Source organism: Microtus oregoni, unplaced genomic scaffold (assembly GCF_018167655.1).
Source record: "Microtus oregoni isolate MIOR12 unplaced genomic scaffold, Mior012 000061F_ref0000440, whole genome shotgun sequence".
NCBI lineage: Eukaryota > Metazoa > Chordata > Mammalia > Rodentia > Cricetidae > Microtus > Microtus oregoni.
Window position 1 is genome coordinate 794,180 of NW_024543871.1, and position 72,089 is coordinate 866,268.

General features: G+C 43.3%; 2 protein-coding genes across 2 annotated transcripts; one reads left to right on the forward strand and one right to left on the reverse strand.

Moving 5' to 3' along the window:
* The first annotated feature begins 6,546 nt into the window (after nucleotides 1-6,546).
* LOC121439409 (aristaless-related homeobox protein-like) lies at nucleotides 6,547-16,395 on the forward strand. The gene is given in 3 exon segments (XM_041639912.1): nucleotides 6,547-6,962; nucleotides 7,588-7,633; nucleotides 16,300-16,395. Coding segments are annotated over 3 exon segments (558 nt in total).
* A 21,230-nt stretch (nucleotides 16,396-37,625) lies between these two features.
* Nucleotides 37,626-47,669, reverse strand: LOC121439410 (aristaless-related homeobox protein-like). The gene is given in 3 exon segments (XM_041639913.1): nucleotides 37,626-37,721; nucleotides 46,531-46,576; nucleotides 47,254-47,669. Coding segments are annotated over 3 exon segments (558 nt in total).
* Between the last annotated feature and the right edge of the window lie 24,420 nt (nucleotides 47,670-72,089).

Here is a 72,089-nt window from a genome sequence, read left to right on the forward strand (position 1 = left end):
ATCTAAACTTCTGTTTCTTTTCCACAGTCGGGGTCAGAGTCCTGGTCGCTCCGTGTTTAGGCCAAAGAGGACAATTCGCTACAAGCTGTGTTGACTTTGTCCCACCCTGAACCTGATCTCAGCTCCTTTTCCTATTTCTGCCTGGATGACCCTCCCCCCGCCCCGCCTGGGATAAGCCTCTCTTTCTACCGCTGGAGAATTCAGTCAATGTTTTCCTTTCATAGTTGTGATGTTGGAACTTCACCATCCCTGAGGTCCTAGGCCTCTCCTCTGGGACCCCAGGTACTCATACTTCCACGATGAGCCTTCACTCCTGACCTATATACTTGACATCGATCATGAATCATATTCCAGAAACCTTGCTTCAGGCAGCTTCTGTGAAGCTGGTCAGGGTGGACTTAACTCTGGAGTCTAAAGACAACTGGGAGGCTGGCTCTCCGTGGATGGGTTAGAATGCTAAGCTTCTTTTGATAGACTCCTCCTGGGCGCAAACTTTTTCCTCTTGTAGCTTTACCTTGTGTGGGCATCAGTCCCATGTTCCGTGTTCTTGGAAGCCTTTTCTGGTGAAAAATGGGAATTTTTGTTCTATGACATTGTAGGAGCGATCTCATCTAAATGGAACCCTATTCTTGAGCCCCTTCTGACACGGACATACTTTCTGGCAGGATTTGTTGAAGGCAATTTGAACATTCATTGCAGAAATTGAGATACAGAAGTTGCCACATTGGATATACCAGGTTCTGTTCTCTGTTTCTGTCCCCTTTCTCCCACTGGTCATCCTTAATCCATTTCTTTTCCATTGTTGAACCTGTCAATGCTCCTTGGAAAGCCTTCCCTTCTCCATCTGCCCTACCCTGCCATACTATTTCCTCCCCACATCAGATCCTGTGCTGTATACAGTCACTGGCTATGCAGGCCCTCTTTTTCTAAAGGGATTCATACTGTCTATAGCAAAAGCATAAACCTCTAATGGAAGAAATCCGACTGGTCAAATACAGAGTATTTCATGCCCTCAGATGGGCTTAGAAGACATTCAAATACAGCCTTGATCCCTCACCTAATATATAGTCTACAAATTACAGAAAATTCCCTATTATCATCCAAGGAAATCTGAATAGGTTTTTCCACACATATTCATTGTGTGTCTGTGTGAGTGTCTGTGTATAAAGAAGTGCTAGTGTACCATTGGCTTTTGTTTATGTATTTATGTATGGTTTAACACTTAGAAGGACAAGTTTACAATCTGTCTCTCCAGTTACATGTTTGTTTAGTAGCACATACATAATACATACTAGATAGTTTCTATATGTGTTATCAAGTATTTATTGAGAGCACCAACTCTCTTAAAGGGTTTCCACTTACATTGGCTTAGAAATAAATAAGTCCTTAAATAAATTAAATATTCACACACCTCACAGAAACAAGGAAAGCAAACTATATTTTTCTCAAGTACACATTTTTACTGTGTTTTGCTATGAGAACTTAAGGGTAGTTAACTAGGTGTGGATTAGAAAATATTTGAACTGGAGACTGTTGGCAGTACCCAGAAAACTAGTGGCTTCTTCTGAAACAACAATTGTACTTCTGGCTCCTAACTTGTTTGAATGTTCCATGAGCACAAATAGGCAGCATCAAATATGTATTTGATTAGGGACATGGAACTTTGAAGTGGACTGTGGTGTCGTAGGTGCCAGATGCACCCAAATTCCCTTAGATTAGCTTGAGGAAAACCAGGTACATACAACTCAGATGAAAGTCACCTTTGCTTAGAATAGTGGTTCTCAACAAGTTGGACTTGGGATTGCTTTTCAGATATCCTGCATGACAGATATTGAAACGATAATTCATAACAATAACAATTAAAGTCATAAAGTAGCAAGAAAAATTTTATGTTTGGAGGTCAACCACCACATGGGGAACTGTATAAATGGTTGAATCTTTAGGAAGGTTGAGAACCACTGCTTTAGAATCATATAGAAAGCTGTTCTCTCTGTGCCAGGTTAAATGGACTTAGTGGCATTGCAGTCAACGTCTACAACAATTCTGCCTGCAAAATCCTCAAATGAAATCCTAGGGAAATTCTGGATTATTGGCCAACATTGGCCTCTCCACATGTTTAGGTGGTCTGTGGCTTGGGATGGTTTTGTGAAATCAGGGAAGTGTATCCCTACCCCTGGGTCTTCTTCTGCACCCCAACTGTCTTGTTCTGTAAATATGACCTGATTAGTTGACCAGGAACAACAACAAACTATGTTATATCCAAAATGTGTAAGAAACATGTATGTTTAAAGAAGATGACAGGAGTTTCTTTGTGGCCTGCTCTGCTCTGTCCCCAGTTACATGAAAGCTATAAGGCCATATGGATTTCCAAGCATCATGTGACGTCACGGGGAGAGTGTCCTGAGGATCATGACAGGCTCAAGTGCACATTTCTGTCATTGTCTCTTGTTACTACAGTTCCTTAGCAGTGTCCTCTCTGCTTAAAGCATTCACTCCAGCAGAAAAGCTCTGTAAGAAGGAGTAACCCATTGTGAGTAACTTCAGGGAGAGCCCCAAACTGAATGAATCCAGTAGTCTCCGTACTCCCAAGAGTAGATAAATAGTAGAGACTGCAGGGAGTCAGTCTCAAACCAGCAGAGCAGTCTGGAAGGGACCAGCGGAACAGTTCAGCAGGAGCAGAGACTAGGTGAGATGCCTGAAAGAGGCTCAGAGGACTGCAACATGCTGTCCTGTCTGTGGACTGCACAGTGTGGCTCAGGTTTCCAGATTTGGTGAGCCATCAGTCCAACCGTGGTAGGCTTTGGTGACAAAGCTGACTTGGAGTCATTTCTCTCTTGTAAGCAATCCCTCACCCATATTCCTGTAAGGAAGTCTGGTAAATGGAATTTGTTCTCCAGGTGGACTCTGGTATTGTTGTTCCTCCTGTCTGGGGCAGGATTCCATTCTGCAGTAGTAAATGTGTGTTGTTTCCTTAGAAAAAGTGCGTTTCACAACAGCAGCTGAGAGAAAGATGTTGCCAGAGGCAAAAGGAGTAGGTGAAGCATCAAGACAGTAGGCCAGTGTAAGTGATAATCAGACAGTCGTCTAGGGTCCTAAGACACAAAGCTCAGGCTTTGGAGCTGGGCACCATGTGCCACCTCCCACTGTCAAGCATCTCCCTGCTTCACAGCAGCCTGCCCTTTCCACTCCTTTTATGCCCATTTTTCTGTGTTCCGCCCTCTCTTCCTTCTCAGAGGTTAGAATCCCGTTATTACCTAGCAGTGAATGAAAAGGGAAGGTGAGTGTGTCCTGTTCTGCTGATGCACACACGATGCACATATTAGGGGCTTTTCTATGTGAGGCATCACCCTTGAAGACCTCAGCTTCTGGCATTAGCAGGATGCAGGCTTAGAGGCTCTACCTTTTATTTTTATGGTTCAAATCTACAAAAGAACTCATCTTTATAAAAACACACAGTATATTAAAAAGGGTGTAATACAACTTCAGGAAGGATAGTATTTTCTTCAGAGTGGATATTCTACCCATTCTCTTGATAGGGTGTTTAGGAGGGATTTGATGGGAATTACTTAGGTCAAGAATTCTTGGGGGAAACTGTTAAGACTTATGAACCACTATAGTGTATGTAGGGCTCAATGTTCAGTAAGCTGAATATTCAACAGATTTTTTTTTGTTTTTCAAGACAGGGTTTCTATATAGTTTTTGGAGCTTGCTCTGGATCTTGCTCTTGCAGACTAGACTGGTCTTTAATTTAAAGATATTCAGAAGCCTCTATGCCCCAAGTACTGGTAAAAATGGTTTGTGCCACCTTATCTGGGTAAAAGTATTTTTAATGTTGTTTGAAGATTTTGATCAAGCATACTGTTATGGGATCATGACTGTACCTCACTCCTTATACATAAAAATGAAGCCATGGGAGTGGTTTTCTGCAATGATTCAGTGGTAAAGATGCTTGCTGGCAAGCCTGATTGTAGTAAGGGGGGGGAGATGCTTGTTCTTCTCGGCTGCCTAGCTAGATTAGCCCTGAAATAACCACACAGATAATGTATTAATTAAATCACTGATAGGCCCATTAGCTTAACTTCTAATTTCCTACCTTTCTTTTTTGATTTTTCAAGACATGTTTTCTCTGTAGCTTTCGATCCTGTCCTGGAACTAGATTTAGTAGACTAGGCTGGCCTTGAAATCACAGAGATCTGTCTGCCTCTGCCTCCCTTGTGCTGGGATTTAAGTTGTATGCCACCCCTGGCCAGAATTATTGGCTAAGTCTTATATTAATTTAATCCATTTCTATTAATCTGTGTATCACCATGAGGTATTGGCCTACCATCAAAGTTACAGCACATCTATTTTTGGTGGCAGTTCCATGGCATTTCTCTCACTCTGCTTTCTCCCTCCCAGCATTCAGTTTTGTCTTCCTTGCCTACTTAAGTACTGTCCTATCAAAATGCCAAGGGAGTTTCTTTATTCCTTTACATATGAAAAGAACACAAAAGCAGAAGGATCTCCTGCACCACCAGATGGCCTGATCTCTGGAAAGTGCATGATGGAAAGAGAGAACTGATTTTCCCAAGTTGTCTTCTGACATCCAAACATGTGCTGTGACATGCACAAAATGGTAAAGGTCCATACTCACATAACAAATAAATTCAACAATTAGAAGGAACCCTAATTTACTTAGCTACTAACTCTACGGGTATTTGTCAATGATTTTGTGTTTACAGATGTTGATTTTCACATTTATAAGTCAAAATATTTGTGCTACAACTCTTCAGGAATCTTGCTAGATGTCCTGATATCACAGCGCTCTAGGATTCTAAAATTAAAAGGAAGAAAGAAAAAGATTGCATTTGTGTGATTAGAGTGCACAGACGACTAAATGGCTAAGAGATTTTGTTGTTCTTTCAGAGGACCAGAGTACAGTTCTCAGGATCCACCTCGGTAACCATCTATCTCTAAGTAGAGCTTCAGGAGATCCAGTGCTCCCTGTAGGCATGCATAAGTACAAGCATACCAACTAATAATGACCTTCTATTTAAAAAAGATTTTAAAAAAATCTGAAAATCACAATTTGTGATTTCTTAACCTGTAACTTCAATAAATTTAATATTAATTTTTAGATTGGTTTATTTTTCATGTGTATAGAGTTCTACCAGCATGCATGCCTTCACGCCAGAAGAGGGCACCAGATCTCATGATAGGTGGTTGCGAGCCCGGATGTGGTTCATAGGAATTAAACTCAGGACATCTAGAAGAACAGGCAGTGCCCTTAACCTTTAAGCCATCCCCTTAATATTAATTTTTAAAAGCAATGTTAAACTCTAGTTTTCTTTTTATTAATTATTTTCCCAATCACATTTCCTCTCCCTTCTTTCTCTCTTCCCAGAACCTTCTACTAACCTGCCTCTTCCCCCCATCTACTTCTTCACTTTTCAGAAAAGGGCGGGTCTCCCATATATATCAGCCATCTGTGGCATATCAAATTGAAGTAAGACTAGGCATGTCATCTACTATTAAGGTTGAATAATACAATACAGTAGGAGGATAAGGTTCCCAAAGCAGATCACAGGGTCAGAGATATCCCCACTGTTAGGAGCCCTACCAGAAGACCAAGACCATAATTTACAAAACTGTAAAACATGGGAAGAGGGCCTAGGTCAGTGATTGTAGTTCTACATCTGTTTCCATCAAGTCTCTGGGTGAAGGATTACATTTTCTTAATGAGATCCTCTTGATATTTTCCAACATCTCAGCTCACTGAGGAAATTTCTTTGAGAATATTAATTGTTCGAATGGAAGCTAGCCAGAGGTTCTTTCACTTTTGTATACTTACTGTATATATGGTGCTTTCTCAGCTCAATACTGTTACAGAGCACTCTCAGCTTCAGGAGTTTGCTGGCACTGTGAAAAGGGCAGAGACCCACACAGTGTCAGCCTAGTCAGACATGAGAAGTACTGAGCAGGACATCGTACAGTGACTCTGATGGAGATTCCCAATAAACCATCTGGAGCATTTTCATTGTTTCAATGGTGACGTCAAATGTTTTGCAGTGACTTGTCCCCCCAAATGCTACATAAACTCCACTTCACAACCATGGCACTCCTTCAGGTAGAGGACAGTGTTGGTGTGTTTTCACTGTCCTCTCAAGGAAACTGGCACAAACACTAGCTGACATAACCATGTCCACTTAATTCCCAGATCTTGCAGTGTGCACCCAGTGAGATACAGAAGCTAGAGTTCTCCAGGGGTTCACCCAGAGGCCATGTGCTCGGTGTAAATGCATGTCCTCATCCCTACTTGTGCACCTGCAACAGCTTTCTTTCTCCTGCACTCCATTCCTCGAGGCTTTGGTGTACTTGGTTGGATCCATGTTAGATCCATTCTGCACATGCTCCCTAGAGCCACCTTCAGTGGGCACGTATCTCCTATAGGGGTTGTGTGATGGAAAGAGGACAGATGTGAAACTTGCTAAAAACCTACATGCTGCAAAGTCATTTCAATCCACAAACCATTTATGGAGATGACACTTCTCTCTTTTAGGTCTCATCATGGCTTTCCAATCCCAACATGTGGACCACAATTTCTAAAAACTGGGTGAAAATGAGATTGAGGGGAGCCTTGATTTTGAACATGAGGCCACTGCAGCAAGAGAAATTGTCATCTATGGTGAAGGTTCTCTAAAAGGTTCCGACAAACCAAAGAACCAGGGCATCTCACACCACGAGGATGATGTGACCCACGTTGTTAACTTCAACTACGTTTGTGATGACATCAGGCATGAGAGCCATGGGAGCCACCAAGTGTACAGAAACCCACAGTTGAAGGAGCAGAATACCATGGCTGCTGGCAGAATGTCACAAGTCAGGCGCACAAGGCCATGGATAAAGTTTGGTCTCACCCCCAGGCAGCTGAATGAGTTGGAAGATGTTTTTGAAAAAACTAAGTACCCCGATGAGATCATAAGGTATGTGACTTGTTTCAATAGCTGTTCCAACTCCCATCCATCAGCATCTCATTAGGAAGTGTGTTATTCACACTATGGGCCCTATCTGCTTTTAGCCCAAGCATGAGGTCTTTGTTTAGTTGCTGAGTATGGGAAAGATGTCTGGGAGGTCAAATATATGTATATATATACATATATTCACATATGCACATATACATATAAGTATACACACACACACACACACACATATATATATATATATATATATATATATATATATATATATATGCAGTGTGGATTCTAGAAACTGGTTGGTGCCTCTCAATTTGTTCTTTATGTTTTCATTTTGTTTTTTTTTCAACCTTCTTAATCTCTTCTTGATGACTCCGTTTTATAATGGGAATTGTATTCAAGACCTAGTGGTTTCTAAGCAATCCCTCTTCTAATATAGAATTTTCACCTTGTGTCAATTCATGTTTTTATTTTTCCAATAAAATGAAGATCAATGAAAAGCCACTTTCATACTTTTGAGCTCACCATCTCTACATAGTTTTGTGTTGGCCTGTGATGCATCTCCAGAAGTCATCTTGCCAAGCTGAAATGCTGTATTTCACTAACAGCTCCAATTTCCATCTTCTTCTCCCAGAAAGGACCTTGCAAAGCGCTTGTTCCTGAGAGAATCCAGAGTGCAGGTCAGTAAATCCGAAAAGACTTTGGGCAAGGCACTCTGCTTAAGGACATGGTCCGTGTTCTTGTACCCATTATGAAATGCATGCGTGGGTGAGAGGTGTCCTTGTCTGGGTTATAATAGTAACTGAGCACTGAGTCTTGAAGTTGTCCAGAAGTAAAAATGGAACGGGCACCCATTAAGTGTTCTTGCCCATTATTTGAAACAGCATAATCTCTTAACTGAAAAAAAATCTTAAAAAGCTCATTTCTAATTTTTATCATTTTTATCATATTTGATTTTCTTTATTGAGCTGTATATTTTTCTCTGCTCCCCCTTCCCTTTCCCTTCTTCCTGACTACGCTCTCCTGTAACCCCCACACTCCCACTTTACTCAGGAGATCTTGTCTTTTTCTAATTCCTATGTAGATCCATTTATGCCTCTCAGAGGGTCCTCTTTGTTTTCTCGGTTCCCTGGGATTGCTGGTTTTCTTTGCTTTATGACTAAAAACCACTTATGAGTGAATATATTATATTTGTGTTTGTGTGTCTGAGTTACATCACCCAATATGGTGTTTTCTAGATCGATCCATTTGCCTGCAAATTTCAAAATGTCCTTATTTATTTACTGCTGTGCAAATGTTCATTTTCTTTTTTTGTTATTTATTTTTTAAAGATTTCTGCCTCCTCCCCGCCACTGCCTTCTATTTCCCTCCCCCTCCCCCGATCAAGTCCCCATCCCTCGTCAGCCCAAAGAGCAATCAGGTTCCCTGACCTGTGTGAAGTCCAAGGAACCCCCACCTCCATCCAGGTCTAGTAAGGTGAGCATCCAAACTGCCTAGGCTCCCACAAAGCCAGTATGTGCAGTAGGATCAAAAACCCATTGCCATTGATTTTGAGTTCTCAGTAGTCCTCATTGTCCACTATGTTCAGCGAGTCCGGTTTTATCCCATGCTTTTTTAGACCCAAGGCATCTGAACTTGGCGAGTTCCCGATGGAACATCCCCATTGTCTCAGTGTGTGGGTGCACCCCTCGCGGTCCTGAGTTTCTTCCTCATGCTCTCTCTCCTTCTTCTCCTGATTTGGGCCTTGAGATTTCAGTCCAGTGCTCCAATGTGGATCTCTGTCTCCTTTCATTGCCTAATGAAGGTTAATATTCAGGAGGATGCCTATATGTTTTTCTTTGGGTTCACCTTCTTATTTAGCTTCTCTAGGATCACAAATTATAGACCCAATAACCCTTATTTATGGCTAGAAACCAAATATGAGTGAGTACATCCCATGTTCCTCTTTTTGGGTCTGGTTTACCTCACTCAGGATAGTGTTTTCTATTTCCATCCATTTGCATGCAAAATTCAAGAAGTCCTTGTTTTTTACCGCTGAGTAGTACTCTAATTTGTATATATTCCATTCTTTCTTCATCCATTCTTCCATTGAAGGGCATCTAGGTTGTTTCCAGGTTCTGGCTATTACAAACAATGCTGCTATGAACATAGGTGAGCATATACTTTTGTTGTATGATAGGGCATCTCTTGGGTATATTCCCAAGAGTGGTATTGCTGGGTCCAGGGGTAGGTTGATGCCAAATTTCTTGAGAAACCACCACACTGCTTTCCAAAGTGGTTGCACAAGTTTGCATTCCCACCAGCAATGGATGAGTGTATCCCTTTCTCCACAACCTCGCCAGCAAAGGCTATCATTGGTGTTTTTTATTTTAGCCATTCTGATAGGTGTAAGATGGTATCTTAAAGTTGGCTTGATTTGAATTTCCCTGATCGCTATGGAGGTTGAGCATGACCTTAAGTGTTTTTTGGCCATTTGAACTTCTTCTGTTGAGAGTTCTCTGTTCAGCTCAGTGCCCCATTTTATAATTGGGTTGATTAGCCCTTCATGGTCTGGTTTCTTGAGTTCTTTATATATTTTGGAGATCAAACCTTTGTCCGTTGTGGGGTTGGTGAAGATCTTCTCCCAGTCAGTGGAGACTTTTTGTCTTAGTGACAGTGTCCTTTGCTTTACAGAAGCTTCTCAGTCTCAGGAGGTCCGATTTATTCAATGATGCCCTTAATGTCTGTGCTGCTGGGGTTATACATAGGAAGCGGTCTCCTGTGCCCATGTGCTGTAGAGTACTTCCCACTTTCTCTTCTATCAGGTTCAGTGTGTTCGGACTGATATTGAGGTTTTTAAACCACTTGGACTTGAGTTTTGTGCATGGTGATAGATATGATATTTTCATTCTTCTACAGATTGACATCCAGTTTTTCCAGCACAATTTGTTGAAGATGCTCTCTTTTTTCCACTGTATATTTTTAGCTCCTTTATCGAAAATCAGGTGTTCATAGGTTTGTGGGTTAAAGTCCGGGTCTTCTACTCGATTCCATTGGTCAACTTCTCTGATTTTATGCCAATACCAAGCTGTTTTCAGTACTGTAGCTCTGTAATAGAGTTTGAAGTCAGGGATGGTACAAATGTCCATTTTCTTCATCCATTCTTGTCTGATGTCCATCTAGGTTGTTTCCATGTTCTGGCTCTTATGAATAATGCTGCTATGAACATATTTGAGCTGATGTTCTTTTGGCATGATTGAGTGTTTTGTGGTATATAACCAACAGTGCTATTGCTGGGTCAGGAGGTGGATTGTTTCCTAATTTTCTGTGAAATCGGCATGCTTATTTTCAAAGAAGCTGTTTCCACTCCCACCAGAAATGCAGTAGTGTTTCTGTTACCCCACATCCTCCCCAGCATAAATTGTCATCAGTGTTCTGATCATGGCCATTCTTACAGGTGTAAGATGGAATCTTAGAGTTGTTTTGGTTTGCATTTCTCTGATGACTAAGAATGTTGAACATTTCCTCAAGTGTCTTTCAGCCATTTGAGATTCACAGACTACTCATAATCAGTATGTGAACATCATATATATAGACAGCATTGTGTATTAAAAGGTCATTCATTTAGGAAAATGTTAATGTTTACTGGTATCTGTACAGAGATTAATACTGAAGTCTGGACACTCAGGTCATTTCAGGGTACTTATGTGTACTGTTGTAGTAGGACTCTAAGTGACCTTGGGGACATTCTCATCGATGTAGCAAGCAGTAGGGGAAAAACAGGGCTGTGTTTCAACAAATAAACACTTAGTTATAAGTGTGGATTAAGTGAGACCAGAGAGAAATTAGTGTTTCATAGCTAACCTGTGTTTAATTTATCCAAGAGACATGTGGAACAACACTCACAAGTGCACATGGTTGGCCCTCCACCTTTGTAAGTTTGTGGAAAGCCGATATAGACAGCAGCAAAGTTGAACCTTCATGTTCCCTCATGCTGTGTTTAGATTATCTAAAAACAATGCCAAAATAGTCATGTCAGTGTTATGAGATGTATGGGGCAGACAGCTTTAAAGGGTTAATTTTGTTACACTAAACAAAAAGAAATGGTAATGGGTTTTTTATCCTACTGCACTTACTGGCTTTGTGGGAGCCTAGGCAGTTTGGATGCTCACCATCCTAGACCTGGATGGAGGTGGGTGGTTTTTGGACTTCCCACAGGGCAGCGAATCCTGATTGCTCTTTGGGCTGCTGAGGGAGGGGGAATAATTGGAGGGGGGGAATGAGAGGTAGTGGCGGGGAGGAGGCAGACATCTTTAATGAATGAATAATTAATTAATTAATTAAAAGAATAACATTGAGCCCATTTAAGTTAATCGAGTAAAGAGAACGCGATCAGGGGATGTTATTGATAGTCAAAATGCAGGTAGGTACTGAGGAGAGGGCCCGAAGGATAAAGCTCTTGCCACATGAGTCTGAGGATCTGAGTTGGGACCCTCAGCATAAAGTTTAGCAGGTGTCAGCTCACCTGTAGTCAGAATCTCTTATTCAGGAGGCAGAGACTGTTGATCCTTAGGGAGACCTAGATTAGGTCCGTCGCTGAGCTGAGGTTCATGGACAACCCTGCCAGTGTAAATCATGTGGGGAGCAAGCTAGGAAGATGCTTGACTCTGACCTTGGTCCTCAGCATGCACGAGTGTGCATTTGCACATAGATACACATATATATCACACACCTTTGCCAGTTTTGATGTGTTTGCAAATACATAAAAAGCAAAGGTGCCAAGCCACGGTCAAGTGTGTCTTCTGTTGACTAACTTGAAAACTGAAAGTATTCTTTTCCTTTAAAGGAGACTATGTTAAACATGTGGGTTTTTTGGAATGTGGGAAAAGATAGAGCTCACTTTAAGGAAGAGCGGTAACTATATTATTTTCAAATAAATTTCTTTCCTCCAGACAGTAAAGACTAATGTTTAGATCATGGGATAAAAGCTGAGGCCATGAGTCCAGAGAAACTGACTGCTCCATAGCAAATGAGAAAGGGGAAATGCAGTGCAGAATACTATTCACGCTAACTTCCTTCAGCATGGATCAGGGAGTCTTGATGTAGGCAAACTCCCTACCTGCAGCAGTAGCTTGTGCGAAATAGCAGTCCTGCCTAGGAGCCCCTGATGGCTGACATCCTAACACCACTAGGTGTAAACTACAGTAGGACCAGGCTCAGGTTGGAGAAACTGGGAGAGAAGAGGGAGAATCCCCCAGGATGGAGAGGAAGAGAGATTGGAAAAGAAAAGCTGAAGGAGTGAGGCATTCTCCCCCTGTCGAGATGACAGGACCCTGTACTTCAGCTTCAGAGAGACAGAGGTGCTGCAGCCCCAGAGACTGATGTGAGGAAGCTCTGGAGACAGGGATGCACTGCAGCTTAGAGAAGCCAATGCACTACAGCTCTAGAGGATGATGCAATGCAGCTCTAGAGATGCTGATGAATCGCAGCTCCAATGAGACTGATGATGCACTGCATCTCTAGAGAGACTGATGGACTATCACTCAAGAGCCATTTGTACTGCAGCTCTAGAGAGACTGATGATGCACTGCAACTCCAGAGAGGCTGAAGGACTATCACTCCAGAGCCATTTGTACTGCAGCTCTAGAGAGACTGATGATGGACTGCATCTCCAGAGAGGATGATGCACTGGAGCTCCAGAGTGATGATAAACTGCACCTCTAGAGGCCTATGCACTTCAGCTCTAGAGTCTAATACTCTGCAGTTCCAGAGAAGTTGATGCACTGCAGCTTTAGAGAAGCTGATGCGTTGAAACTCTAGAGGCTGATGCACTGCAGCTCCAGAGAAGATGTTGCAGTGCAGCTCTAGAGGTGATAAATATCAGCTCTAGAGATACTGATGTACTTCAAATATAGAGGCTGATGCACTATCACTCTAGTGGCCTATACACTACAGCTCTAGATGCTGATGAACTGCAGCACCGGAGAAAGGCTAATGCATTGCAGCTCCAGATAGGCTGATTTACTAGAGCTCTAGGGGCTGATGCAGTGCAGCTTTAGAGGCTGATACACTGCAGAACTAGCTAGATTAGCTAGAGCTAATATGCCAACAGTGACTTAATTAATAAAGTTGCTTTGTGATTATTTCGGAGCTAAGCTAACTGGACAGCTGGGGCTTTGATTGAATTCATGGAGGCATCCTGTTGGTTTGTTTGAGTTCCCCTCATGGATTCTGGTCCTTTAGTTGGCCGTTTTTATACTAGACATCCACATAATAGAAGGAGCAGGGAGGGAGAGAAATGGCATGGACGCAAAGATGTGCAGTTTGAGGACTTCCCAATATAATGGACCCTTATTCCCTAGGAGCCTGAGAGGATGGTGACATCTAACAGGCAACTGTGACTGTATTTCCGTAGCTGGCTATGTATTAAGGAAGAGGCGGTTTTGTTAACTGCTCTCCACATTGTTACAGATCACATTGCTGTCTGGAGGTTCAGCCTAAAAACGTTGGATCTCCTGGTATAAGAACAGAGCCCAGGATGTTCTTCATGTTGGCAAGAAATAGGGCATCACTATCAAGCTTCAACTCTCATTGAGACCATAGCTTTTGTCTTGAGCCCAGAAAACATTAGAGGGCATGGCAGATGGCCAGGGAAAAAGTCCACAGGTGATAGTGACCTCACCCTATTACCTACATGATGGAAGCAGGGAGTCCCAAGATATCTGAATGAATTGTCTGAATTGGCTCATTTTCCTAATCCTATAGATGACAACAGTACATCTCTGTGCAGGCCTCCCTTGGAGTAGTGTTAGCTCTCCCAAGTCAATTTGGGAAGGATGTTTGTTTGTTTGTTTGTTTGTTTTGTTTGTTTGAGCTGGGGATAGGCTGTGACTTTGCACACTCTTTTGGCAAGTGTGATTCCTTGTAATCACCCCACCTGCTTAAGTGCTAGAGCAATAAGAAGCCATCCATCGATAAATGGTGAGCTGAAATCATGGGACTATAGTGGTTTAACACAGAGAAATTACATGTTTTGATAAAGAAATACATGCCAGAGTAGATTCAGAAACACTGGAACAGAAAGAGAAGATGCTGGAGGGAGAACAAGGAGAGGGGAATGAGAAGGAGGAGGAGGAGCAGGAGGAGGAGGAGGAGGAGGAGGAGGAGGAGGAGGAGGAGGAGGAGGAGGAGCCTGGGAAAGAAGGAGACTGTTTTCTGACAGTGAGGGGAAGTAGGAAGCAGGTATCCCAATATCCTAAGTGGTGAATCTCACAGCACCCCTTGTCCTTCCTGACATGGGTGCCTGGTGTGGAGCCCCACTGGGAGTTAGGATTGAGGTGTCTGTACAAGGCAGTACAATCAAGTGTATTGTTGAAGTGTGTTGTGTTGACTTCATTTTGGTTTTTGACCTTTTGTACAAAAAATAGATTTTTGTTCCTTTAGAGTTATCCAGCACCTTTGTATATTCCAGGTTTTCTGCTTGTTCTTCTGCTTTGATCCCTGAGCCTTGAAGGGAGGAAGTTATGAACACATTCCAATTAGGATGGAGCACTCCATAGTTGTGAGCAGAGATGGCCATTCACACGGTCTATAGCTAATAGAAAGTCTTTATTCCAGCTGACTAGGATGACACCCAGGTATCTGGGCACGTAGGCATGGCCACAGGTGTCCAGAACATGGTGGTTGTAAGGGCATCTTAAAACCTAGATGTCCTAGCATCTAGCTCAGCAGATGCAGATGCCTGTGCAGAAGTAATCAGTTTGAATCAAGCTGTTTACTGAAGCTAAGATAGCAGTTAGCTGGCGGAGGGGTTCATACAAACAGGAAGTTTAAGCACAGCTAAGTTTGCTAGAATATCCCTGATCTTTGGTCCCTAGAATAGACTTAATTTCCCGTGGGATTCTCCATGACAGAGTCAAAGTCTATTTCTACCTGAAATGGCCTCAACAAGAATAGAAGATGGAGGAACCTCTTCACTGGCTTAAACTGTCACATTTCCCACTAGATCACAGGGCATGAGTCCAATCATTGACTCGTCCTGATCTATGAGGTCATAGTTGTTTCTAGGGACCAGTAATTTTCTGTTTGAGACAGTTGGCCATGCAGGTGAAGATGCAGGGTTCCACCGTCTGTCTGAGGAGGACAAGAATCAATGGTCCAGTTAATGCTGACACTAAGCTATAGGGACCCAGTCACCAGAGATTGATAACAGTGTCCAGATCTATGCCTTCTTTCTTTCCTTCCTTTCTCTCCCTTCCTTTTCCTCTTCCCCTTCTCTTATCTTCTGCTTTCTTTCTTCTTTCTATCGACTAATCTTGTCCCCTCACTTACCCTTTCTACCTTCCTTTCCTCATCATCCCCCAGTCCTTTCTCCTCTACTTACTTAAAAAGCAGTTACTCATGTATGCATTCCAGGGCACTGGCAGCCCATTCCCAAAACCTCATCTTCACTCTCTTCTCCTCTCTTAGACCAATAGGCTGCTGAATTTTCAGGAAGCCTGATGAAAACCAGACTTTGCCCAGGCACTGGCCCATCACTTCGCAGCAGCTTCCTTTCCTGTGCATAGGAGATAAGAGGCCTCTATGGGAAGACACAGAAACCTCCACAGTCACCCAGCAAGGGCCCTGCATTTTTGTAAATCTTTCATGGATAAAACAGTACAGGGTCACAGTAAAAGAAATTAGTAATATATTCAACTTTCTGGCTCTTCAACTTAGATCAGAAATCTTGGGATCATCTCAAACAATCAAATTTGAATAATCTATGGCAGTTGTTTCAGCTGTTCCTGCATCTATTCAAAGGAAACCAGAATTGGGACCCATTAGGCCTTTGTTAACATAGATTCAAGGCAAAATATGAGCTCTCCCATCTTCTCTATTAAAGGCATATATCATGAGGATTACATAGACAAGAATTCATGCAGTGGGGTGTGAATTTCGAGAGAGTCAGGGGAGATATCATTATTCTAAGCATTAGTTCATGTAAGTCAGATAATTCAAGGGAATGATGAGGTACCATTTACTTGGCAGAGAGTGTGTAGATTGTAATACCTGAAGACCCTTTGATATCTGGTCTTCTCCATATCCTGATTTACTGATCCCCGTTCTCTTTCTTAGAGCCATATTTCCCTATTCCTTGAAAGAACATAAGACAGGAAAGGTACTAGCTAATGAATTTTCCATTTCCGGTTGTTCTGATTCTGACTTCCAGGGCTGGGGTTGCATAGGATTTTGTGTGTCCTTGGTTAGAAAAGTCTGGTCAATCTAAAGCCTCACTGGCATTTACTGTTACACAGAGTTGTGTTTTCCACTTGTGATATTGACTATTGAATACACTAAAGCCATCTCTTTCACCATGTTATTGCAGAGCTGGTTTAAGAAAAGAAGAGGCCAATACAGGAAACATCAGCAGTCTCAGATTCTCCAGTGTGCATCTGCTGATGGCCAGGACACCTTGCAGTAAAGCTTTTGTAGGAGTCCTGAAGCATCATCCTGTCCAGGCCTCAGATGAAGACAGGATCTTCAGGTTTCACTGACACCTTCTGATGGCTGTGACACCTTATCCCTTCAGCAATAAAGAGTTGTGTATTCAAAATATTTCATGTCCTTTTTGGGGGTCAGTAAGGTGTGTATGTCCATTATTGAGAAAATATTTAACAGAAGATAAAAGGAAGGGATCAAACCCTGAGTCATCTTTACTACTCCACAAGTCACAAAAGTCTCTCAAGCCCGACGGCAATCCTCGCTCAGACATCTATTCTTCTCTCTTATCACATTGTACCATCGTCATCTTAACTCGACCCTGTGGGAACAACACCTAAGAACAGGAACAGGACCATTCCCCAGTGAGAAGACTGTTCACGACAAAAACAGAGTTTCCCCCAAATCTACGAGTTCACTCTTGTACTGCAACAAATACAAAAAGACTACTTTCTGAGCATTCATCAGTGGGGAGTGTGACCAGTGACCTAGGCTACCCCCTGGTCTGTTCACTATCACTCCTTTCAATGGCACAGTCATGCTACTAGGAGTCTTCCTGACACAGGAAGACTTGTGTTTCAAAGGAAACACAAGAGGCCTTTTTACGCCCATTAGAAAGAGGCTTCCTCTTTGCTCCCACAAGAACCCGAGATGCACAAGAGGCATATTGATTGATCCTCCCAATTCAAGCAGGAGAGGAGAAGGATTCTCAGTAGATGCACCAGGCCAGGTTAGTGGAAGACATAGGATGCAGGCTTCAGAGCATGCAGGGAGCAATAGGCTGTGTTAGCCCAAGGGTGATTGGAGGAGAAGCAGTGTGGAGAGCCTACAGAGAGGGTTACACCTGAGTTCTGGCAGGGAAGACACATCAGGGTGGCATTAACATGGTGTTGTATGTCATGGGGTTAGAACACATGACCTGTGAGAAAGTGGCCAATGCATGATCTGGTTTTGATGCTGTAATTACTTGTGACATATGGCAGACTCTAGAAATGGGGGTGCAGCAGGATGTGTTAAATCCTATTTGTAAACTGAGTACAGGTAAAGTGGGAATCCGGACTTTGTAATAGAGAAGATGGGTAAATAGGGCTTTGTACTGAGGACACACATACAGAAGTCTGGTGTGACAGAGGAGGGGCAGATAGACTGGCTATTGTACAGCCTTGTATTAGTAAAGTTTGTGGATTATAGAAGCACTGTGGAGAGATGGAGGACGTGAATCCCCACAGCAAGAGTTTCAAGAGGACATATAAAGTGTGTACTGGGTGGTTTTGTGTGTGTCATGTTGACACAGGCTAGAGTCATCAGAGAGGAAGGAGCCCCAGTTGAGGAAAGGCCTTCATGAGGTCCAACTCTAAGTCACTTTCTTTATTATTGATCAACAGGCTAAGGTGCCATTCCTGGGCTTAGTCTAAGAAAGCAGGCTGAGTAAGCCATGGGAAGCAAGCCAGTAAGCAGCTCTCCTCCATACCCTCCTCATAATATCCTGCTTCTGTGAACCTTCCCTGTTTGTGTTCCTGTTCTGACTTCCTTGAGTGATGAACAGCAATGCTGAAGTGTACATAAAATAAACCCTTCTTCTCCAACTTCCATTTTTCATGGTGTTTTGTCAAAGTGACAGAAACCTTGAGACAACATCCTTCTACTCAAAGAGGAACTGGGAACTCTGGTGCTGGGATTATAAGCACCAAGGTGGATGCTGTATTAGGGACATATACAGGACTTAGATGGAAGGTAGATTCATTGGGGTGTGTGTGAGGTGGAGCTGGTGAGAAAGACTCCCTGGGGTACTACCACAGATTGCAGTCAGGCTCTTAGTATAGTTCTGAGAAACTGACAGGGCCTGGCTACACAAAGTAGGCCTGTGGATCAGAGCCCTACAAATGCAGAGGAAGATTCCTCTGTAGAGACCTAAGAACAGTGAGGGACGGGCCCATTGCTCCTAATTAGGTCCTGGTGTGGGGCCAGAGAGAACACCTGCAGATTCACATTCCAGGAGAGGAGGGCACATATGTATCTAATATACACATGAGGAGATGACCACATTGGGATCTGTGTTCTTATCCCATGACTGTCATTCCCACAACAAAACATTCCAAATGAACACACATCTCTTCGGGCGAAACAAATCCCAGAATAAGGGCATAGAAAGATGGCACAGCAAATATGTGACTATGTAGGATTCCCCTCTGTATGCTGTGAATATCATTGGTTAATAAAGAAACAGCTTTAGGCCTATAGTAACATATATGGAAACAGAGCTAGGTGGGGAAAACTAAACTGAATGCTGGGAGAAAGAAGAGCAAAACCAGAGAGAAGCTATGTAGCTCCTCCAGAGATTCATTCCAGAAATTTAGCTATTAATTCAAAGCCACGTGGCGATACACAGATTAATAGAGATGGGTTAGATAAGGATATGAGTTAGCCACAAATATGCTCTGGCTATTGGCCAAACGGCATTGCAAATAATATGGTTTCTGTGTGATTATTTCTGGGCTGAGCAGTCAGGAGACACACAAGTGGCCTTGCAACAGCTATAGACCAGTCATGATCTTTCATGGTACATTTTTCAGAACCTACGTTGTCTCGCATCTTCCTGTAACTCCAGCTCCAGGGAAGAGGACACCGTCCAATGGCCTATACAGGTCGCTGCATGCATACATGTACAGACTCATGCACATTATTAAAAATAACATAAGTTTTCAAAAAGAAGGTCCAGATTGACAGTTCTAGGCAACAGATTTTCATCCATGGGTCTTTGTGTACCAGGATCCCTCCAGCTCCTGCCACCATCAGCAGGTGCCCAATGCACCATGGTTTTGATGTATGTATCTGGACAGGGTCACGGCTGCTGTGGAAGTTCAGAAGGTAATTCAATTCTTTTGTATTATTTAAGCTCAAAATACCACATCATACACCATTCTAGCAAGGAAATTGGGGCAACAGGATTGTAAAATAGCTGGAAACATTACTTTCATATTCAGGTGTGGAGAGAGGGGAGTGCATTCGTGCTTACTACTTGGCTTTGCTGACGGAAATTTATTCAGTTGTATACAGTTCAATATGCCCTAGCTAGGGAATGGTGTCTCCAACGTGGGCCAGATCCTCCTATAACAACTAACTCAGACAATTTTCCTGAGATCATCCAGTGTAGATGATCTCTCATTGAGATTCCCTTCCCAGGTACTTTGTCTAAACATGACAATTAAAACAAACTATCCCAGAAGGTCAAGGTGCCTGTCACCAAGACAGCAGACCTTAAATTCATCCCCAGGATTTACACAGTGGAGGAAAATTCAGCCCATGAATACTGTCCTCTTCTCTCCACACTGGGAAGTGGGGTCCCAATAAATGAGCGACAATAATAAAATAGTAATGACTAATAATGCTACTCCACACTACAATTCATGTGCTGCATGACAGAGCTTGCCTCGTTTGCACCAGGTCCTGAGGTCTAGTCCCTCAAGAAAGTTGAAATATTGTCATTGGCAGGCACAGGTTTCAAACATTAAAGAAGGTGTCAAGGAAAAGTATCGATGTTTCTGATGTTCACAGGGGCTGTATCTGCCTCTAGCCCCAAGCTTTGTCAGGACCCACACAGCAGCAAAGCATAGGGCCTGCCTGGATTCTAGAGATTAGAATTCCTGCAGGTTACCTTCCTTCCAATTTGATCTAGGCCAGCTCAAATCCACTTCAGACAGTGCCTCACTATCCTTCTTTCCCTAGATGTTGGGCTCAGAGTTTGACTCTCACAGATTTACTGAGATGAAATCTTTCCTCTGTTCTCCCAGCTCGATGTGATCTCCTGAGCACTGAGCACTGCTAACACAGGGGTCCAAGACAGGAGACCGTCCAGTGAGAGTCACAGTGGTTTCAGGGCAATGCGGGCCTGAACCTTCTTTCTGGCCCAACCTAACCTAAATTTGCAGCAGTTACTCCTGAGACTGAAACAGTCCACCATACAGGTTTGGAAGCTCATTAAGCAGGGTGATAACTCAAAATAACTTCAAGAACTTCCCCAAACTGACCAGATTCACTAGCACCATCCCTTCTAGAGCAAATAATGAAAGCAGAAAACCCTCTCAGAGGAACAAAAGCCCAATTGCTAAGAAGACTCTCAGAGAGCATGGCACGATGGCACATGCCTTTCTTTTATTCCAGTACTCAGGAGGAAGAGGCAGGTGAATCTCTGTGAGTTCGAGACCAGCCTATTTCAAGAGCAAGCTCCAGGACTGGTTTCAAAGATACAGAGTAAACCTATCTTGTAAAACAACAACAACAAAAAACTCTCAGAGAACAAAAGGGACAAACAACACTAAGACCAGACCAAGTGTCTGGAAGAAGCAAAGGCCAGCCTAGCTAACTGGAAGGGGTTTAGACAAACTGATCAACTGAGCCACATGGAGAGGACAGGTCCAACCTGTTGAACTGCCCGTGGGCTGTGCAGATTGCTCCAGGTTTCCAGGATCCTGTGAGCTCTCTGTCACCTGTGCTGGTATGGGCTTTGGTGGTACACTTACTTTTGAGTCATTTCTGCTCCAGTAAGTAACCCCTCTCTCATATCCCTGTGCCCCAGTAAAACCCAATGGCCCACCAAGTTGGTCTTCAGTGGCATCTGTACTTTGTTCTATCATGGGCTCTCTATCTGGGATGAGGAGATAGTGTGTTTCACCACCCCAGGAAAAGACTTGTTACACAGCACATGCAGGTACCTTGAGGGCACCTCAAGAAAACATCTCCTCAGATAACTGACTGGATGATGTCAGGGCTGCCCAGAGGAAAGATGATTCCTGTGATTAAGTACTTGTTTGAGCAAATTCTGCACTCCCTCTTTGTTGTAAAGAAGAGCAGTGGGCTGCATACCAGGCACCAGGCCGCCAATATGGCTAGCTTTTGTCCCGAAATAATTACACGGAAACTGTATTCTTTTAAACAATGCCTGCCCCATTAGTTCCAGCCTCTTTTTGGCTAGGTCTTACATATTGGTCTAACCCATTTCTAATAATCTGTGTAGCCCATGAGGTGGCTTACCAGGGAAGATCGTAACCTGCATCTGTCTGGAGTGGGAGAATCATGGTGACTGCCTGACTCAGCTTCTTTCTCCCAGCATTCTGTTCTGTGTAATCTGCCTACCTAATTTTCTGGTCTATCAGGACAAGCAGTTTTCTTTATTAGTTAACCAATGAAAACAACAGATAGAAAGATGACCCTCCTCCATCACCTCTTGTATACCCATTTTTGGATTTTCTTCAGTTAAAATTCAACCTTGAGTTTCAATGACATGGGGCCTTTCTGTATGATTCTGTGCCCTCTCTGTATGCGTGTATTCCCCTTTACCTCCAGGCTGCAGAATTCACGAAGAAGATGGTGGTGGGAATGTATATGACTTCTTCCCTGCACATTTCTTCCCAGAATGATGGTGTTGCATTTGTTCTGTCTGCTTTTGATTTTAGTGAACACCTTTATTATTCTTAAACATTGACAGTTGTTACTTTGTGTGCCTACAACAGCAGAGAGATTGAGAAGAAACTAGTTGATAGAAATAATGCATTTTTCTGTTCCTGAAATGTTGAAGTGTGAAAAACAATAAGTCATTGCAAGGACATGCTAGATAGTGAGGCAAATTTTTGCTGCAAAAAGAAATTCTTTTAAATGTTGCTTTCATGTTTATTTTATTTTATGTGAATGAACGCCTTGCATGCGCACATGTATGTATGCCATCTGTGTGTGTAGTACCTATGAAAGTCAGAAGGGGTGGTGTGTCCCTCAGGAAGTGAAGTTACAGATTGATGATAGCCACCATGTGAGTGCTGACCCCAGCTCTTCTTGAAGAACTGCCAATACTCTTTTAAACTAAGTCACCATTCCATTCTCCTACATAATTCTTTTAGCATAAATATGTCTCCAATACTTTATGGAGAATACATATCAGACAGGAACTTGTGTCTACACTGGCAAGTGGCAGTGGCACCACATTGGAGAACCCGAGGCAGTTGGCCTAGATTACAAGGTCACCCTGGGCTAAATCCCAAGGCTCAGACTCAACACCATGCATTTCGTGTTTACCTCTACTTTACATATACCTTAATAGTTCTCTAGTGGAGCTACAATTGTAAAAATGATGTAATTATTTGATTTACAATGAGCTTAAACAATTGTCCCGCAGATCAGCTATCCTCCATTTCCTCTTCAGAGAAGAGCAGGCCTCTAAGAGGGAAGAGCCAGACAGAATAAAACAAGATATAATAAAACTAGGCAAAAGCCGTCATACAGATGATGGACAAGACAGCCCAACAAAAGGAAAACATTCACAAAAGCAGGTCAAACAGTTTTCCACTCATAAGTGCCCAATCAAGAACAACAAGCTAACAGTCACAATACTCACACAGAGGATCTATTACAGACCCTTGCAGGTCCTATGCTTGCTGTTTTGGTCTCCGTGAGCCCATGTGAGCTATGCTTAGTTGATTCAATGAGCCATGTTCTCCAGGTGTGGCCATCTTCTCTGAGAGTCCACATTCTTTTCACACAGGGTTTCTTGCAGGCCTCCTGCTGTGTTTCCTTCTCAGCTTGTTGTGTGATTTTGGAATCGTCACTTGACCTCTCTGTTTTATTCTCCCCATGCATAAGATGAGTGTATGAAGGCATCATTCTCATGCCTGGCTACATGATACTAGTCAGGGCTTCAGTCAGGCTTGCTGCTCCATCCCCTAATATGCCTTGGCACTCTGACAAGGCTGGCCTTTACCTGTTCACTGGATATACCCTTATAGCTCTCAAGCAGAGCTACATCTACAGACTAAAGCTAATTTTGAGCTTTCTATGTGTTTCACTTCTGGAAACACCTGATGCAGGTGCATTAAATAGGTCTACACACATCTGTCCACCGTAACCATGACCCTGCCTCTGTTGAAAACTCACCTGCCTTTGGTGATCAAGTGCTGTCTCTTGGCCCTTGTTACTCTAAAGTCCAAGTAGATTCATTTCCTTTGACTTATTCTCTTGAGACCCCGGACTTCTACTAGGAAGTGTGAAATGTGGACAAGAGCCACGTTGGTGCTCTTCAGTTATGGGGATTCACAAGTCTGCTTTCTGCAGTATTCCAGAAGAACAATCCTTTGGGTCATCCCTGCATGCAGACCTCTGTTATAGGACAGACTGATGCCAGCATTCCAATTTCTCTACGCCGTTGATTCCTTTTATCAACATGGAGTAAGCCATGCTCATTCACAGAGGCCATCTCCTTACACTTGTTTCTAAATCAATGAATAAACACCAGCAACTTCTTTTAAGGATTTGTTTCTTTTCCTGTGTCTGAGTGTTTTGTGTGTGTGTGTGTGTGTGTGTGTGTGTGTGTGTGTGTGGGTGCCATGTGTCTGCCTTGTGTCTGTGGAGATCAGAAGAGGGTGTCAAATCCCTTGGGACTGGAGCCTAACTGAAGCCAAAGATCACTGTAAGTAACCATGTGAGTGGTGGGAATGAGCCTGTGTCTACTGCAAGAGCAGACATTAACCACAGAGCCATCTCTCCAGTCCATCATATCATTTACAAAGATGTGTAAACTGCGACATGAAATCCAGGACAATTGTTCAAGGACCATTGATGATTCCTTGACTTTGGTGTAGTTTTCTGTTCCCATCCGAATTATTCCCCCTCCTCAAAGTCCATAGCCTATTATGAGGGCCTGTTCTCTGCTACTATGCATGAGGAAAATTCAGGATTTCTTTACAACTTCACCTGCCTATTATGGAACAATCATTTTCACTGTGGACATATGTCACTCTCACAGGTTTAATAAAAGTCTAATTGACCAATCACTGGGCAGGATTTTCAGGGTAGAGAGAATGCTAGAAGAACAAGGGCAGAGACATGCAAGTCACCAGTCAGATGCATAGGAGGCATCATGGGCACTACAATGCACAGGCAAGTGAGCCACATCAAAAAGGAAGATTAAAAGGAGTGGGTTAATTTAAGATGTAAGCACTAGTTAGAAACAAGCCTAAGCTATTGGCTGGGGTTTCATAATTAATAATAATTCTCAGGGTTGTGATTCAGGAGCTAGTAGCAGAGACAGAAAAATCTTCCTCCACCTAGCTGCCTTTTCTGTTTCTTCTCAGTACTGTCATACTGGACCAGAGCAGTGTGGATGAGGATGCTTATATTAGAGAGGCCTACAGCTACTGTTCTCAAACTGTGTGTTACGACTCCTTCGGGGACCAAAAGCCTTTTCAGAGGTTGACTGTGTAAGACCATTGAAAAATACAGATATTAGCATAACGATTTATAATTGTATAAAATGACAGTTATAAAGAAGAAATGGAGTAATTTTATGGTTGGGGGTCACAACATGAAGAACTATATTATAAAGGGTCACAGTCTTAGGAAGTTTGAGAAACCCTGGAAAAACACATATAAAGTCAATTCCTGTTTCTCAACTCCAGTTCCTTATTAGAACCGTACTTACTTTAACTATGTGTGTGAGCATGGCACACCTGAACATGTGGATGAAGGGGGAAATCTGGGAGTCTGTTCTCTCCTTCCCTCATGTGAGGACCAGGGTTTGGGATCTCATCTTCAGGAGTGCCATCAGGTCCTTCTTAGCACTAAGTGATCTCCCCAGGCTGCACTAGGGGTTCTTTTTCTTTTAACAATTAATTATTATTTTTTTCACAGCCTGACCACATTTTCCACTACTTTCCACTTCTCCTCCCAGTGCCTCCCTTCAACCCCCGCCCCTTCCCCTGTCCTTTCCCTTCAGGAAAGGGCAGGCCTCCCATGTATATCGCCAGCAATGGCATAACAACACAAGAGGGTCCTTAAAAACAACCTTTGATGTTTTCACAAGATGAGGTCACTTCTAAACGGTTCTCTCTGAAAAATTACAAAATTAGAATATGCTGGAAGATGGTCAGAATAACAATTAAAAATGAGAGAGATTATACTGTGTAGTTTCCTTACCTGCCTGCCCCACGGTGGTGGGCAAAGGTAGTAACTACCAACCAGCCCTTCCCTTCCTCCGAGTTTCTGGTTCCTTATTTTTCCTGGATACATCTGTTTTGTCAGGTATGTTAGCTCCTTAGGCACACACAGCTGCAGCTGCCAGTGCCTAGTACTCATGTCCATGGTCTCCTGATGCTGCTCACACCCCCTTCCCCCAAGACCCTCTCCACAGACACCATACCAGAATTGGTAGGCTAGTTGTCTTATCATACAAGTCTCAGGAGAGTTCTGTAGAGGCACCTCGGAGGGTGCAGCAGAACCTGAAGCTAGAGAAGTACTGCCCACGAATGCTGCTGATGCAGAGCCTTCCCTTGAAGTGGGAGTGTCATATATCAATCTGTTGATTTCATTGGTTAAGCAATAAAGAAACTGCTTGGCCCTGATGGGTTAAAACATAGGTGGGAGGAGTAAACAGAACAAAACGCTGCAAGGAAGAGGAAGTGATCTCAGAGGCCATGCTCCCCTCTCCCAGGCAGATGTAATGAAGCAAGCCGCCAGGTCAGACATGCTGAATTTTTTCTGGTAAGACTGATGCTACATAGATTATTAGACATGGGTTGATCGGGATATGAGAATTAGCCTGTAAGGGCTAGAGTTAATGGGCCAAGCAGTGTTTAAAAGAATACAGTTTGTTTGTTGTTATTTCGGGTAAAGCTAGCCTATGGCGGGAGCTGGGTGGCAGAATGCAACCCGCAGCTCCTACTACAGAATGGTGCCCAACGTGGGGATAACTGAATCCACAGAAAGCGTGAGAAAGCTTGGGAAAGAATGGAGTGAAGCATGTTTTCTTAGTAGCAGCAATATCTCGGGTCTGCTCTGCTTGCTAGAAGCAAGCAAGCGCTCTCATCTAAGGGAGGCTTCCTGACTCAACTTTAGCTGCAAAGCTTGCAGCTCTTTTAAGAGGTCCTGCCATGAAACACTTAAATGGTGTTGATAAAAGCCGACTGAATGCCTGTTTGTTTTCAGCAGTAGCAGGAAAAAACCTCTGTTGTTTTAAAATGCCAGCTTTCTGGGCTGTACTGCCAGGGCAAACTCTGACTGTTTGAGGCAGGAGGGCCGACTACAGAGAGAGGACTTGTGTGTTGTCTGTGGACATAATGCTGCAGCTTACTTACTGGCAGGGACCTTGAAACGCCATAGACTTGTGGCAATAAACGTGGCTACAGAGGTACCTCAGCCATGAGGCTGGAAAGCTACGGAATGGGCTGGATCTAATCGTCAAAGCCACAGCTTTTGTCCCACCAATACTGCTTGGTAAATTAATGACACGTGGTCAAAAAAGAGATGTATACAGTAAAAGAAAGATTCAAAGTCAAAGAAAATGTTTAAATGATTTACAGTGTGTTAAAAATATATGCAGGCTAAAAGTTAAAGTTCTTAAAGTTAAAAAACAAAAAAAAGGAAGAAAGAGAGTAGTTGGGTGTGGTAGTACACACCTTTAATCCCACCACTTGGGAGGCAAAGGGACATTGACCTCTGTGACTTCAAGGTGTGGTAGCACACGCCTTTAATCCCAGTGCCTAGAAGGCAGATACAAACAGATCTCTGTGAGTTCAAGGTGTAGTAGCATACAACTTTAATCCCAATGCCTTGGAGTCAGAGACAGGTGGATCTCTGTGAGTTCGAGGTCAGCCTGGTCTACAGAGTTATTCCAGGACAAAGATATGCAGAGAATATAAAATAAAAGTAAAAATAAATAAAATAGAGTTAAAATAAAGCCGTACTAAGATGGAAAATAAAGAGAATTTTGATACTCTATGCTATTAGGTTATCTTTGAATTGTTTGAATGCTGAGGAAGAAGCAATAGCTGCTTAAAGATATATGTTTATAAATGCTGCTGAACTAATCCAACATAGATATTTTGAAAATGACTTGACTTTGAAATTTGGATCTAAGGACATGATGCTTTGGAAAGGAGTTTCTTATTTTGTTTTCATAGAGGGTGAGAGTCTGAGGATTGCCTCTATCCCAATATAGTATGATGGACCATGCCCTCCTGAAGGGTTGCTGTGATCACCTTCAGAAAATTGATTCGCTCAACTGCCAACTGAGATGAAACTAGCACACAGGTTATACCATGAAAGACCTAATTTACGACGCCCCCATTCAGCAGGAAGCAGTTTGGAGAGAAAAAACTATACCCATGTCCCCAAATATGGTTTATAAACGTTCTTTTACATTTAAAGGGGGATATGATATAGATATGAATAATTTGCATTAGTATAGATTTTGCTTTATTGATAGAGATTTAAGGTCAATTTTGTTATATGTATATGTATTTCTGATCTTTATTAAGGTATTGTGATTGTGTAGTTCACTTAAAATGTAATGTTTATAGGTTGTTAATGGATAATCAATAATAGTCAAGCTTGTAGTCATGTTAGTTAAGATTTTCTAGATGTACATAGATATATTTTAGATAGGCATTCTTCATATTTTTCAAAGATTATAGAATATGGCATTTTAAATATTTTAATAACTTAGGGTATTTCATGACAATGAGACACTGTGCTCCTGGCAGCACCAATCTACTTCAAGAAGAAGATGGGCATCGAAGAGGCACCTTATGGAGTTTGATAGTCATTTGTGCAAGAAACTGCTCTTACCTGGACTGTTGCCTTGACTACTGAACTTGCCTAAAGGTGAGATGGTCTTTCAGGGTTCTGATTCATGAAGGAGTCTGCAAGACATTCTGCAGGACACAACAGATAGTGACTGAACTGACTTTGAATTTCTTGCTTCATGGAAATATCTGCTGGACACTATGGGCCTGTAGGCCGAAGATGGATGCCCCAACGGTACAGAGAAACTTTGGGTGACTGTCCAGGCAGCGAGATGTCTCTGTCATTTCTAGAGTTTGAAAGTTGCTTATTTCTTGTTTGCTTAGGTAATATTGTATCTTTCTGGAGTCTTTGATGGAGGTAAAAATAGTTATAGTTATAGTTTTCCTTAGTTATGGTAACGATAAAATAGATGGAAATATTGTAATTTTTACTTGATAACTGTTTTGTTATATGTAATTTTGCTATGTTAAAGTTAAAGCCTTCTTTTTTTGTTTAAACAGAAAAAGCAGAAATGATGTGGGAGTGTCATATATCAATCTGTTTATTTCATTGGTTAAGTAATGAAGAAACTGCTTGGCCCTGATAGGTTAAAACATAGGTGGGAGGAGTAAACAGAACAGAATGCTGGGAGGAAAAGGAAGTGAGCTCACAGGCCATGCTCTCCTCTCCCAGTAAGATGCAATGAAGCAAGCCACCAGGTAAGACATGCTGAATCTTTCCCAGTAAGACTGATGCTACACAGATTATTAGACATGGGTTGATCGGGAGATGAGAATTAGCCTGTAGGACTAGAGTTAATGGGTCAAGCAGTGTTTAAAAGAATACAGCTTGTGTGTTTTTATTTCGGGTAAAGCTATGTGTTCCAGTGACCACTGTGTGTTCCAGTGACCACTATGTGTTCCAGTGACCATTATGTGTTCCAGTGGCCACTATGTGTTCCAGTGACCGCTGTGTGTACCTGTGACTACTATGTGTTCCAGTGACCGCTGTGTGTTCCAGTGACCACCGAGTCTTCTATTGGCCACTACGTGTTCCAGTGACCACTGTGTGTTCCAGTGACCACTATGTGTTCCAGTGACCGCTGTGTGTTCCAGTGGCCACTGTGTTCCAGTGACCACTGTGTGTTCCAGTGGCCACTGTGTTTTTCAGTGACCGCTGTGTGTTCCAGTGACTACTGTGTTTTCCAGTGACTGCTATGTGTTCCAGTGACCGCTGTGTGTTCAAGTGACCTCTATGTGTTCCAGTGGCTGCTGTATATTCCAGTGAGCGCTATGTGTTCCAGTGACCTCTGTGTGTTCCAGTGACCACCGAGTGTTCCAGTGACCACTATGTGTTCCAGTGACCACCTTGTGTTCTAGTAGTCACTATGTGTTCCAGTGACTACCACGTGTTTTTCTGGCTGCTATATGTTCCAATAACCACTAAGTGTTCCAGTGACCACCGAGTGTTCCAGTGACCGTTATGTGTTCCAGTGGCTGCTATATATTCCAGTGACCACCATGTGTTTCACTGACTGCTGTGTGTTCCAGTGACCACTATGTGTTCCAGTGACTGCTGTGTGTTCCAGTGAACGCTATGTGTTCCAGTGACTGCAATGTGTTCCAGTGGCTGCTATGCATTCCAATGGCTGGTATGTGTTTCTGCCCCTCACCTGCTCTGAGCTGACTTCTGTACAAATTGTAATAAAACACATCCTTTTCTGTGGAGGGCACACACAAGTTGTAAATGGATAAACTGTGCTTTATTGCTAATATAAGGAGAGAAAGATAGGAATGTCCTGGCCAGTATGGGCAACAAACAAGGGAAGGCTCTGCCTCAGCAACATTCATGGGCAGTACTTCTCTAGATTCACATTCTGCTGCAGCCTCCTAGGTGCCTGTACAGAACTCTACTGAGACTTGCATGATAAGACAACTAGCCTACCAATTCTGGTATGGTGTCTGTGGAGAGGGTCTTGGGGGAAGGGGGTGTGAGCAGCATCAGGAGACCATGGACAGGAGCACTGGGCAGTGGCAGCAGCAGCTGTGTGTGCATAAGGAGCTAACCTTCCACATAAAACAGACCAATCCAGGACCAAATAAGGAACTGGAAACCATGAGGAAGGGAAGGGCTGGTTGGTGGTTACTACATTTGCCCACCTCCGTGGGGGAGGCAGGTAGGAAAGTACACAGTATAATCTCTTCCATTTTTAATTGCTATACTTACCCTCTTCCAGCAAATTATCATTTTGTCATTTTCTGAGAGAACTGTTTAGAAGTGACCTCATCTTGTCATAACATTAAAGGTTGTTTTAAGGACCCACTAGTGTTGTTCTGCCATGGCTGGTGATATACATGGGATGCCTGCCCTTTTCTGAAGAGAAAGTAGGGGAGAGGTTGAGGGCAGGGACTCAGAGGAGTCAGTTGTCTCAAGAGAATAAGTCAAAGGCAATGATTCTACTTGGACTTTAGAGTAACAAGGGCCAAGAGACAGCACTTGATCACCAAAGGCAGGTGAGTTTTCAACAGAGGCAGGGTCATGATTACGGTGGATAGATGTGTGCAGACCTATTTGCTGCACTTGCATCCAGTGGTTCCAGAAGTGAAACACATAGAAAGCTCAAAATTAGCCTCAGTCTGTACAGGTAGCTGTGCTTGAGAGCTATAAGTGTATATCCAATGAACAGGTAAAGGCCAGCCTTGTCAGATTGCCAAGACTTATTAGGGGATGGAGCAGCAAGTCTGGCTGAAGCCCTGACTAGTATCATGTAGCCAGGCATGAGAATGATGACTTCATACACTCATCTTATGCATGGGGAGAATAAAACAGAGAGGTCAAGTGACGATTCCAAAATCACACAGCAAGCTGAGAAGGAAACACAGCAGGAGGCCTGTAAGAAACCCTGTCTGAAAAGAATGTGGACTCTCAGAGAAGATGGCCGACACCAGGAGAACATGGCTCATTGAATCAACTAAGCATAGCTCACATGGATTCACAGAGACCCAAACAGCAAGCATAGGGCCTGCAAGGGTCTGTACTAGGTCCTCTGTGTGAATGTTGTGGCTGTTAGCTTGATGTTCGTGGGGGGCTCCAAGACTGGAAAACTTATTGACCTGCTTTTGTGAATGTTTTCCTCCTGTTGGGTTGTCTGTTCCATCATCTGTATGACGGCTTTTGCCTAGTCTCATTATATCTTGTTATATCCTGTCTGGCTTTTCTGTCTTAGAGGCCTGCTCTTCTCTGAAGAGGAAATGGAGGATAGCTGATCTGGGGGACATGGGACGTCAAAGAGTTAGGGAGTAGAGGAAGGAGAATCTGTGGTCAGGATGTTGTGTATGAGAGAAGAATCTATTTTCAATAAAACATTTTCAATGTGGACTGCACCTGAAGCATGATACTAAAAGCTGCCCTTCCTCTCCACATCCATGAAGCATACATATACATGAACTCACACCAACAATGTGTATCCGTGCACACGACCATGTGACTACACATAAAATTGATGTCTCACATCCAATAATGTATTCAGTTTTCATGTTCAGTTTTCTTTCAGGTGCCTTCCAGGTTTCCACTATTTATAGTGGTGTCTGCTTCTCTAATGTACCCCCTGCCTGAATGATCTTCTGGCTTCTTTGCATGACTAAAATTTCATGGAGTTCAGAGATTAAATAGCAGAGACTTGCTCCGCTGAAAAGGCCTCCCAGGAATTTTCTGTGTATCCTTTCTTCTGCACTTGCCCAATCTCCGTGGTTGATGCTGTCCTGGAAAGTGTTTTTCTGTTCAGTCCCTTTTCTTGCCCTGGAGCTTCATTGGAGATTGAGAATATTTATTTCTGTTAATCAAGAGAAAAAAGCAAGGACAGGCAAGCGACAAGGAAACTATGGGAACAATAGGATGCAGGGGGAAAAGAGAACAAGATTCCTAAAATCATGTCCCAGGCTACCTTCAGACCTGGGAAAGTCACAGTGAGGGACAGAGAGCACTGGCAATCCAGGGAAACTCGGGCAGGGTGATGTGCTGCCCAGGAAGACCATGCCACAAGCAGAAGGAAATTTGGCAGATGACAGTGACCAATAACTGAAGCTGTCAGGACAAGGACCTGTATATCAGTATTGGCAGTACCCCTACCATCTCCAAGCTGTTCTCCTTATAAAACAGGGTTCACTGCACTGGGGTACACCACTAGTGCACAGGATACTCATGGGAAAGTATGGGGCAAACCCTGCCATGGATGATCACAACCCTGAACTGCAGCAGGACGAAGATAGGAAAGCTAGGCTTTGGAGTTCAGCAACACTGGCAGCTTCTCCTCCTGTAAAGGAGAATACACGCATACAGAGAGGGCACAGAACCATACAGAAAGGCCCCATGTCATTGAAACTCAAGGTTGAATTTTAACTGAAGAAAATCCAAAAATGGGAATACAAGAGGTGATGGAGGAGGGTCATCTTTCTATCTGTTGTTTTCATTGGTTAACTAATAAAGAAAACTGCTTGGCCTGATAGGACAGAAATTAGGTAGGCAGATTACACAGAACAGAATGCTGGGAGAAGGAAGCTGAGTCAGGCAGTCACCATGATTTTCCCACTCCAGACAGATGCAGGTTACGATCTTCCCTGGTAAGCCACCTCGTGGGCTACACAGATTATCAGAAATGGGTTAGATCAATATGGAAGAGCTAGCCAATAAGAGGCTGGAACTAATGGGGCAGACATTGTTTAAAAGAATACAGTTTCCGTGTAATTATTTCGGGCCAAATGCTAGCCATGCTGGCGGTTGGGTGCGGGTATGCAGCCCACCGCACCTCTTTATAACAGAGGGAGTGTAGAATTTGCACAAACAAGTACTTAATCACAGGAAGCATCTCTCCTCTGGGCAGCCCTGACGTCATCCAGACAGTTATCTGAGGAGATGTTTTCTTGAGGTGCCCTCAAGGTACCTGCATGTGCTGTGTAACAAGTCTTTTCTTGGGGCGGTGAAACACACTCATCTCCTCATCCCAGATAGAGGGCCCATGATAGAACAAAGTACAGATGCCACTGAAGACCAACTTGGTGGGCCAGTGGTTTTTACTGGGGCACAGGGATATGAGAGAGGGGTTACTTACGGGAGCAGAAATGACTCAAAAATAAGTGTACCACCAAAGCCAATACCAGCACAGGTGACAGACAGCTCACAGGATCCTGGAAACCTGGAGCAATCTGCACAGCCCACGGGCAGTTCAACAGGTTGGACCTGTCCTCTCCAGGTGGCTCAGTTGATCAGTTTGTCAAAACCCCTTCCAGGTAGCTAGGCTGGCCTTTGCTTCTTCCAGACACTTGGTCTGGTCTTAGTGTTGTTTGTCCCTTTTGTTCTCTGAGAGTTTTTTGTTGTTGTTGTTTTTCAATATAGGGTTATTCAGTATCTTTGAAACCAGTCCTGGAGCTTGCTCTTGAACCAGGCTGATTTCAAACTCACAGAGATTCACCTGCCTCTGCCTGCCGAGTGCTGGAATAAAAGAAAGGCATGTGCCATCGTGCCAGGCTCTCTGAGAGTCTTCTTAGCAATTGGGCTTTTGTTTCTCTGAGAGGGACTTTCTGCTTTCATTATTTACTCTAGAAGGGATGGTGCTAGTAAATCTGGTCAGTTTGGGGAAGTTCTTGAAGTTATTTGGAGTTATCACCCTGCTTAATGAGCTTCCAAACCTGTATGGTGGACTGTTTCAATCTCAGGGGTAACTGCTGCAAATTTAGGTTAGGTTGGGCCAGAAAGAAGGTTCAGGCCTGCATTGCCCTGAAACCTCAGTGACTCTCACTGGACGGTCTCCTGTCTTGGACCCCTGTGTTAGCTGTGCTCAGTGCTCAGGAGATCACATCGAGCTGGGAGAACAGAGGAAAGATTTCATCTCAGTAAATCTGTGAGAGTCAAACTCTGAGCCCAACATCTAGGGAAAGAAGGATAGTGAGGCACTGTCTGAAGTGGATTTGAGCTGGCCTAGATCAAATTGGAAGGAAGGTAACCTACTGGAATTGTGATCTCTTGATCCAGGCGGGTCCTATGCTTTGCTGCTGTGTGGGTCTTGACAAAGCTTGGGGCTAGAGGCAGATGCAGCCCCTGTGAACATCAGAAACATCGATCCTTTTCCTTGACACCTTCTTTAACGTTTGAAACCTGTTCCTGCCAATGACAATATTTCAAATTTCTTGAGAGACTAGACATTAAATCAGGACCTGGTGCCAACGAGGCAAGCTCTGTCATGCAGCACATGAATTGTAGTGTGGAGTAGCATTATTAGTCATTACTATTTTATTATTGTCGCTCATTTATTGGGACCCCACTTCCCAGTGTGGAGAGAAGAGGACAGTATTCATGGGCTGATTTTTCTTCCACCGTGTAAATCCTGGTGATGAATTTTAGGTCTGCTGTCTTGATGACAAGCACCTTGACCTTCTGCAATAGTTTGCTTTAATGGTCATCTTTAGACAAAGTACCTGGGAAGGGAGTCTCAATGAGAGATTATCTACACTGGATGATCTGAGGAAAATTGTCTGAGTTAGTTGTTAAAGGAGGATCTGGCCCACGTTGGAGACACCATTCCCTAGCTAGGGCATATTGAACTGTATACAAACTGAATAAATTTCCATCAGTAAAGCCAAGTAGTAAGCAAGAATGAACTCCCCTCTCTCCACACCTGAATATGAAAGTAATGTATCCAGCTATTTTACAATCCTGTTGCCTCAATTTCCTTGCTAGAATGGTGTATGATGTGGTATTTTGAGCTTAAATAATACAAAAGAATTGAATTACCTTCTGAACTTCCACAGCAGCCGTGACCCTGTCCAGATACATACATCAAAACCATGGTGCATTGGGCACCTGCTGATGGTGGCAGGAGCTGGAGGGATCCTGGTACACAAAGACCCATGGATGAAAATCTGTTGCCTAGAACTGTCAATCTGGACCTTCTTTTTGAAAACTTATGTTATTTTTAATAATGTGCCTGAGTCTGTACATGTATTCATGCAGCGACCTGTATAGGCCAGAGGACGGTGTCCTCTTCCCTGGAGCTGGAGTTACAGGAAGATGCGAGACAACGTAGGTTCTGAAAAATGTACCATGAAAGATCATGACTGGTCTATAGCTGTTGCAAGGCCACTTGTGTGTCTCCTGACTGCTCAGCCCAGAAATAATCACACAGAAACCATATTATTTGCAATGCCGTTTGGCCAATAGCCAGAGCATATTTGTGGCTAACTCATATCCTTATCTAACCCATCTCTATTAATCTGTGTATCGCCACGTGGCTTTGAATTAATAGCTAAATTTCTGGAATGAATCTCTGGAGGAGCTACATAGCTTCTCTCTGGTTTTGCTCTTCTTTCTCCCAGCATTCAGTTTAGTTTTCCCCACCTAGCTCTGTTTCCATATATGTTACTATAGGCCTAAAGCTGTTTCTTTATTAACCAATGATATTCACAGCATACAGAGGGGAATCCTACATAGTCACATATTTGCTGTGCCATCTTTCTATGCCCTTATTCTGGGATTTGTTTCGCCCGAAGAGATGTGTGTTCATTTGGAATGTTTTGTTGTGGGAATGACAGTCATGGGATAAGAACACAGATCCCAATGTGGTCATCTCCTCATGTGTATATTAGATACATATGTGCCCTCCTCTCCTGGAATGTGAATCTGCAGGTGTTCTCTCTGGCCCCACACCAGGACCTAATTAGGAGCAATGGGCCCGTCCCTCACTGTTCTTAGGTCTCTACAGAGGAATCTTCCTCTGCATTTGTAGGGCTCTGATCCACAGGCCTACTTTGTGTAGCCAGGCCCTGTCAGTTTCTCAGGACTATACTAAGAGCCTGACTGCAATCTGTGGTAGTACCCCAGGGAGTCTTTCTCACCAGCTCCACCTCACACACACCCCAATGAATCTACCTTCCATCTAAGTCCTGTATATGTCCCTAATACAGCATCCACCTTGGTGCTTATAATCCCAGCACCAGAGTTCCCAGTTCCTCTTTGAGTAGAAGGATGTTGTCTCAAGGTTTCTGTCACTTTGACAAAACACCATGAAAAATGGAAGTTGGAGAAGAAGGGTTTATTTTATGTACACTTCAGCATTGCTGTTCATCACTCAAGGAAGTCAGAACAGGAACACAAACAGGGAAGGTTCACAGAAGCAGGATATTATGAGGAGGGTATGGAGGAGAGCTGCTTACTGGCTTGCTTCCCATGGCTTACTCAGCCTGCTTTCTTAGACTAAGCCCAGGAATGGCACCTTAGCCTGTTGATCAATAATAAAGAAAGTGACTTAGAGTTGGACCTCATGAAGGCCTTTCCTCAACTGGGGCTCCTTCCTCTCTGATGACTCTAGCCTGTGTCAACATGACACACACAAAACCACCCAGTACACACTTTATATGTCCTCTTGAAACTCTTGCTGTGGGGATTCACGTCCTCCATCTCTCCACAGTGCTTCTATAATCCACAAACTTTACTAATACAAGGCTGTACAATAGCCAGTCTATCTGCCCCTCCTCTGTCACACCAGACTTCTGTATGTGCGTCCTCAGTACAAAGCCCTATTTACCCATCTTCTCTATTACAAAGTCCGGATTCCCACTTTACCTGTACTCAGTTTACAAATAGGATTTAACACATCCTGCTGCACCCCCATTTCTAGAGTCTGCCATATGTCACAAGTAATTACAGCATCAAAACCAGATCATGCATTGGCCACTTTCTCACAGGTCATGTGTTCTAACCCCATGACATACAACACCATGTTAATGCCACCCTGATGTGTCTTCCCTGCCAGAACTCAGGTGTAACCCTCTCTGTAGGCTCTCCACACTGCCTCTCCTCCAATCACCCTTGGGCTAACACAGCCTATTGCTCCCTGCATGCTCTGAAGCCTGCATCCTATGTCTTCCACTAACCTGGCCTGGTGCATCTACTGAGAATCCTTCTCCTCTCCTGCTTGAATTGGGAGGATCAATCAATATGCCTCTTGTGCATCTCGGGTTCTTGTGGGAGCAAAGAGGAAGCCTCTTTCTAATGGGCGTAAAAAGGCCTCTTGTGTTTCCTTTGAAACACTACGACCTGTGTCAGGAAGACTCCTAGTAGCATGACTGTGCCATTGAAAGGAGTGATAGTGAACAGACCAGGGAGTAGCCTAGGTCACTGGTCACACTCCCCACTGATGAATGCTCAGAAAGTAGTCTTTTTGTATTTGTTGCAGTACAAGAGTGAACTCGTAGATTTGGGGGAAACTCTGTTTTTGTCGTGAACAGTCTTCTCACTGGGGAATGGTCCTGTTCCTGTTCTTAGGTGTTGTTCCCACAGGGTCGAGTTAAGATGACGATGGTACAATGTGATAAGAGAGAAGAATAGATGTCTGAGCGAGGATTGCCGTCGGGCTTGAGAGACTTTTGTGACTTGTGGAGTAGTAAAGATGACTCAGGGTTTGATCCCTTCCTTTTATCTTCTGTTAAATATTTTCTCAATAATGGACATACACACCTTACTGACCCCCAAAAAGGACATGAAATATTTTGAATACACAACTCTTTATTGCTGAAGGGATAAGGTGTCACAGCCATCAGAAGGTGTCAGTGAAACCTGAAGATCCTGTCTTCATCTGAGGCCTGGACAGGATGATGCTTCAGGACTCCTACAAAAGCTTTACTGCAAGGTGTCCTGGCCATCAGCAGATGCACACTGGAGAATCTGAGACTGCTGATGTTTCCTGTATTGGCCTCTTCTTTTCTTAAACCAGCTCTGCAATAACATGGTGAAAGAGATGGCTTTAGTGTATTCAATAGTCAATATCACAAGTGGAAAACACAACTCTGTGTAACAGTAAATGCCAGTGAGGCTTTAGATTGACCAGACTTTTCTAACCAAGGACACACAAAATCCTATGCAACCCCAGCCCTGGAAGTCAGAATCAGAACAACCGGAAATGGAAAATTCATTAGCTAGTACCTTTCCTGTCTTATGTTCTTTCAAGGAATAGGGAAATATGGCTCTAAGAAAGAGAACGGGGATCAGTAAATCAGGATATGGAGAAGACCAGATATCAAAGGGTCTTCAGGTATTACAATCTACACACTCTCTGCCAAGTAAATGGTACCTCATCATTCCCTTGAATTATCTGACTTACATGAACTAATGCTTAGAATAATGATATCTCCCCTGACTCTCTCAAAATTCACACCCCACTGCATGAATTCTTGTCTATGTAATCCTCATGATATATGCCTTTAATAGAGAAGATGGGAGAGCTCATATTTTGCCTTGAATCTATGTTAACAAAGGCCTAATGGGTCCCAATTCTGGTTTCCTTTGAATAGATGCAGGAACAGCTGAAACAACTGCCATAGATTATTCAAATTTGATTGTTTGAGATGATCCCAAGATTTCTGATCTAAGTTGAAGAGCCAGAAAGTTGAATATATTACTAATTTCTTTTACTGTGACCCTGTACTGTTTTATCCATGAAAGATTTACAAAAATGCAGGGCCCTTGCTGGGTGACTGTGGAGGTTTCTGTGTCTTCCCATAGAGGCCTCTTATCTCCTATGCACAGGAAAGGAAGCTGCTGCGAAGTGATGGGCCAGTGCCTGGGCAAAGTCTGGTTTTCATCAGGCTTCCTGAAAATTCAGCAGCCTATTGGTCTAAGAGAGGAGAAGAGAGTGAAGATGAGGTTTTGGGAATGGGCTGCCAGTGCCCTGGAATGCATACATGAGTAACTGCTTTTTAAGTAAGTAGAGGAGAAAGGACTGGGGGATGATGAGGAAAGGAAGGTAGAAAGGGTAAGTGAGGGGACAAGATTAGTCGATAGAAAGAAGAAAGAAAGCAGAAGATAAGAGAAGGGGAAGAGGAAAAGGAAGGGAGAGAAAGGAAGGAAAGAAAGAAGGCATAGATCTGGACACTGTTATCAATCTCTGGTGACTGGGTCCCTATAGCTTAGTGTCAGCATTAACTGGACCATTGATTCTTGTCCTCCTCAGACAGACGGTGGAACCCTGCATCTTCACCTGCATGGCCAACTGTCTCAAACAGAAAATTACTGGTCCCTAGAAACAACTATGACCTCATAGATCAGGACGAGTCAATGATTGGACTCATGCCCTGTGATCTAGTGGGAAATGTGACAGTTTAAGCCAGTGAAGAGGTTCCTCCATCTTCTATTCTTGTTGAGGCCATTTCAGGTAGAAATAGACTTTGACTCTGTCATGGAGAATCCCACGGGAAATTAAGTCTATTCTAGGGACCAAAGATCAGGGATATTCTAGCAAACTTAGCTGTGCTTAAACTTCCTGTTTGTATGAACCCCTCCGCCAGCTAACTGCTATCTTAGCTTCAGTAAACAGCTTGATTCAAACTGATTACTTCTGCACAGGCATCTGCATCTGCTGAGCTAGATGCTAGGACATCTAGGTTTTAAGATGCCCTTACAACCACCATGTTCTGGACACCTGTGGCCATGCCTACGTGCCCAGATACCTGGGTGTCATCCTAGTCAGCTGGAATAAAGACTTTCTATTAGCTATAGACCGTGTAAATGGCCATCTCTGCTCACAACTATGGAGTGCTCCATCCTAATTGGAATGTGTTCATAACTTCCTCCCTTCAAGGCTCAGGGATCAAAGCAGAAGAACAAGCAGAAAACCTGGAATATACAAAGGTGCTGGATAACTCTAAAGGAACAAAAATCTATTTTTTGTACAAAAGGTCAAAAACCAAAATGAAGTCAACACAACACACTTCAACAATACACTTGATTGTACTGCCTTGTACAGACACCTCAATCCTAACTCCCAGTGGGGCTCCACACCAGGCACCCATGTCAGGAAGGACAAGGGGTGCTGTGAGATTCACCACTTAGGATATTGGGATACCTGCTTCCTACTTCCCCTCACTGTCAGAAAACAGTCTCCTTCTTTCCCAGGCTCCTCCTCCTCCTCCTCCTCCTCCTCCTCCTCCTCCTCCTCCTGCTCCTCCTCCTCCTTCTCATTCCCCTCTCCTTGTTCTCCCTCCAGCATCTTCTCTTTCTGTTCCAGTGTTTCTGAATCTACTCTGGCATGTATTTCTTTATCAAAACATGTAATTTCTCTGTGTTAAACCACTATAGTCCCATGATTTCAGCTCACCATTTATCGATGGATGGCTTCTTATTGCTCTAGCACTTAAGCAGGTGGGGTGATTACAAGGAATCACACTTGCCAAAAGAGTGTGCAAAGTCACAGCCTATCCCCAGCTCAAACAAACAAAACAAACAAACAAACAAACAAACATCCTTCCCAAATTGACTTGGGAGAGCTAACACTACTCCAAGGGAGGCCTGCACAGAGATGTACTGTTGTCATCTATAGGATTAGGAAAATGAGCCAATTCAGACAATTCATTCAGATATCTTGGGACTCCCTGCTTCCATCATGTAGGTAATAGGGTGAGGTCACTATCACCTGTGGACTTTTTCCCTGGCCATCTGCCATGCCCTCTAATGTTTTCTGGGCTCAAGACAAAAGCTATGGTCTCAATGAGAGTTGAAGCTTGATAGTGATGCCCTATTTCTTGCCAACATGAAGAACATCCTGGGCTCTGTTCTTATACCAGGAGATCCAACGTTTTTAGGCTGAACCTCCAGACAGCAATGTGATCTGTAACAATGTGGAGAGCAGTTAACAAAACCGCCTCTTCCTTAATACATAGCCAGCTACGGAAATACAGTCACAGTTGCCTGTTAGATGTCACCATCCTCTCAGGCTCCTAGGGAATAAGGGTCCATTATATTGGGAAGTCCTCAAACTGCACATCTTTGCGTCCATGCCATTTCTCTCCCTCCCTGCTCCTTCTATTATGTGGATGTCTAGTATAAAAACGGCCAACTAAAGGACCAGAATCCATGAGGGGAACTCAAACAAACCAACAGGATGCCTCCATGAATTCAATCAAAGCCCCAGCTGTCCAGTTAGCTTAGCTCCGAAATAATCACAAAGCAACTATATTAATTAAGTCACTGTTGGCATATTAGCTCTAGCTAATCTAGCTAGTTCTGCAGTGTATCAGCCTCTAAAGCTGCACTGCATCAGCCCCTAGAGCTCTAGTAAATCAGCCTATCTGGAGCTGCAATGCATTAGCCTTTCTCCGGTGCTGCAGTTCATCAGCATCTAGAGCTGTAGTGTATAGGCCACTAGAGTGATAGTGCATCAGCCTCTATATTTGAAGTACATCAGTATCTCTAGAGCTGATATTTATCACCTCTAGAGCTGCACTGCAACATCTTCTCTGGAGCTGCAGTGCATCAGCCTCTAGAGTTTCAACGCATCAGCTTCTCTAAAGCTGCAGTGCATCAACTTCTCTGGAACTGCAGAGTATTAGACTCTAGAGCTGAAGTGCATAGGCCTCTAGAGGTGCAGTTTATCATCACTCTGGAGCTCCAGTGCATCATCCTCTCTGGAGATGCAGTCCATCATCAGTCTCTCTAGAGCTGCAGTACAAATGGCTCTAGAGTGATAGTCCTTCAGCCTCTCTGGAGTTGCAGTGCATCATCAGTCTCTCTAGAGCTGCAGTACAAATGGCTCTGGAGTGATAGTCCCTCAGCCTCACTAGAGATGCAGTGCATCATCAGTCTCTCTAGAGCTGCAGTACAAATGGCTCTGGAGTGATAGTCCTTCAGCCTCTCTGGAGTTGCAGTGCATCATCAGTCTCTCTAGAGCTGCAGTACAAATGGCTCTTGAGTGATAGTCCATCAGTCTCTCTAGAGATGCAGTGCATCATCAGTCTCATTGGAGCTGCGATTCATCAGCATCTCTAGAGCTGCATTGCATCATCCTCTAGAGCTGTAGTGCATTGGCTTCTCTAAGCTGCAGTGCATCCCTGTCTCCAGAGCTTCCTCACATCAGTCTCTGGGTCTGCAGCACCTCTGTCTCTCTGAAGCTGAAGTACAGGGTCCTGTCATCTCGACAGGGGGAGAATGCCTCACTCCTTCAGCTTTTCTTTTCCAATCTCTCTTCCTCTCCATCCTGGGGGATTCTCCCTCTTCTCTCCCAGTTTCTCCAACCTGAGCCTGGTCCTACTGTAGTTTACACCTAGTGGTGTTAGGATGTCAGCCATCAGGGGCTCCTAGGCAGGACTGCTATTTCGCACAAGCTACTGCTGCAGGTAGGGAGTTTGCCTACATCAAGACTCCCTGATCCATGCTGAAGGAAGTTAGCGTGAATAGTATTCTGCACTGCATTTCCCCTTTCTCATTTGCTATGGAGCAGTCAGTTTCTCTGGACTCATGGCCTCAGCTTTTATCCCATGATCTAAACATTAGTCTTTACTGTCTGGAGGAAAGAAATTTATTTGAAAATAATATAGTTACCGCTCTTCCTTAAAGTGAGCTCTATCTTTTCCCACATTCCAAAAAACCCACATGTTTAACATAGTCTCCTTTAAAGGAAAAGAATACTTTCAGTTTTCAAGTTAGTCAACAGAAGACACACTTGACCGTGGCTTGGCACCTTTGCTTTTTATGTATTTGCAAACACATCAAAACTGGCAAAGGTGTGTGATATATATGTGTATCTATGTGCAAATGCACACTCGTGCATGCTGAGGACCAAGGTCAGAGTCAAGCATCTTCCTAGCTTGCTCCCCACATGATTTACACTGGCAGGGTTGTCCATGAACCTCAGCTCAGCGACGGACCTAATCTAGGTCTCCCTAAGGATCAACAGTCTCTGCCTCCTGAATAAGAGATTCTGACTACAGGTGAGCTGACACCTGCTAAACTTTATGCTGAGGGTCCCAACTCAGATCCTCAGACTCATGTGGCAAGAGCTTTATCCTTCGGGCCCTCTCCTCAGTACCTACCTGCATTTTGACTATCAATAACATCCCCTGATCGCGTTCTCTTTACTCGATTAACTTAAATGGGCTCAATGTTATTCTTTTAATTAATTAATTAATTATTCATTCATTAAAGATGTCTGCCTCCTCCCCGCCACTACCTCTCATTCCCCCCCTCCAATTATTCCCCCTCCCTCAGCAGCCCAAAGAGCAATCAGGATTCGCTGCCCTGTGGGAAGTCCAAAAACCACCCACCTCCATCCAGGTCTAGGATGGTGAGCATCCAAACTGCCTAGGCTCCCACAAAGCCAGTAAGTGCAGTAGGATAAAAAACCCATTACCATTTCTTTTTGTTTAGTGTAACAAAATTAACCCTTTAAAGCTGTCTGCCCCATACATCTCATAACACTGACATGACTATTTTGGCATTGTTTTTAGATAATCTAAACACAGCATGAGGGAACATGAAGGTTCAACTTTGCTGCTGTCTATATCGGCTTTCCACAAACTTACAAAGGTGGAGGGCCAACCATGTGCACTTGTGAGTGTTGTTCCACATGTCTCTTGGATAAATTAAACACAGGTTAGCTATGAAACACTAATTTCTCTCTGGTCTCACTTAATCCACACTTATAACTAAGTGTTTATTTGTTGAAACACAGCCCTGTTTTTCCCCTACTGCTTGCTACATCGATGAGAATGTCCCCAAGGTCACTTAGAGTCCTACTACAACAGTACACATAAGTACCCTGAAATGACCTGAGTGTCCAGACTTCAGTATTAATCTCTGTACAGATACCAGTAAACATTAACATTTTCCTAAATGAATGACCTTTTAATACACAATGCTGTCTATATATATGATGTTCACATACTGATTATGAGTAGTCTGTGAATCTCAAATGGCTGAAAGACACTTGAGGAAATGTTCAACATTCTTAGTCATCAGAGAAATGCAAACCAAAACAACTCTAAGATTCCATCTTACACCTGTAAGAATGGCCATGATCAGAACACTGATGACAATTTATGCTGGGGAGGATGTGGGGTAACAGAAACACTACTGCATTTCTGGTGGGAGTGGAAACAGCTTCTTTGAAAATAAGCATGCCGATTTCACAGAAAATTAGGAAACAATCCACCTCCTGACCCAGCAATAGCACTGTTGGTTATATACCACAAAACACTCAATCATGCCAAAAGAACATCAGCTCAAATATGTTCATAGCAGCATTATTCATAAGAGCCAGAACATGGAAACAACCTAGATGGACATCAGACAAGAATGGATGAAGAAAATGGACATTTGTACCATCCCTGACTTCAAACTCTATTACAGAGCTACAGTACTGAAAACAGCTTAGTATTGGCATAAAATCAGAGAAGTTGACCAATGGAATCGAGTAGAAGACCCGGACTTTAACCCACAAACCTATGAACACCTGATTTTCGATAAAGGAGCTAAAAATATACAGTGGAAAAAAGAGAGCATCTGCAACAAATTGTGCTGGAAAAACTGGATGTCAATCTGTAGAAGAATGAAAATATCATATCTATCACCATGCACAAAACTCAAGTCCAAGTGGTTTAAAAACCTCAATATCAGTCCGAACACACTGAACCTGATAGAAGAGAAAGTGGGAAGTACTCTACAGCACATGGGCACAGGAGACCGCTTCCTATGTATAACCCCAGCAGCACAGACATTAAGGGCATCATTGAATAAATCGGACCTCCTGAGACTGAGAAGCTTCTGTAAAGCAAAGGACACTGTCACTAAGACAAAAAGTCTCCACTGACTGGGAGAAGATCTTCACCAACCCCACAACGGACAAAGGTTTGATCTCCAAAATATATAAAGAACTCAAGAAACCAGACCATGAAGGGCTAATCAACCCAATTATAAAATGGGGCACTGAGCTGAACAGAGAACTCTCAACAGAAGAAGTTCAAATGGCCAAAAAACACTTAAGGTCATGCTCAACCTCCATAGCGATCAGGGAAATTCAAATCAAGCCAACTTTAAGATACCATCTTACACCTATCAGAATGGCTAAAATAAAAAACACCAATGATAGCCTTTGCTGGCGAGGTTGTGGAGAAAGGGATACACTCATCCATTGCTGGTGGGAATGCAAACTTGTGCAACCACTTTGGAAAGCAGTGTGGTGGTTTCTCAAGAAATTTGGCATCAACCTACCCCTGGACCCAGCAATACCACTCTTGGGAATATACCCAAGAGATGCCCTATCATACAACAAAAGTATATGCTCACCTATGTTCATAGCAGCATTGTTTGTAATAGCCAGAACCTGGAAACAACCTAGATGCCCTTCAATGGAAGAATGGATGAAGAAAGAATGGAATATATACAAATTAGAGTACTACTCAGCGGTAAAAAACAAGGACTTCTTGAATTTTGCATGCAAATGGATGGAAATAGAAAACACTATCCTGAGTGAGGTAAACCAGACCCAAAAAGAGGAACATGGGATGTACTCACTCATATTTGGTTTCTAGCCATAAATAAGGGTTATTGGGTCTATAATTTGTGATCCTAGAGAAGCTAAATAAGAAGGTGAACCCAAAGAAAAACATATAGGCATCCTCCTGAATATTAACCTTCATTAGGCAATGAAAGGAGACAGAGATCCACATTGGAGCACTGGACTGAAATCTCAAGGCCCAAATCAGGAGAAGAAGGAGAGAGAGCATGAGGAAGAAACTCAGGACCGCGAGGGGTGCACCCACACACTGAGACAATGGGGATGTTCCATCGGGAACTCGCCAAGTTCAGATGCCTTGGGTCTAAAAAAGCATGGGATAAAACCGGACTCGCTGAACATAGTGGACAATGAGGACTACTGAGAACTCAAAATCAATGGCAATGGGTTTTTGATCCTACTGCACATACTGGCTTTGTGGGAGCCTAGGCAGTTTGGATGCTCACCTTACTAGACCTGGATGGAGGTGGGGGTTCCTTGGACTTCACACAGGTCAGGGAACCTGATTGCTCTTTGGGCTGACGAGGGATGGGGACTTGATCGGGGGAGGGGGAGGGAAATAGAAGGCAGTGGCGGGGAGGAGGCAGAAATCTTTAAAAAATAAATAACAAAAAAAGAAAATGAACATTTGCACAGCAGTAAATAAATAAGGACATTTTGAAATTTGCAGGCAAATGGATCGATCTAGAAAACACCATATTGGGTGATGTAACTCAGACACACAAACACAAATATAATATATTCACTCATAAGTGGTTTTTAGTCATAAAGCAAAGAAAACCAGCAATCCCAGGGAACCGAGAAAACAAAGAGGACCCTCTGAGAGGCATAAATGGATCTACATAGGAATTAGAAAAAGACAAGATCTCCTGAGTAAAGTGGGAGTGTGGGGGTTACAGGAGAGCGTAGTCAGGAAGAAGGGAAAGGGAAGGGGGAGCAGAGAAAAATATACAGCTCAATAAAGAAAATCAAATATGATAAAAATGATAAAAATTAGAAATGAGCTTTTTAAGATTTTTTTTCAGTTAAGAGATTATGCTGTTTCAAATAATGGGCAAGAACACTTAATGGGTGCCCGTTCCATTTTTACTTCTGGACAACTTCAAGACTCAGTGCTCAGTTACTATTATAACCCAGACAAGGACACCTCTCACCCACGCATGCATTTCATAATGGGTACAAGAACACGGACCATGTCCTTAAGCAGAGTGCCTTGCCCAAAGTCTTTTCGGATTTACTGACCTGCACTCTGGATTCTCTCAGGAACAAGCGCTTTGCAAGGTCCTTTCTGGGAGAAGAAGATGGAAATTGGAGCTGTTAGTGAAATACAGCATTTCAGCTTGGCAAGATGACTTCTGGAGATGCATCACAGGCCAACACAAAACTATGTAGAGATGGTGAGCTCAAAAGTATGAAAGTGGCTTTTCATTGATCTTCATTTTATTGGAAAAATAAAAACATGAATTGACACAAGGTGAAAATTCTATATTAGAAGAGGGATTGCTTAGAAACCACTAGGTCTTGAATACAATTCCCATTATAAAACGGAGTCATCAAGAAGAGATTAAGTAGGTTGAAAAAAAAACAAAATGAAAACATAAAGAACAAATTGAGAGGCACCAACCAGTTTCTAGAATCCACACTGCATATATATATATATATATATATATATATATATATATGTGTGTGTGTGTGTGTGTGTGTATACTTATATGTATATGTGCATATGTGAATATATGTATATATATATATATATACATATATATATATATATATATATATGTATATATATATATATATATATACATATATTTGACCTCCCAGACATCTTTCCCATACTCAGCAACTAAACAAAGACCTCATGCTTGGGCTAAAAGCAGATAGGGCCCATAGTGTGAATAACACACTTCCTAATGAGATGCTGATGGATGGGAGTTGGAACAGCTATTGAAACAAGTCACATACCTTATGATCTCATCGGGGTACTTAGTTTTTTCAAAAACATCTTCCAACTCATTCAGCTGCCTGGGGGTGAGACCAAACTTTATCCATGGCCTTGTGCGCCTGACTTGTGACATTCTGCCAGCAGCCATGGTATTCTGCTCCTTCAACTGTGGGTTTCTGTACACTTGGTGGCTCCCATGGCTCTCATGCCTGATGTCATCACAAACGTAGTTGAAGTTAACAACGTGGGTCACATCATCCTCGTGGTGTGAGATGCCCTGGTTCTTTGGTTTGTCGGAACCTTTTAGAGAACCTTCACCATAGATGACAATTTCTCTTGCTGCAGTGGCCTCATGTTCAAAATCAAGGCTCCCCTCAATCTCATTTTCACCCAGTTTTTAGAAATTGTGGTCCACATGTTGGGATTGGAAAGCCATGATGAGACCTAAAAGAGAGAAGTGTCATCTCCATAAATGGTTTGTGGATTGAAATGACTTTGCAGCATGTAGGTTTTTAGCAAGTTTCACATCTGTCCTCTTTCCATCACACAACCCCTATAGGAGATACGTGCCCACTGAAGGTGGCTCTAGGGAGCATGTGCAGAATGGATCTAACATGGATCCAACCAAGTACACCAAAGCCTCGAGGAATGGAGTGGAGGAGAAAGAAAGCTGTTGCAGGTGCACAAGTAGGGATGAGGACATGCATTTACACCGAGCACATGGCCTCTGGGTGAACCCCTGGAGAACTCTAGCTTCTGTATCTCACTGGGTGCACACTGCAAGATCTGGGAATTAAGTGGACATGGTTATGTCAGCTAGTGTTTGTGCCAGTTTCCTTGAGAGGACAGTGAAAACACACCAACACTGTCCTCTACCTGAAGGAGTGCCATGGTTGTGAAGTGGAGTTTATGTAGCATTTGGGGGGACAAGTCACTGCAAAACATTTGACGTCACCATTGAAACAATGAAAATGCTCCAGATGGTTTATTGGGAATCTCCATCAGAGTCACTGTACGATGTCCTGCTCAGTACTTCTCATGTCTGACTAGGCTGACACTGTGTGGGTCTCTGCCCTTTTCACAGTGCCAGCAAACTCCTGAAGCTGAGAGTGCTCTGTAACAGTATTGAGCTGAGAAAGCACCATATATACAGTAAGTATACAAAAGTGAAAGAACCTCTGGCTAGCTTCCATTTGAACAATTAATATTCTCAAAGAAATTTCCTCAGTGAGCTGAGATGTTGGAAAATATCAAGAGGATCTCATTAAGAAAATGTAATCCTTCACCCAGAGACTTGATGGAAACAGATGTAGAACTACAATCACTGACCTAGGCCCTCTTCCCATGTTTTACAGTTTTGTAAATTATGGTCTTGGTCTTCTGGTAGGGCTCCTAACAGTGGGGATATCTCTGACCCTGTGATCTGCTTTGGGAACCTTATCCTCCTACTGTATTGTATTATTCAACCTTAATAGTAGATGACATGCCTAGTCTTACTTCAATTTGATATGCCACAGATGGCTGATATATATGGGAGACCCGCCCTTTTCTGAAAAGTGAAGAAGTAGATGGGGGGAAGAGGCAGGTTAGTAGAAGGTTCTGGGAAGAGAGAAAGAAGGGAGAGGAAATGTGATTGGGAAAATAATTAATAAAAAGAAAACTAGAGTTTAACATTGCTTTTAAAAATTAATATTAAGGGGATGGCTTAAAGGTTAAGGGCACTGCCTGTTCTTCTAGATGTCCTGAGTTTAATTCCTATGAACCACATCCGGGCTCGCAACCACCTATCATGAGATCTGGTGCCCTCTTCTGGCGTGAAGGCATGCATGCTGGTAGAACTCTATACACATGAAAAATAAACCAATCTAAAAATTAATATTAAATTTATTGAAGTTACAGGTTAAGAAATCACAAATTGTGATTTTCAGATTTTTTTAAAATCTTTTTTAAATAGAAGGTCATTATTAGTTGGTATGCTTGTACTTATGCATGCCTACAGGGAGCACTGGATCTCCTGAAGCTCTACTTAGAGATAGATGGTTACCGAGGTGGATCCTGAGAACTGTACTCTGGTCCTCTGAAAGAACAACAAAATCTCTTAGCCATTTAGTCGTCTGTGCACTCTAATCACACAAATGCAATCTTTTTCTTTCTTCCTTTTAATTTTAGAATCCTAGAGCGCTGTGATATCAGGACATCTAGCAAGATTCCTGAAGAGTTGTAGCACAAATATTTTGACTTATAAATGTGAAAATCAACATCTGTAAACACAAAATCATTGACAAATACCCGTAGAGTTAGTAGCTAAGTAAATTAGGGTTCCTTCTAATTGTTGAATTTATTTGTTATGTGAGTATGGACCTTTACCATTTTGTGCATGTCACAGCACATGTTTGGATGTCAGAAGACAACTTGGGAAAATCAGTTCTCTCTTTCCATCATGCACTTTCCAGAGATCAGGCCATCTGGTGGTGCAGGAGATCCTTCTGCTTTTGTGTTCTTTTCATATGTAAAGGAATAAAGAAACTCCCTTGGCATTTTGATAGGACAGTACTTAAGTAGGCAAGGAAGACAAAACTGAATGCTGGGAGGGAGAAAGCAGAGTGAGAGAAATGCCATGGAACTGCCACCAAAAATAGATGTGCTGTAACTTTGATGGTAGGCCAATACCTCATGGTGATACACAGATTAATAGAAATGGATTAAATTAATATAAGACTTAGCCAATAATTCTGGCCAGGGGTGGCATACAACTTAAATCCCAGCACAAGGGAGGCAGAGGCAGACAGATCTCTGTGATTTCAAGGCCAGCCTAGTCTACTAAATCTAGTTCCAGGACAGGATCGAAAGCTACAGAGAAAACATGTCTTGAAAAATCAAAAAAGAAAGGTAGGAAATTAGAAGTTAAGCTAATGGGCCTATCAGTGATTTAATTAATACATTATCTGTGTGGTTATTTCAGGGCTAATCTAGCTAGGCAGCCGAGAAGAACAAGCATCTCCCCCCCCTTACTACAATCAGGCTTGCCAGCAAGCATCTTTACCACTGAATCATTGCAGAAAACCACTCCCATGGCTTCATTTTTATGTATAAGGAGTGAGGTACAGTCATGATCCCATAACAGTATGCTTGATCAAAATCTTCAAACAACATTAAAAATACTTTTACCCAGATAAGGTGGCACAAACCATTTTTACCAGTACTTGGGGCATAGAGGCTTCTGAATATCTTTAAATTAAAGACCAGTCTAGTCTGCAAGAGCAAGATCCAGAGCAAGCTCCAAAAACTATACAGAAACCCTGTCTTGAAAAACAAAAAAAAATCTGTTGAATATTCAGCTTACTGAACATTGAGCCCTACATACACTATAGTGGTTCATAAGTCTTAACAGTTTCCCCCAAGAATTCTTGACCTAAGTAATTCCCATCAAATCCCTCCTAAACACCCTATCAAGAGAATGGGTAGAATATCCACTCTGAAGAAAATACTATCCTTCCTGAAGTTGTATTACACCCTTTTTAATATACTGTGTGTTTTTATAAAGATGAGTTCTTTTGTAGATTTGAACCATAAAAATAAAAGGTAGAGCCTCTAAGCCTGCATCCTGCTAATGCCAGAAGCTGAGGTCTTCAAGGGTGATGCCTCACATAGAAAAGCCCCTAATATGTGCATCGTGTGTGCATCAGCAGAACAGGACACACTCACCTTCCCTTTTCATTCACTGCTAGGTAATAACGGGATTCTAACCTCTGAGAAGGAAGAGAGGGCGGAACACAGAAAAATGGGCATAAAAGGAGTGGAAAGGGCAGGCTGCTGTGAAGCAGGGAGATGCTTGACAGTGGGAGGTGGCACATGGTGCCCAGCTCCAAAGCCTGAGCTTTGTGTCTTAGGACCCTAGACGACTGTCTGATTATCACTTACACTGGCCTACTGTCTTGATGCTTCACCTACTCCTTTTGCCTCTGGCAACATCTTTCTCTCAGCTGCTGTTGTGAAACGCACTTTTTCTAAGGAAACAACACACATTTACTACTGCAGAATGGAATCCTGCCCCAGACAGGAGGAACAACAATACCAGAGTCCACCTGGAGAACAAATTCCATTTACCAGACTTCCTTACAGGAATATGGGTGAGGGATTGCTTACAAGAGAGAAATGACTCCAAGTCAGCTTTGTCACCAAAGCCTACCACGGTTGGACTGATGGCTCACCAAATCTGGAAACCTGAGCCACACTGTGCAGTCCACAGACAGGACAGCATGTTGCAGTCCTCTGAGCCTCTTTCAGGCATCTCACCTAGTCTCTGCTCCTGCTGAACTGTTCCGCTGGTCCCTTCCAGACTGCTCTGCTGGTTTGAGACTGACTCCCTGCAGTCTCTACTATTTATCTACTCTTGGGAGTACGGAGACTACTGGATTCATTCAGTTTGGGGCTCTCCCTGAAGTTACTCACAATGGGTTACTCCTTCTTACAGAGCTTTTCTGCTGGAGTGAATGCTTTAAGCAGAGAGGACACTGCTAAGGAACTGTAGTAACAAGAGACAATGACAGAAATGTGCACTTGAGCCTGTCATGATCCTCAGGACACTCTCCCCGTGACGTCACATGATGCTTGGAAATCCATATGGCCTTATAGCTTTCATGTAACTGGGGACAGAGCAGAGCAGGCCACAAAGAAACTCCTGTCATCTTCTTTAAACATACATGTTTCTTACACATTTTGGATATAACATAGTTTGTTGTTGTTCCTGGTCAACTAATCAGGTCATATTTACAGAACAAGACAGTTGGGGTGCAGAAGAAGACCCAGGGGTAGGGATACACTTCCCTGATTTCACAAAACCATCCCAAGCCACAGACCACCTAAACATGTGGAGAGGCCAATGTTGGCCAATAATCCAGAATTTCCCTAGGATTTCATTTGAGGATTTTGCAGGCAGAATTGTTGTAGACGTTGACTGCAATGCCACTAAGTCCATTTAACCTGGCACAGAGAGAACAGCTTTCTATATGATTCTAAAGCAGTGGTTCTCAACCTTCCTAAAGATTCAACCATTTATACAGTTCCCCATGTGGTGGTTGACCTCCAAACATAAAATTTTTCTTGCTACTTTATGACTTTAATTGTTATTGTTATGAATTATCGTTTCAATATCTGTCATGCAGGATATCTGAAAAGCAATCCCAAGTCCAACTTGTTGAGAACCACTATTCTAAGCAAAGGTGACTTTCATCTGAGTTGTATGTACCTGGTTTTCCTCAAGCTAATCTAAGGGAATTTGGGTGCATCTGGCACCTACGACACCACAGTCCACTTCAAAGTTCCATGTCCCTAATCAAATACATATTTGATGCTGCCTATTTGTGCTCATGGAACATTCAAACAAGTTAGGAGCCAGAAGTACAATTGTTGTTTCAGAAGAAGCCACTAGTTTTCTGGGTACTGCCAACAGTCTCCAGTTCAAATATTTTCTAATCCACACCTAGTTAACTACCCTTAAGTTCTCATAGCAAAACACAGTAAAAATGTGTACTTGAGAAAAATATAGTTTGCTTTCCTTGTTTCTGTGAGGTGTGTGAATATTTAATTTATTTAAGGACTTATTTATTTCTAAGCCAATGTAAGTGGAAACCCTTTAAGAGAGTTGGTGCTCTCAATAAATACTTGATAACACATATAGAAACTATCTAGTATGTATTATGTATGTGCTACTAAACAAACATGTAACTGGAGAGACAGATTGTAAACTTGTCCTTCTAAGTGTTAAACCATACATAAATACATAAACAAAAGCCAATGGTACACTAGCACTTCTTTATACACAGACACTCACACAGACACACAATGAATATGTGTGGAAAAACCTATTCAGATTTCCTTGGATGATAATAGGGAATTTTCTGTAATTTGTAGACTATATATTAGGTGAGGGATCAAGGCTGTATTTGAATGTCTTCTAAGCCCATCTGAGGGCATGAAATACTCTGTATTTGACCAGTCGGATTTCTTCCATTAGAGGTTTATGCTTTTGCTATAGACAGTATGAATCCCTTTAGAAAAAGAGGGCCTGCATAGCCAGTGACTGTATACAGCACAGGATCTGATGTGGGAAGGAAATAGTATGGCAGGGTAGGGCAGATGGAGAAGGGAAGGCTTTCCAAGGAGCATTGACAGGTTCAACAATGGAAAAGAAATGGATTAAGGATGACCAGTGGGAGAAAGGGGACAGAAACAGAGAACAGAACCTGGTATATCCAATGTGGCAACTTCTGTATCTCAATTTCTGCAATGAATGTTCAAATTGCCTTCAACAAATCCTGCCAGAAAGTATGTCCGTGTCAGAAGGGGCTCAAGAATAGGGTTCCATTTAGATGAGATCGCTCCTACAATGTCATAGAACAAAAATTCCCATTTTTCACCAGAAAAGGCTTCCAAGAACACGGAACATGGGACTGATGCCCACACAAGGTAAAGCTACAAGAGGAAAAAGTTTGCGCCCAGGAGGAGTCTATCAAAAGAAGCTTAGCATTCTAACCCATCCACGGAGAGCCAGCCTCCCAGTTGTCTTTAGACTCCAGAGTTAAGTCCACCCTGACCAGCTTCACAGAAGCTGCCTGAAGCAAGGTTTCTGGAATATGATTCATGATCGATGTCAAGTATATAGGTCAGGAGTGAAGGCTCATCGTGGAAGTATGAGTACCTGGGGTCCCAGAGGAGAGGCCTAGGACCTCAGGGATGGTGAAGTTCCAACATCACAACTATGAAAGGAAAACATTGACTGAATTCTCCAGCGGTAGAAAGAGAGGCTTATCCCAGGCGGGGCGGGGGGAGGGTCATCCAGGCAGAAATAGGAAAAGGAGCTGAGATCAGGTTCAGGGTGGGACAAAGTCAACACAGCTTGTAGCGAATTGTCCTCTTTGGCCTAAACACGGAGCGACCAGGACTCTGACCCCGACTGTGGAAAAGAAACAGAAGTTTAGATTCTTCTTCTGTTATATCATGCATTTAGGGATATAACTGATGTCACTGTCACTACAATGAAGCCTGGTTGGGACTAGAGAGATGACGCAGTGCTTAAGAGTACTTGGTGCTCTTGCAGAAGACCCAGGTTCAGTTACTGTTACAAACATGGTGGGTCACAGCTGTCTAGAGCCCCATTTCCAGGGTATCCACTAACTTCTTCTGAGCTCCACGGACATTAGAAAGGAACGTAGTACACATACATACAGGCAGCCCAAACAGTCACACACATAAACTAACAGAAATAGATCTAAGAACAATGGCAACCTGGGAATGTGGAAATTCACAGTTTAAGAGAGGGTTAGAGTAGTGTCTGGAAACTCTATTCACAGAAATCCTTTCAATAAGGAAGAATTCGATTGACTAAAGATAATAAGACTTTGACAAAGTAAGGCCAGGCTGTGCAGCCTTCTGCTGGGTGTGCACAAGGATGTGGAGGCAGAGCAGACATCGGCAGTGCTAGCCTATGTGGGACGGCTCAACTGACTGAGTGTGAGCTTTGCTAAACCTGCACCAGGCAGACACAAACTCATAAGTTCAGAGTCCAAGCCCAGTCTCAAAGAACTCAGGAGAGTCTGGATGTCAGGCTTCTTTCCTCAATGGCCTCAAGATTGATAGCAGTGAGAAAAAAGAGCACTGTGTTGTAAAATTGGAGGAACATGCCAGTGAGTCTGAGGTATAGACATGGCTGCATAGACAGGACTGTGAGGGAGAGCAGGGGGAGCAGGACACATCCTGAGAGAGAGAGAGAGAGAGAGAGAGAGAGAGGAAGCAGAGAATGTTTTGGAGTAGGGTGGAGAAAGGGCTGCACCCTCATGGAGTGAAGGGAGGTAAGGAAAGGGGCAGGAGGCAGGGGGAGACAAATATCAAGACTCAGAAGTGTGATGTCAGAAGCATGAAATAAGCCAAGGAGTGGGAAATAAGGTCTGAGCACAGCCCTTGCTCAGGCCATGAGCATGGTGCTTAACACACAATCATAAGGACTAGGAACATTAGGAATATTAGCGAAATATTGTCCCAGCTCTGGAATCACAAGCTGAAAGCATGAAGTCCCAGGGCTTCTAGACTGACTCCAGGTTCCCTGTGCTTCTGGCCACTTCCTCTTTCCATTATATTCCACTGCTATAGCTACTATGGCAGGGCTCTCTGTTCCTGACAGGGCTTACACTCATGGTCTCTCCAGTCATCCATGAACAGTTCATCATACAGAAAGTGAACACAGTGCTGGGCAGTGGTGGCACATGCATTAAATCCCAGCACTCATGAGGCAGAGGCAGATTGATCTCTGTGAGTTCAAGGCCAGTCTGTTCTACAAGACCTAGTTCCATTACAGGTATCAAAAGCTACATAAACACCCTGTCTCAAAAATACATAAAAAGAAAAAGAAAAGAAAATGAACACAACACACGCAGACACACACACAAAAAAACACACAAACACACACACACACACACACACACACATACAAACACACTGGCTGTGGAAGGTATTGGAATCCTGGGTGCCAGAGTGGGTGATGGGAAACCAAAAGTTGTAGATTTAGAACAGGAGAAGAACACTGAGCTATCCTCAGAGATATGTAATATCAGGGAGTTAATTGGGACACCAGCCATCATCCTGGCTCTGACCACAAAGCACCTCCATGTCCTCTTTCATGCTCAGATGGACATCCATGCATTAGCTCTCACTTAACTGTGCAGACTCCATGGCCTGAATGTGGTGAACAAAGCATTTGCCTCCGCAAAGCATGTCCTTTGGTCCTCTGCCATTGTCAAGTGGGTCTAGGGGTTTTGTCCTTAGTAGGATCTGCCCCTCTTGACATGTCTGTTTCTGGTGTCAGCATTTCTGCTACAGGTTCCAAATATATTTACTATCACTAGATGAAGGGACTGCCTTTCTGTGACGAGGAAATGATGCTTCCATGGGCGAGAAGAAAGCCTTTGTGAACTAACAATGCCGTTCATGAAGACGGATGGGGGATCTGGTCTCTGGTCATTCCAACTGTTATCAGGAATTTAATTGTAATTCTAATTTTCATATATAAACTCAAGTCTAATATTTTATACTTCTATAAGAAACAGTCAACAATGTTGTGCATGGTATCACATACCTACAATCCCAGCATTAAGAAAGCAAATGCAACAATACCACCACATATTTGAGGCTCTGCTGGTCGATGTAGGAAATTCCCAGTCAGAAAGCAATCCATAATGAGATCTTTTCTCAAACAAACAAACAGAATTTAAAAATCCTTGTGTAATATAAATGGATACAATACAGATCAACTACAGTCTTGATTGTTGTGCCGGCTAGTTTTATGTCAGCTTGACACAAGCTAGAGTCATTTTGGAAAAGGAAACTTGAACAGAGAGAGTACCCTCCCCAGATTGGCCTATAGTACATTATCTTTCCTTTTTAATGAAATAGAATAAAATATGCTAAAATGTTTTATCACATCGAAGTTGGACAAGGCAAACTAACAGAAGGAAAAGAGCCCAGGAGTCAGATACCATTTGTTCTCACACTCAGGATTCCCATAAAAACACTAACTGAAAGCTATAGTTTATATGTAGAGGACTAGCAGAGACACTGTAGGCCATGAGCTTGCTGTCGCAGTCTCTGAGAGTACCTATGAGCTGTGCTCAGTCCACTTAGAGGGACTTGTTATCCTGGTGTCCTCCATCCCCTCTGGCTCTCACACCCCTTCTACCTCCTCTTCCATGGGGTTCACTGAGCTCTGATGGGAGGGAATTTGTGGAGACATCCCATTAGTGCTGAGTATGTGGGACAATGAATTGGTAAAGTCACTTTCATTGGGCTATTTACAGTACTACAGAAGTCATCAGCTTCTATGCTGACGAGAGCTCTGTAAATGTTATCCTAGTGCTGAGACTGTCATTCAGGTACGGTACTCTGATTGGTAGCAATGTCTGCCACTCTTCAGTGCACGTGTGGACCTCAGCATGGTGCTTCATGCATCCACCAATACCCACACTGCATGAGCTCTGTGTCCCACAGCATATGACCTGATCTGTGTTCCATTAGGGCACTTCCCGTTGCAGGCTGACTCCCAAAGCTTGGGTGTTACCTGAGCAGGGCTCCTGCAACAGAACTGGCTGACTTTCAACTCTTCCTCTGCCTTGTCCATCTATCTAGCTGCTCTAGGTGTGTGCACTGCCAGTAACTCTGCCAGGAAGTCATCTCTTTGACACACTTGGTACAGTTGCTTTTGTGGCCTACTACACGTTTTATTATATCCATGAAAGTGATGAGGCTGAACTCCGTTGCACATATTAAGTGCCTCTCCTGAGCACAAGCCAAAGAGAAACATCATAAGGTGTAATAAGATGCAGCAACAGGGCTGAATCCATAGGCCCATCCTCCACCACTGTTGAATGGAAGGAGGTGCAAGGAAAAAAAGGTCCAAGCCAGAAAACGGAAGCTAATATAAAATCTATCTAGGTGACGAGTTACTAGGCTTTGTGGTAGACATCAAGAGCTTTGAGGATGTGCTTCCCAAAGGGAGGAAACTGTAGCTGCTGGTACACTGGTTTGTGAAGCTGAAGTAAAAGGATGCCAAAATTCTGCAAGTAATTCATGAACCCGGACGGTATCCCGGTCCTGTGCCATTGATGTTATCCCCATTCATGGTTTTGGAAGCTGTGAATGAAGCATTTCATTCAGGGTCCCAAGATATGTAGAGCTCAGGCTTTGGGATTTAGCTTCCTATTAGACAAAGCTGGCACTGCCCATCCCATTTTCTTTTTCTTATGCTGCTTCTTTCTTTGCCATCTACTCTCTTCTTCCTCTGAAGTTATAATCCAGAGGTCTCCTAGAAAGTGCTTGGTAGTCAGTGAGAGGGGGAAACTGTTCTGAGGCCCAAGTATAAATGTCATGTATCATCCCATGATTCCATGTCATCAGAAAGACCCCAGCTTCCTGCACTGGCATACTGCAGACTCAGGGTCCCTGTCTCTTCATCTACTCTGCCAAGTCCACAGTCAAGTAATCAACTTGTATAAACACACAGAATAAGGCATGTGAAACCTTTCCGGGAAAATAACCAGTGCCTGAGTTAACCAAGGTGGGAAATAGGGAAGGGTCACTACCCTTCTTCCTGACAGATTCCCCCGATGACCTGGAGCTAGAGTTACAGGTGGTTGTGAGGTTTCTTATGTGGGTTCTGGGAGCCGAACTCTGGTCCTCCACTAGAGCAGCAAGGGCTCTTGATCACTGAACCATCTATATATCCAGTCCCCCATTGTGTGTTTTTAGCAAAATTTTGGTGTAGTCAATGAAAGACTACCATCGTAACACTTACTCAAAAGAAACCTCTCTCAAAAATCTAATGATTTACAGAGATTCATTAGAGAAAAAAATCAAACGATTCAAAGACATTTGCAGCCAGGCACTAGACTGAGCTCTGGGATTCCTCCTGAGGAATGGAGAAGGGATTTTATGAGCCAGGTGGAAAAAGGTCATGATGGAGAAACCAAAAGCATAGCTGATCTAAGCTTGTGGGACCACATGGGCTCTGGACCCACAGTTAGGGAGCTTGCATGGACCCGGCCTAGGCCCTCTGCATGTGTGGGACAATTGTGTAGCTTGCTCTGTTTGTAAGGTTCCTAGCTATGAGATCAGGACCTGTCCCTGGTGCTTAGCTGACTTTCTGGAACCTATTCCCCATGCTGGATTACCTTACCCAGCCTTTATACAGGGGGAAGAGCTTAGTCCTCCCTCAATTTGATGTGCCCTGCTATGTTCAAGTCCACAGGAGGCCCACCCCTTTCTGGATGGAGACCAAGGAACAGTGGGTAGAAGGGAAGGGGGATAGATGGGAGTCAGGGAGGGGGAGAGGTTGAGAGGACAGAAAGGAGGGGAAACTGTGATCAGTATGTAAAATAAATGAAAATGTTAATTTAGAAAGAGAAGGAAAAAAATCAAATGATTCCCTATTCAATAACTGTAAACAGATTTAGCCTTTCATTTTATATCTATATTGTGTGTATAGTGTAAATATATATGACTACTGATCCCAAAAATTCCAAGAGCAGGGAAAACCCTAGGGAATCTGTCAGGAAGAGGGTTACTGAACCTCCCCTACTTCCAACCTTGGATAACTCAGATACCTATTCTTTTGTTGAAAATGTGTCACATGCTATATGTCATGGGACAAATATTATTTGAAATATTGCCTGAATATTTATATATTTACCTTCAGTCCAACAGGAGTAAGGGACCACATCAACACCCTCAGTGATAAGAGCTGATGTAAATATTACACATGAAATTTAACAGAAAGTAAAAAAAAAATCTGAGGTAATTAATATCATTATTATTATTATTATTATTTTGGCTTTTCAAGAAACAATTTCTCTGTGTAAGAATCCTAGATGTCCTTAACCTAGCTCTTTTTTCTTTTTTGTTTTTTTTTTCTTTTCTTTTCTTTTTATAAAAGAAAGCATTTAATTGGGGCTGATTTACAGTTTTAGAGGTTTAGTCCATTATCATCATGGCGGGAGTGTGGCAGCATGCAGGCAGATGTGGGACTGAAGAAGTAGCTAAGAGTTCTGCATCCTGACCCATAGGCAGAGACAGAGAAAGAGAGCAGGACTAGCATAGGCTCTTGAAACCTTAAAGCCCACCCCCAGTGACATACTTCCTCCAATAAGGCCACACCCACTCCAACAAGGCCACACCTCCTAATCATTCTCAACTGGTTCCATTCCCTAATGAGTAAGCAGTCAAATATATGAGCCTATGGAGACCTTAGTCAAACTACCACACTCCACTCCCTGGCCGCCATAGTCTTATAGCCATATCATAATGCAAAATGCATTTAGTTCAACTTTCAAAGTCCCCATAGTCTATCACAGTCTCAACACTGTTTAAAAGTCCAAAGTTCAGAGTCTCTTCTGAGATTCATGGCAGTCTCTTAACTGTAATTCTCTGTAAAATGAAAATGAGAAAGCAGACCACATACTTCCAACATACAATGTCACAGAATATACATTACCATTCCAAAATGTAGGGAAGGGAGCATAGTGAGGAAATACTGGACCAAAGCAAAATCTAAATCTGTTGGGCATGGTGGCACATACTTCTGATTCCAACACTCAGGAGGCAGAGGCAGGCAGATCTCTGTAAGTTGCAGGCCAACCTGATCTACAAAATGAGAAACCCTGTCTTGAAAAACCAAAAATTTTAACCAGGTGGTGGTGGTACATGCCTTTAATCCCAGCACTTGGGAGGCAGAGGCAGGCAGCTGTCAGAGTTCAAGGCCATCCTGGCTTAGAGAGTGAGTTCCAGGACAGTCAGAGTTTCACTGAGGAACCCTATCTCAAAAAAACCAAAAACCAAATCAAAACCAAAACAACAATAAAAAAACACCCAGCAAGTAAACTCCAAATTCTGCATCATCATGTCTGATGTCAAAGCACTCTTTGATCTCCCACCCCTTTCAGGTCTGTTAACTGCAGCACACTTCTCTCTCTAGGGCTGCTTCCACACCCAGTCTGCAGCTCTCCTTGTCAGGTATCCCACGGCTCTTGCATCTCCAACATCTTGGAGGTCTCCAACACAATTCCGGCTCCATCTTCACAGCTTCACATGCAATGGCTTCTCTGGGCCTCCATGCAGGGACACCCCTAACACACACCTGGCCTCAGTGGCTTTCCTTAGTCAAGGAGGAAGATCCCATAACTTATTTCTTTTGTACTTGACTCTAAAATCAGAATCATGTGGCTGAAGCTGCCAACTTCTGCTGCTTGCTGGGGCTGGAACTGACCTCTAGGTCAGTTACATTTGTATCAGCTTTCTGTTGTTGATGGATTTCTTCACTGCCTAATCTTTCCTTTAATTCCTTTTCCCAAGTTGGAAGCTTAGCTGGGTGGGGTCCTGCCCTGAGGTCACTACTTCCTTTTATCCATTTAGCATCAGGCTTTTCTTAAAACTTTTGATCTCCATGGGCATTGGGCTTAGCTCCATTACATTTCCTGGTGAACTGTCTCCTCAAACTATATATTTTGTATTTTTTCCTAGCTCAGCTTGTTTATTTCCTTATAGATTTGCATAAGAGGACCACTAATAACCACTTGACACAGTCAACACTAGGCTGACTTGAAATCTCCTCTGCCAAGGCCATCAACACAAAACTCTTCAATTTAGCCTGGGGAAGATGTTTTGGACAAAGGTAAAAAAGCAGTCACATTATTTGCCAAAATATCCAAAAATGGTCTCTAGGCTAGTTGATAATATTCTTCTCTTCTGAATCTCTTGATACAGGCTGTTATAATTTGTATTGCTTTTAGCACCATTGTCCATACTCCTGCTAGGATGGGCCAGTAAGCATTCAACCACTTTTCTAGTTCAAAGTTCTAAAGTTTTCCATACTCCTACAACAAAAAGCATGGTCAGGCATGTAACAGTAATATCCTACTCCTGACACCAACTTCTGTCTTAGTCACTGTTCAGTTGCTCTGAAGAGAAATCATGACCATGGTTTCCTTTTGCTTTTTTTTCCATTTTTTTATTGAGAAAAGGAAAAAAAAAAACAAGTTTCCACCTCCTCCCAGCATCCCATTTCCCGCCCCCTCCTCCCATCCTTCTCACCCTCCTCCCATCCTTCTCCCCCTCCCCCCACTCCTCTCCCCCTCCCTCTCCAGGCCAAAGAGCAGTCAGGGTTCCCTGCCCTGTGGTAAGTCCTAGGTCATCCCTTTTCTGTCCATTCCTAGGAAGGTGAACATCCAAACTGGCTAGGCTCCCACAAAGCCAGCACATTACGTAGGTTCAAAACCCCGTGCCATTGTCCTTGGCTTCTCATCAGCCCTCATTGTTGGCCATGCTCAGAGAGTCCAGTTTTATCCCATGCTTTTTCAGTCACAGTCCAGCGGGCCTTGGTGATCTCCCAATAGATCAGCTCCACTGTCTCAGTGGGTGGGTGCACCCCTCGTGGTCCCGACTTCTTTGCTCATGTTCTCCCTCCTTCTGCTCCTCATTGGGACCTTGGGAGATCAGTCCAGTGCTCCAGTGTGGGTCTCTGTCTCTATCTCCATCCATCACCAGATGAAGGTTCTATGATGATATGCAAGATATTCGTCAGTATTGTTCTAGGATAGGGTCATTGCAGGTTCCCTATCCTCAGCTGCCCAAGGAACTAACTGGGGACCTCAGCTTGGGCATCTGGGAGCCACTCTAGGTTCAAGTCTCTTGCCAACTCTAAGGTGGCTCCCTTAACTAAGAATTGTGCTTCCGTGCTCCCCTATCTAGCCTTCCTTTATCCCAATCCTCCTTTTTCCCCAAGGTCCCCCCATTCTCCCCTTCTCCCTTTTCTCTCCACATCTCCCCTTACCCCCATCCCACCCCACCCCCAAGAACTCAATTTTCTCCCCGGCAATTTTGTCTACTTCCCATAGCCAAGAGGACAACTATATGTTTTTCCTTTGGTTCACCTTCTTACTTAGCTTCTTTGGGATCACCAATTGTAGACTCTGTGACCCTTGTTTATAGCTAGAAACCAATTATGAGTGAGTACATCCCATATTCATCTTTTTGGGTCTGGGTTACCTCACTCAGGATAGTGTTTTCTATTTCCATCCATTTGCATGCAAAATTCGAGAAGTCATTGTTTTTTTTACCACAGAGTAGTACTCTAATGTGTAGATATTCCACACTTTTTTCATCCATTCTTCCATTGAAGAACATCTAGGTTGTTTCCAGGTACTGGCTATTACAAATAATACTGCTATGAACATAGTTGAACAAATGCTTTTTTCATATGATAGGGCATCTCTTGGGTATATTCCCAGGAGTGGTATTGCTGGGTCCAGGGTAGGTTGATCCCGAATTTTCTGAGAAACTGAAACACTGTTTTCCAAAGTGGTTGCACAAGATTGCATTCCCACCAGCAATGGATGAGGGTACTCCTTCCTCCACAGCCTCTCGAGCAAAGGCTATCATTGGAGTTTTTTATTTTAGCCATTCTGACAGGTGTAAGATGATATCTCAAAGTTGTTTTGATTTGCATTTCCCTGATCGCTAAGGAGGGTGAGCATGACCTTAAGTGTCTATTGACCATTTGATCTTCCTCTGCTGAGAATTCTCTATTCAGTTCAGTGCCCCATTTTTTAATTGGGTTAATTAGCATTTTAAAGTCTAGTTTCCTGAGTTCTCTATATATTTTGGAGATCAGACGTTTGTCTGTTGCAGGGTTGGTGAAGATCTTCTCCCAGTCAGTAGGTTGCCTTTTTGTCTTGGTGACAATGTCCTTTGCTTTACAGAAGCTTCTCAGTTTTAGTAGGTCCCATTTATTCAATATTGCCCTTAATGTCTGTGCTGTTGGGGTTACATATATGAAGCGATCTCCTGTGCCCATCTCCTGTAGGGTACTTCCCACTTTCTCTTCTATCAGGTTCAATGTGTTGTGACTGATAGTGAGGTCTTTAATCCATTTGGACTTGAGTTTTGTGCATGGTGATTGATATGGGTCTATTTTCATTCTTCTACAGGTTGACATCCAGTTATGCCAGCACCATTTGTTGAAGATGCTTTCTTTCTTCCATTGTATACTTTTGGCTCCTTTATCGAAAATGAGGTGTTCATAGGTTTTTGGGTCAAAACTTGGGTCTTCTATACGATTCCATTGGTCGACTTCTCTGTTTTTATGCCAGTACCACACTCTTTTCATCACTGTAGCTCTGTAATAGAGTTTGAAGTCAGGGATGGTAATGCCTCCAGACAATCCTTTATTGTATAAGATTGTTTTGGCTATCCTGGGTTTTTTGTTTTTCCATATAAAGTTGATTATTGTCCTCTCAAGATCTGTGAAGAATTTTGAAGGGACCTTGATGTGGATTGCATTGAATCTATAAATTGCCTTTGGTAGAATTGCCATTTGTACTATGTTGATCCTCCCCATCCAAGAGCAAGGGAGGTCCTTCCATTTTTTGGTATACTCCTCAGTTTCTTTCTTCAATGCCTTAAAGTTCTTGTCAAATAGATCTTTCACTTCCTTGGTTAGAGTTACCCCAAGATATTTTATGCTGTTTGTGGCTATCGTGAAAGGTGAAGCTTCTCTGATTTCCCTCTCTGCTTCCATATCCTTTGTGTATAAGAGGGTGACTGATTTTTTGGAATTGATCTTGTATCCTGCCACATTACTAAAGGTGTTTATCATCTGTAAAAGTTCTTTGGTGGAGTTTTGGGGGTCGCTTATGTACACTATCATATCATCTGCCAATAACGAAAGTTTCACGTCTTCCTTTCCAATTCGAATTCTCTTGATCCCCTTATGTTGTCTTATTGCTATTGCTAGAACTTCAAGCACTATATTGAAGAGGTATGGCGAGAGTGGACAGCCTTGCTGTGTTCCTGAGTTTAGTGGGATGGCTTTAAGTTTCTCTCCATTTAATTTGATGTTAGCTGTTGGCTTGCTGTATATAGCTTTTATTATATTTAGGTGTGACCCTTGTATCCCTAATCTCTCCAATACTTTTATCATAAAGGGATGTTGTATTTTGTCAAATGCTTTTTCAGCATCTAATGAAATGATCATATGGTTTTTTCTTTCAGATTTTTTAAATGATGGATTACATTGATAGATTTTCATATGTTGAACCAGACCTGCATCCCTGTGATGAAGCCTACTTGATCATAATGGATAATTTTTCTAATGAGTTCTTGGATACGGTTTGCCAGTATTTTGTTGAGGATTTTTGCATCGATGTTCCTGAGTGAGATCAGTCTATAATTTTCTTTCTTGGTTGAGTCTTTGTGCGGTTTTGGTATAAGGGTAACTGTAGCTTCATAAAAGGAATTTGGCAATGCCTCTTCTGTTTCTATATTGTGAAATACATTAAGGAGTATAGGTATTTGTTCTTCTTGGAAGTTCTGGAAGAATTCCGCATTGAAGCAATCTGGTCCTGTGCTTTTTTTGGTAGGGAGGTTTTTGATATCCTCTTCTAATTCTTCGCGACTAACTGGTCTATTTAGGTTGTTCACCTGGTCCTGGTTTAACTTTGGTATATGGTATTTATCTAAAAAAGTGTCCATTTCCTTTACATTTTCCTAGATGTCCTTAACCTAGCTCTTTTTTCTTGTTTGTTTTTTTTTTTCAAGACAGGGATTCTCCATAGCTTTGGTGCCTGTTCTGAAACTAGCTCTTAAAGCCCAGGCTGGCCTAGAACTCACAGAGATCTACCTGCCTCAGCCTCCTGAGTCCTGGATTAAAGTGTGTCTCACTATTGCCCAGCGATTTAATTACTTCTTAAACAGATCATTTTTCTTTTGGGAGAGCATATTGTTTGTTTGCTTTTCGACAGTGTCATTGGCTAGAATTCTATTCAAACCCAGTCCTAAAATCTTGATGTTGTACTTGAAAAGCAATGTCTGGCTAGCATTCAGTGTGCTAACAAGCACTCTTGAACTAGCAGCCACTAAAGCTGACCATGTCCACTTAGTTCTAAACCCATTCTCTGAGCCACTAGTGCTGGGTGGCTGGTGAGGTCACAGAAATTTTTACATGTTCACTCGAGCATCCTGGAGTCAAGCGTGTGCCTCTGTCCCATGCTCCATTCCAAATGATCTTGCACTTCCACACAATCCACCCGTCATCTCCCCACTACGACCTAGAAGGAACGGGCAGCATGCTGATACACATTAAAGCTCATTCTGGAAGCATGCCCTAGGAACAAGATTTAACTCCATGCTACCTTTTAACACCCCCATCAGTCTCCCTCAGGTCCACCTCGTTTGGGCCACACCCATCCTTTGTGAGCTAAAACAGACAGCACCTACCTCAGCAATTGGGCACAAGGGCCAGTGCAGTCAGTCAGGGCAGCAGTGTGTGGCTGGCACGTGTGTCCTCAGCTCCTTCCTGCAAGCGAGAGCTTGGACATTGTGCTTGAGGACCTGGGAGAACTGGGGAGCAGGCGCGGACCTGTGCATTGACGCATTGATTCATTGACGTCACACTTTTCTCTTGTACTCTCATTGTTTGGTCCATAGCAGTGCCGATATTCTAGACCTCGAGGTCAGTCATTCCCGGGACCCTAGTTCTCCTTGAGGTCCACAGTTGTAGTTATGGCCAAGAAGTTTTATTATGAGCGTAAATGTTATAGTCCGAAAGATTATGAAGAGGAAATAGTTTGTGAGGACGGAGTTGTGGCCTCCACATCACCTGCGGCCATGGAGGCAGATGGTGGCCATAGCCACCCGGATTCTTCTTTGGAGCTTGACCTGGAAGCACTGAACACCTCAGAGGCTGGTGTGGCAAGGATTCGTCGGAGGCAACGGGGTCATCAAAACCACTTCCGTTTCACAAAGTGCCAGATCAGGGTAATGGAAAGATTCTTTCAAATATCCCAGTACCCAAATTTGGCTGCCAGGTATGTGGTTTGGCCCAAGAGCTCCCCAACATCCCTGGCCTCTGGCTCATGTTGAGGTGCCTTTGGTTCTTTGAGACACTGTATTCCTTATCGTCCTTCTCCAAGTCACAGGGGCCTTCTCCTTTGGTGGTGGGCACAGGGGGATGCCCCGTGTGGGGCCCGAGCTCAGTACCAGCATGTAGTGCTGACATGAAGCAAATGTCCATAGTCAACACGTCTCATTCAGAGTCATATTTTAATTTCTGTGAAATATAGATATTTGTGGGCCCAAACAACTTACTAGCATCAAGTTCAAGAGTACTAGGGGTTTCTAGTTTGTTGGGTGACCTCCTCACCAGTAGTCTGCTCATCTTTTCAGGGATTGTGTACCTAGCCATCAACTCCTTTTGGTTTCTCTTTCCCCCACCCTAGTGCTGTCTTTTTGTTCTGTTTTTTGTTTTGTTTAGTTTTCTCTGTCTTTTTTGGTTGCGCGGGGGGGGGGGCTTTGAGACATGTTTTTTTTTATAGATTTTGTCGCCGATCTTGGAACTACATTCTGTACACCAGTCTGGTCTCAAACTCACAGTGATCTGCTGCCTTTGCATCCCAAGTGCTGGGATTGAAGGCATGTACCACCACCACCTGGCCCCTAGTACTGTTTTCAAATTAGCATTCTTTGCTCAGCAGAGACTTTGATATTTATTTTAATTTTTGATACTTTGTTAAAATTATTTGTCTCTATCATTTAGAAACTTTTGCAGGACATGAATTCATTTCAAAAGTAATACTGCCTCTGAGAATGAATGTTAATGCCAAGTGTGAGGGAGGACAGTGATATTGTAAAAGGCATAGAATTCATGTATGTCATTGTATTGCATGTAAAACCCTGCATGATAAACATCCATGGTTGTCTTTACACAGGAAAGAACTTGCAAGAGTTCTGAAAATGCCTGAAGCAAAACTGAAGGTCAGTGAATCCAAACAAAGCAATTGGACAGACAATCTATAGCCTTCCTTAGGTATTAGCTAGCCTTGTCCTAGGCACTTTTCAATAAATCAATTTCATTACCTTTTTTCCCTGTTTGAATGCTGTTTTTTGGCACAGGGTTTCTCTGTGTAACCCTTGATGTCCTTGAATTCAGGATTCTCTTACCTCCACCCCCCCCAAGTGCTGAGATTATAGCATTTGACAAACTGAGCTGTCTTTAACTCAATTTTAACCTTAAATGAAACAGCTCTACTTAAAAGGCACATCAGCTCTAGGTGGACAACATTCATAGCACATGGTTTTCATTGTGATGCAATTTTGGACCCCCAGTTGGCCACACACTTAGCCTCCTATGGAAATACTCCTTGCCCCTTTCATTCTTTAATTGTCCCCATCTTTCTATTTTGTGTCTGGAATATCAGGGTTAAAAATGCTACACTGTATAAAGAAAAAAATGATCATAACTTGGGACGATGGTAATTAATAGTGACAACCCTTAATGTTAATTTTTCTGGGATTCTGTGTTGTGGCTAGCCAAACACATTGCCAAATAGTTATATTAGGGTTGAGAGGAGGCATGGACTGATAGGTATGGAAGAATAACACTTACAACACAGAGATTAATATTGTGTAGGGCAGGATTCTGGAAATCTCACTGAAGCAGAGATAGTATTCTTCACCTTGATGCTGGAGAACTTTGTGTAACATGAAAGAATATGCTGGTCAGATTTACCATGGGTGCAAGTCCCCACTGATGTGTATATACTGCGGGAAAAAGACAAAATCATGGCCCTGTTTGCAGAGGTTGACACACAGCCGGGGCTTGCTTTTGTGTGCTGAGTAGGAAGTTCCATGTTAGGTGCCTTAAAGTGACGTCTCTCTCTTGGCTCTAGGTGTGGAAGCCAATGCTAAAACAATCTTGTCTCCTTCTGATTTTAGGAGTGGTTCGCCAAACGGAGAGTGAAAGACAGGAAGGAAAAACGCGTACTGATAGAGACAACACCTCCTATTGAAGACATCATCATGCTGTGGGACACTGAGGAAGATTCTTCCTAGAATGGCATCATCCTTCGTTCAGGAGCCAAATGGCTAATTGGTGACCCATGCGCCCATTGCCAAGATTAACTAAAATTGAACACTCATGTTAACAATAAACACATAACCTCCACATGCTTTCTGGTATTTTGTAGGATAGGATGTACACTTTTCAGGAAATTCCATTTAAACAGAATGACAAAGTCTAGTTACATAGATTAGCATTTTAAGTCATGAGTGTTGCTTGCATAGATGAATATTCCCAATACATGGTGATTGGGAGAAAGTTGGTCACATAAGCCTTCTTGATTCAGGCTTAGTAGATCCTCTGAGCAAGTGAGTCAGAGGTAATCCTGCAAACAAGAAAGCTAAGGAGAAGGTGGCACAGACCATATTGATGGTGATGAAAACTTTTATTTGGGGGATTGTACCAATACTTTTTTTATTCTTAAAGAAATTAGATTTTTGTCATACCTGATTATGGTTTTTCTTCCTCCCCACTTACCCTCCCATCTGGATACATTCCCCTTTCTGTCCCTCAGCTCAGGTAGGTGGAAGCTGCCCACAGGCCTTCCTGGACCTGCTGAAGACATTCATGGGCAGGAGAGGGTCACTGCGATGAGCAAATGTGTGGTGGATAAATTGGAAAGAATGAATCAGAATGGTTCATGTGCTGTAGAAAGAGGCAGAACAGAAGGAGTGAAGGGGGTGAGGAGCAGGCTGCTGTGGGCAACCTGCTAACCACCCAGGGTCGAGGTGGTACCCAGACCCAGCCATTGTGCCATTGTGATATCGGGGACTGAGATGCTGCTGAAGGCCATGTCTGTGAGAATGGCCAGGCTCTCTGTGTTGATGTCCATGACTCCTGCTATCACTGAAGGCCATGCATATGCCTGGCATCTGGGCTACCACCTGGGGCCGTGTTGGTGTCCCTGGGTCATGCTGCTGCTGGAACCATGCCAATCTGAGTAGCTGTGCTACCACCTAGTGTCATGGTGGCTTCCATGTGTTCCTGCTGCCGAGGACCATTTTGGGTCCATGTCAGAACTGCAGCCAGGGTCTGTGTTGAGGTCCATGTCCTGTGTTTTCACCAAAGGCCACAGGAATCCACAGGACCTGTGCTATAATCTGGGACCTTGTTGGTATGCAAGCTTCCAGAGCCATGCTGATCTGAGTAACCTGTGCTGCCACCCAGGGCCTTGGTGTCATACAGGTCCACATAGCTGCTTAGTGCCATGTGTGTGTCCGTGTCCCTATGGCAGGCAGGGTCTGAGTTGATGTCCATGGCTCCTGTTACCACCACGGGCCATGAAGTTGTCTGGGGTCTGGTCTGCCACCTGAGGCCATGATGGTTTCCCAGGGTGAAGCTGCTGCCAGCGACTGATCTGAGTGACCTGTGTCACCACCTGGGGCTCTGGTGTTGTCAAGGCCTAAGCTGCAGCCTGGGGCTATCTCTGGGTCCGTGGTCCTACAGTAGCCAGGGTCTGAGTCAATGCCCATGGCTTCTGTTGCCACCAAGGGTCATGCTGATGCCTAGGGTCTGGTTAGCTATCTCAAACCATATTGGCGTCTGAGAGCCCTGCTGCTGCTCGGGCCATACTGATCTGAGTGACCTGAGCTCTCACAGGTGCCATGGTGACATCTGAGCCAGAGATGATGCAGAAGGCCATGTCTGGATCCATGGTCCTGCTGCATCTGGGCTCTGTCATGATGTCTTTGGTCTATGTTATCATAGAAGGTCATGCATGATGAAAGCCAAGGGCCATGCTGAACCCGGCCTGCCCTTCACTAACCCTGGCAAACTTGACCCTGAAACTTGCTGTGGCAAGGGAGCTGACCCTGACACTCATAGGCAAGCTGGTCCCAGGGGTCCAGACGTGGAGGGCTGGTTTCTGCACTCAGGGCTCCTCCCCTCACCACAGGCATGCAACAGCTGACCCTGATGGAATGGGTGTAGGAGAGCTGGCTCCCCTTATCACCTAAGGGGGCAGCTCCAGGTTCCAGGACCAACCATGTCGCCTACCACCTTGGACCAAATCAGGGCTTTGAGTTGCCCACCCTAGCATCTTCCCATCTAGGACCTGCTGGCAATTGTAAAGGGACTGGTTCTGAAGGATCTCCACAACCTGGGGCAGCCGCGGGATATTGCAGAGGAGTTTCAGTGAGGGTCCAGATACCAGAGACCTTTAATCAGACCAATAACTAATCACAATGAACGTTTTTGGGTGGGTCTGATTGGACAAAAAGGTTTCCTGCATGACACACCAGGGCTTCCAAGGCCACTAAAATAATTGGAGTGGAGGAAAGTCAGAGGAGTGATGTTGGGTTTCTTGTTTGTTTGTTTGGTTCATTAGTTGGTTTGTTATTTTTTTTTTTATTTTATTTTCCGGTAGGACACCACACAGGTAAAGGGAGGATATAGAGCGACTTGGAAATGAGCAGAATTGGGATGCATGTCGTGAAATTCCCAAAGAATCAATAAAGTATTGCATATATTACATATTATATGTATAATGTATACAAACATACAGGCGTCTAAGGAGTAATAATAAAAGAAAATATCATGAATAAAATAGAAGCTACCATGTTAAAATTAAACAAAATGTTGTGGGTCTGGGATCACTCAGAGATTCACTGTGACCATGAATAAATTTTAATAAGAAAAGGGTTTATCAAATAAATACTAGTGCTGTATGTTCATGACCCCAGCACTACAACTGAGAGCCCTCCATAGTTGTAGTCCCTGGACAGAGTATCCAAGGCTTATAGAGTCAAACCACAGGATTACAATGTATTCTACTGTATGTAGGCGGGGTCTGATTGTAACTGTATGTCTTGTAGTTGCAGAATCTTAGAGAGTTAAATTAAACCAATAGCTCAGTTTCTTTACTGTTCTGCTTTGCCTTCCTTCCCCTGTCATAAAATCAGGTGGATCACCTAACACCTGATGGAGAGGAATGTTTGTTCGTTTTTTAAGCATGCTTAGGTCTAGAGCCATAAGCCAACTCCAGATCCGGCTCATCTGTAAAGTAGACCAGCATAAAACAATATTCCAGTATTATGAACATCTTTTTTTTTTCATTTAAACACTGCTTGGCCCATTCTCTTCTAGGCTAATTCTCACATATTAATTTAGCCCATTTCTAATCATCTGTGTTGCGCCCCTAGGTGCGCTTACCTGGAAGATTCTAGCTTATGTCCATCCTGGGTCGGAGCTTCATAGCGTGAGTCTGCCTGGGAGCTGGGAGCATGGCTTCTCTCTCAGGCGTCTGCTCCCGAGAGGAGAGCGGTCGAGTCTGAGCTCACTTCCTCTTCCTCCCAGCGTCCTGTTCTGCCTACTCCTCCCACCTATCTTCCAACCAATAAAATGGGCCAAGGCAGTTCCTTTATTAGCCAATGACCTTCTGAATATCTTAACAATATTCAGATCACTATAAAATGGAATCCAGTA